The 72,089-nt window shown below is 38.0% G+C and overlaps 2 protein-coding genes across 2 annotated transcripts; one reads left to right on the top strand and one right to left on the bottom strand.

The window, feature by feature from the left end:
* LOC109225538 (protein usf-like) lies at positions 35,463–40,616 on the bottom strand. Its single transcript, XM_019390242.1, has 5 exons — positions 40,407–40,616; positions 39,345–39,487; positions 39,106–39,235; positions 36,918–37,109; positions 35,463–35,953 (listed from the first exon to the last, which is right to left on the bottom strand). The coding sequence occupies exons 1-5, from the start codon at positions 40,593–40,595 to the stop codon at positions 35,744–35,746; spliced, it is 864 nt and encodes a 287-aa protein (XP_019245787.1). The 5' UTR covers positions 40,596–40,616; the 3' UTR covers positions 35,463–35,743.
* LOC109226327 (cell differentiation protein rcd1-like) lies at positions 51,333–59,989 on the top strand. Its single transcript, XM_019391115.1, has 9 exons — positions 51,333–51,681; positions 52,910–52,981; positions 54,013–54,102; positions 55,275–55,317; positions 56,127–56,233; positions 57,037–57,141; positions 59,165–59,355; positions 59,457–59,556; positions 59,660–59,989. Exons 1-9 carry the CDS (start codon positions 51,505–51,507, stop codon positions 59,729–59,731), a joined length of 957 nt encoding a protein of 318 aa, XP_019246660.1. The 5' UTR covers positions 51,333–51,504; the 3' UTR covers positions 59,732–59,989.

Below are 72,089 nucleotides of genomic sequence, written 5' to 3'. Positions count from 1 at the left end.
AGCTCTCGCTATGTGCGGGGTCCGGGTAAGCTGGGCCGGACCGAAATATAGCATAATACGTTTGATTACTTAAACATAGTATATAGAATACAAAAAAGATTACTTAAACATAAAATAAAGACTACTAGTGATTTGATTACCGTGGTTTTGAACTTAAATGCTAAAACTAATAAGGATCTTATCCAATGTTTTAAAAGGCGGGGGCGTGAGACGAGGCGTTTTCCCTCTGATGAGGCGAGACGTAAGCCTTGAGACATGGGGCGTAATTCCCACTGATCTTTAAATTTTACTAATTTCAAGAATTTTAAGATAGTACAAAATAAAAAATAATTATAAAAATTACATTAAAATCACAAAATTATAACAAATAATCTATTTAATATTTATAAATTATAATTCAATTATGAATAGTAAGAAAAGTATGACAAATATCATAATATGCAAATTAGCTGCAACGTCGTTACAACTCAAACATCAAAAGTAATGTACTTCGATACGAAATCTTATATGTATCACTTCATGAGTAATGAATCTTGAAAGAATTTCGATATTATAATTTGATATTTTTCTTAAAAATACTCCTTTTATTTAATATGCTTTCTATTTGAAAGAGAATTTATATTAAAAACATAAATCACAATTTAAATATGATTCTCTAGCATCATTTATTTTTAATTTTTAGCAAGTTAATAAAGTGACACATAATTCACCATACAATACCATGATGACTAATTATTTGTAAATAGTTACTAGCTAATACTGAGCTATTAAATTAATAAGTATTGTATCTCGTAAACATGAAAAAAATAATACTTAGAAAAATAATTTTAAAAACTATGGACTATTATATAGTAAAGACAGAACAAAATTAATAAATAATTTTTGAATGAAAGATTTATTTAAAATTAACTATCATAGCAGTCTTAGTGGATAACGTGCAATAATTTTATTTTAATTATGACATAAAATACTCTAAACTTAATGATTTATGATTAAGAAAAATGTAATTTTGAATAATCAATGATTTATCAAGAAAATTTGAGTATTTACAAGGTTAGTTACATACAATTGCATAAAGTTCTATTAGGCGAGCCCAGTACACTGGGCGTTGGGCGTGTCCGGGGCCTAAGCCCTGATGACCGAGACGTAAGTCTCACGAAACTAAGCCCCACACATAAGTCCAGGGGTGTTTTACGAGTGTTCCGCCCCGGGACGAGTCCTAATTCTGCCGTTTAAAGGAGAGATCTTATCCTTCCTAATAGAAGAAATGAAGAAGGTAAGTTATCATTACATTTCGAACTTGGAGATAATAAATGAGGTTTTACTTATTTATTTATTATATTTGCTTCAGCGGGCTGAGTCAAACCCTCAAACAAGATAATGAATGTGCAGTTGTGGACTTGTTAGGTTTTTTAGTTTTTTTTTAGCCTGTGGGTTTTCCTACGTTTAATAATATCTATTACTTATATTTATATGTGAAATATACATTTAAAATTATTAAAAACAATTTATTTAAGCGCCGGCTGCGCATTTCTAGAACTCACTCAATTATAGAATGTGAATTCAGTAAAAGTCTCAAATTTAATCTACACAATGACTATATATGTATATATTATTCAACGATAATGACAAAATTAAAACGATTAAAAGTCAATAGAATAAATACATATCAATCAAGTATGGACTGATATTCTAGAAATGATTAATGACATAGTGGAGCCAGAGAAATTACAACCTAAACCTGTAGAAATAAAACTTAAATTCCACAAATAAATGTTTCTTGCTTCCTTTAAATTGCTGTGTTAAGGAGAGGTAAATAGGAGTAATAATTTTCTAAAAAGATGAAAAGAAATAGTAAGGGAAGTCAAATGACCCCATTTGAGGTGAACTGTCCAAGTTGAGACCTTCTTGGGACCAATAAAAAGAAGCCACGTAAAGGTTAAAGAAATTGAGGAGTAGAATGATTCTGGGTTTGGTCAAAGGGGAGTGAGATTGATGCGTTCCAACAAATTCATCGCCCCAAAAGTCCCGGCACTTGCTCGTGACGACCGCTCTGCTGAATCTTAAATTTGGGCCTTCTTTTCTTCAGTTAAAGAGTCAACGAACTTTCAGGGGCTACCCCACTTTATGACGACTTGTGGGTCCATTCCTCGCCAAATTTGGAGTTTCATCTTCGTCTCTTTTTGTTGAGTCCGAAACCTAAATATTGATTTTTTGGACTCAAAATACCTTTATACAGTTAAAAAAAAAGTTATATTTCTAATTAAAACGCAGTATTATATTGCGTTTTAGTTTAACGGAATTGTAGCCGTTAAAGGAAAATATAGTATAATACTGCGTTTTAGTAAAGCGCAGTATTATACTGCATTTTCCTATTAAATTATAAAGTCTCTTTCTTCCCCACGACAGAAACCAGAAGGTTTTTTAAATTATGTTCATATGTTTGTTGTTTTTATTTAGTTTAGATTATTTATTTGCTTAAAGAATAGTGGCCTTTTAGCGTAGTAAAATATAGAGCCTTATAGCGTAGTAAAATATAGAGCCTTTTAGCGTAGTAAAATATAGAGCCTTATAGCGTAGTAAAATATAGAGCCTTTTAGCGTAGTAAAATATAGAGCCTTTTAGCATAGAGTCTCTGTAGTTTAAGTATCTACTAACTACAAACTCTATCCAATTACACTTTACAAAAATTAATTATTTAATTTATAAACAAACACATAGAACTAACATATTAATATATGTTGTCAAATTAAATATCGAGCGTGGAACCCATAGATATTTACTCTGTCTAATTAAATAATTAAATATTTAATTTATAAAACTAACAAAATTTTAAAAATATTGAAATTGACACACATAAGAATTCAGGATAGCTTGGTGCTACTGGGCCTCAAATATCGAGCCTAGAACCCATAGATATTACTCTGTCCAATTAAATAATTAAATATCGGTTTTATAAAACTAACCAAATTTTAAAAATATTAAAATTGACACACATAAGAATTCAGGATAACTTGGTGCTACTGGGCCTCAAATATCGAGCCTGGAACCCATAGATATTTACTCTGTCCAATTAAATAATTAAATATTTAATTTATAAAACTAACAAAATTTTAAAAATATTGAAATTGACACACATAAGAATTCAGGATAGCTTGGTGCTACTGAGTCTCAAATATCGAGCCTGGAACCCATAGATATTTACTATGTCCAATTAAATAATTAAAATATTTAAATTATAAAATAACAAAATTATAAAAATATTGAAATTGACACACATAAGAATTCAGGATAGCTTGGTGCTACTGGGCCTCAAATATAGGGCCTGGAACCCATATATATATATATATATATATATATGTCGTCCAATTAAAAATTTAAATATTAATTATTATAACATAAACACACAATTAATATTGTTTAATTTACAGTAGACGACATGGACATGCCGCCTGTGCATCCTGGACCAGCCTCGGATCAGATATTAGTGTTACAGGGCGATCATAGGTCCGCCTACGTATGGGAGGGACAGCTAGTGGATCAGACTCTCCGCGCTAGGAGACCGGACGACTTGTGGGACTTTTTGAGGGAGAGAGCTTTTCATCCTCGCGTAGTCGAGCGCCTCATTACTACGGGCTTCTATAGGATTTTTGAGATTGGGCGGCTGCAGCTCGACTGGTCTCCGATCACGGCGTTGATAGAGCGGTGGCGACCGGAGACGCACACTTTTCACCTGCCCATTGGCGAGGCCACCATCACGCTTCAGGATGTTCAGGTTTTATATGGGTTGCGTGCTGATGGACTGGCCGTTGCACTGCCTCAGTATATGAGATCTATGACGCGTGCCCAGTATTTGGATTTGCTGCAGCAGTTTACTGGTTTCAGGCCACAGGGTAAGGATGCAGCTAGAGGGGGCAGTCGCGTTGCTGTGACAGCTATCAGACATCATTTGGAGGTATTGCACCCCGACATCACCGGCGAGACAGATGATCTCCATATTCACTGGTACACGAGGTTGGCGCTGCTCCTTCTATTCGGGGGTGTCTTGTTCCCGAACACTTCGGAAAATCTAGTGAGTATGCGATTTCTACATCATCTTTAGCAGCTAGATGAGTTACCCCAGTACAGCTGGGATGCTGTTGTTCTCGCTTACCTGTACAGGAGTATGTGCCGGGCTAGCATGGGCACCCAGAGCGACATATGTGGTTTTCTGCCGCTTCTACAGGTGACAATATATTCGAATACTCTGTTCATTACTTCCAATTCTATATAGTCAAAATGACTCTTAAATTTTACGTCGACCTTGTATGTTAGGTTTGGGCCTGGGAGCGGTTCCTGCCGTTGCAACCACCTTTACCACCATTACCTCCTGGTGTAGCACCTCCGTTCCTCCCTCTAGCTACGAGGTGGGTTCTCCGGCGTGGGAACTACCGAGGCATTGATGCTCATCATAATCTCCCCCTTGTCAGGGATGTGTTGGATATGCTGGAGGCCGCACAGGTAAATATGTACCTAATCTTACTTGTTATAAATTCACATCCCTGGTGCGCATACTCACTTTTATGTTATTATTTGATAGTTCATCTGGACGCCATACAGCGACGAGTTGATAGATGGCCTGCCTGATTATTGCTCTGTCGACCGACTGATTTGGAGCACTTCCGTCCCGCTGATGTGCCTCGATGTTGTGGAGCATCATGCCACAGAGCGGGTACTTCGCCAGTTTGACCGTCCGTAGACTATACCGAGGGAGACTACATGGGAGGCTACACATTATCAGCGGGATAATCGTTCGAGGGTGGACGACGCATTTGTAGCATGGGTAGAGGCGCAGGTCCAAACTTGGGACCAGCGAGAGGACCTGATTCCGCCCCCACCTTCACAGGTCCAGGCGGCGACTATTGAGATGTATACGTCATGGTACCGCCGTCACACTCGACTGATGATCGGGAACCCCGTTCATCAGGCTGGCGGTCAGTTCAGACCATACGCCGGGAGGCACGAGGCACTAGTATGTTTTTGTTGGAACCCATACTTATAACTGTGATATACCGTTATGTAATTAATATTTTAAATGTTGTGCAGGCTATTGGTCATCATATGGTCTACCAGTTGGGACAGGAGATGCAGCAGCATGCCGACAATCCTGCAGTCGTTGAGTATGGCCGGCAGGTGGTAGAGCTGGCTCTCCGGACGCTGCAGCGAGCCAGAGAGGACGAGAGGTTAGATCACGCGGCTGAGTATGTGGCTCCAGAGCAACACCATCGGGCTAGGCCTGTCCCACGAGGCAGGGGTCGGGCATGAGCCAGGGCTGCCCCACGAGGCAGGGCTGTCCCACGAGGCAAGGGTGCCCCACGGGGTCGTGGGGGACGGCGAGGAGGTAGTCCCCAGCAAGGGGGCGTTAAGGCACCTGTTGATCCACCTGTTGAGGCACCTGATGAGGACCTTGGAGATGATCAGCCGGGTTATTTCCCTCAGCTAGACGAGCCTTCCAGCAGCATGCCGTCGTACAACCTTCAGCTGGATCTGCCAGCATCGCAGGTCACATTGTCAGATCCATTGTTGATCACGGGTACATTCGACAGAGATGTAGACCAGTTCTTTTCAGGCCCATCTACCGTAGCTGAGGATCAGCCGACCCGAGACGTGGATGGCGGGCGCAGGTTGAGTTTTGGCTCATCCCCGGCGGTTGATACGGATCTATCACAGGCGCAGGTATGTTTGTATTACTGTTAAATTTTAATTTGTTTTCTTTTCCTTAATGATTTGCCATAAATTAATTTTTAATTTTCTTATTAAGGCTTCGTCCCAGCCCATCACGGATCCCACTGTATGCGATGATGAGGACACCACGGATGCTTATACTCAGGAGCCCGATGAGACCATGGTGAGAAAATGTTTTTGACTTAACACGTACATTACTAATATACATTTTCATATGCTAAGCTTAGTAATTGTTTTGTAGATTGCTGACGATCATGCTGCTGCGCATCCTCACATAAAGAGGCGACTTGATGAGGATGATCCTGATAGTGTACCCGGGCGACAGGGGATGCGCCTCAGGCCAGCGGCTTCATTGAAGCACACAGGCTGTGGGACTCATTGATTTCTTTTTGTTTGTATTTTGTGTAAATACTACATTATGTAAATAATGGCAAGAATTGTATTTTAACAACAATTTTATTTTAACACAATTTGAACAATAATTTTATTTTAACAGTACAACACAAACACAAACATAGCAAACCTAACATAACATAAATTCAGTACAACTAATGAAAACGCATGACAAGGGAAACATAAAGATACACTACTACGCTCAACACGTACATGTCATTGTTTAGTCACGACCGCCTAGTATTCTCTGCTCCAACCACTTGAGTTGGTCTACCAGCTTATTTTTTTCTTCTTCCGCCTCCTTGAGTTTCGCCTTCAACTTTGCAACTTCTTGTTTGGATTGTCGCTCTCTTTCCCACTCTTTAATCTTGAACCTAATGGACACTTCCAAGTATGTAATCAAGACAAGAGAAATCGAGTCTACATCCAGGTTGAAGTGATTCTCATTGAATGTGTCCATTTTACATCTGTGGGTGCTAATATATTTACCCACTTTCCACAACCCTGATTTCTTCTTGCTGGCACGCAACATCTAGTGACAACCCATAAAGTCTCTACGACATACAGCCTTGTATACCTCCGTAGTTGACTCCCTTACCGTCATCTCACGGCACTCTCTTACGCTGTAGATTTTTACAGCCCTGATTTGGCGAGCTTTATCGGGGAAATAAATGCCCTTTGCCAGCACCGCTGGTCTAGACTCATCCCACATTGCTGACCGAAATTCGTCAGCATCCCTTGTGAGGGCATCCACGTCCAACATACTTGGCAAATTATCAAGGTAGGGAATATTCTGCTCATGAAACGGCACGTGGGACTCGTACACTCTTGGTCTAACGGGAGGTGGAGGAGCATGCTCCCTCGCCAGCTCAGGTTCGACATTCACTTCCTCCTCATCATCACCCTCATCAGGGAAGGGTGTGTCATCTCCAGACTCATCGGCATTGTTGTCATAATCATTATCATCTTCTTGACTCTGCGCATCTGCCAAATCACGAGTCAATACGTCGTCTATAGGCAACTGTGTAAGGTCAGGAACATCAAGTTGCTCGTTTTCACTGCACAAAAAGAACAAAATGATAAGCTACTCAACTAGATAAATACTTTACATATAGCTATATCACTTTACTTACAAGTCGTATTGTATTGACGTTCCATGATGGACATTTTCTTGTTGGTGATGACTCCCGGATGGACCACCGTGGTCCAACACGCCAGAACTACGCATATTCCAACTAGGAGCGGGGTCATAACTTGTAAAATTCATATCCGGACGGTACCCCCTATGAAAAATATGAGTGTTAATACAAATCCAATTCAAACATAAAATAAACATCGCTAAAGCGTAGAAAAATTGAAGTTTACCAGTCGTCTTGTGGATTATATAAAGTCAAAAATTATTTTCTCGCTACTCATTCGCCAGTGGTGACAAGTTTAAATCAAGGCAAGCTCTTTCATCGGGAATCTGTCCGGCAAAAACTGCTCCAGAATAACCACCCGATGACTGGGGGTTATCACTACTATGCACACCCTCATTATTGGGAACGTCTTCCACCTTGATGTACATTTCCAACAATTTTATTACAATAAATTCCCTGTATTCATCCGGAATCCGCAAAAAATCTCTAAGAGTTTCATCATCTTCGATATTAAACTCAGAATAATAAGCAAACCATTGCGGAGTCACAGAATACGGAAATCTACTGGTTACTTTAAGGTTCACCGAACGTTTCCTCACACTCATTTTTTTACATAAAAACGATACCAATTTATCGTACTCCATTGTAAGCGGCAATTTAACATGATACTGTGGAGGTGAACTATACCTCACAGAGTTATTCTCCATTACAACCTCAACCCCCCCCCCCCTCACCCAATATAATGAAACCCTTATTTTTGGCTTTTCAGACATTATAAAAAAATGCTTGATAACAAGAAGAGAAGTATGAGCAGAAGTTTGAAGGAAAGTTTTGAACGGATTTTCATAAAATCCTAACGCCTTTAAATAAGGCAAGTCCTAGCTTGGGGTACAGAATTTTTTATATAAAACGCAGTATAGTACCACGCTTTATGTATTTGAATTATTGTTATGTCAGTTATCCGCAGAACACTTATTGGTGGGCCCAAAAAGGAAGTAAAATGCAGTATAATACTGCGTTTTAGTAAAACGTAGTATTATACTGCGTTTTACAGTAAAAAATGAATTATTTATGTCAGTTATCCGCAGAACACTTGGTGGGCCCAAAAATGAAGTAAAACGCAGTATTATACTGCGTTTTACTTTAACGGCTAAAATTCTGTTAAAATAAAATGCAGTATAAATACTGCGTTTTAGGTACAAATGTAACTTTTTTTTTATAGTTGTAGAAACGTAATTAGTGTCCAAAAACTTGCCATTTTGGTTTCGGACTCTCTTTTTGTTAGGTTGTATTTGTAAAGATAAAGAATAGGAGAAGAAAGGTATTATTTGGAAACCTTCTACTAGCCCAAGTTCGTTAACTAAAATAGAAAGATTCAACTAAGGAAGAGGAAGCTTTTCAAAAGAGAAGAGAGATTTTTTGAAAGGAGAACTTTTGTTATGGAAGAAGACTTTCTAGAATTTGGCTTAGTTACAAATGTTAAGGCTACTCCTATTTATACTTGTCTAGGGATGATTCTAGATACAAAAATAATCTAGACAATTCTATCATCTTCTACTAATATCTTCCTTAAATATCCAAGACTCTAGAATATTTAGGTATTTCTTAAGTACCACAAATATCAAAGATATTACTCCATAGCTTTTTAGAACTTTCTTCTAATTATAATTTTTACTCTTCCAAAAAAATAAATTTTATTTTTTCACACCCCCCTTAAAGTGATTTTTTGGAAGCTATCCCAAGTTTGTCGCGGAAGAACTCATCTGATGCTTTAGGACGTGTCTTGGTGAAGATCTCAACACTATTTTTCTGGCTCCTCTTTCTTCCCTGATAACTGAAGGTTCTTCAATTGGTCCTGCAAAGAAACAGGAGTATGTGCTGATGAAATTTTCATCTCTGAAACGAGCTGGCTTGACAATAGTTCTTTTAGGCCTTCCTGAAACACTTGAATCATCTCCTTGTTGAGTTTCATGTCGTTGAGTTCTCGAGCTCCTCCTTTTCTCTTAGCTCCTCGTTGACTATATTATCTAAAAAAGTACTTCTAATTGGCAGATTTGATGCTTCAAGGTTCAGGGGTTTAGAACCTGCCCCTTCTTGTGCAACTCCATAACACAAAGAGACTTCATCGAATATGACATCCCTTGAAACAACAAAGACATGAGTTTTTAGGATTCATGCACTTCCATCCCTTTTTTCTTTCATCATATCCGACAAAGATGCATTTCCTTGCCTTGGCATCCAACTTGCTCCGTTGAGAATCCGAAATGTGAACATAACAAATAGAGCCAAAAACTGTGAGGTGTTTAACGCTAGGCTTTTCTCCAAACATTAATTCATGGAGACTTCATATTGTTTGGAGAAAGCGGCATCTTGTTAATCGCGTACGCTGCACATTTCATACCTTCAGCCCACAAGGATCTAGGTAAATTCTTGGCATGCAGCCAACTCTTACGTCTCAGTTAAGAGTCGGATCTTCCTTTCAGCCACTCTATTTTGTTGTGGCGTATCAGCGTATGTGAGTTCTCTTTTAATGTTATGCTGACGACAAAAGGAAAGAAACTCATCTGACGTGAACTCACCGCCATTATCAGTTCGCAGCCGCCTTATTCTGAATCGAGTTCGCCTTCAACTGTTTCTTTAAACTGCACAAACTTATTGAAAACTTCTGACTTGTGCTTTACAAAATAAAGCCAAGTGAATCTAGTAAAATCATCAATGAAAATTAGCATATAAGAATAGCCTGAGAATGAAGGAGTTCTCGTTGGCCCCATCAAGTCACTGTGAATAAGTTCTAGTGGGGTATTGCACCTTGACAAGGGTCTATCAAATGGAGGACAAGTGCCTTTTCCATATTGACATCCTTTACAAACCTCGCCTCCACCAGAATTTCTTAAGTTTGGCAATCCTTTTACTAGATTCAAGCCTACCAGCTTTTAATTTATCCATGCTAAGATGTCCAATTCTAGCATGCCAAAGATGTGTGTTATCATTGCTACTCATCTTCTCAATATATGAATTAGAGGCAGATAAGACATATAAATCGTTAACTCTCTTACCTGAGCGAAAGATATATGCCTTGATCACCTTGATATTTCGGAGGAACTTCACATCACGTGGGCCAAATAGCAAATAGTTTCCGGCATCTACAACATTTGTAACTACAAATAGTTTTTTCTTCATACTGGAACATGAAAGACACTGTTGAGGGCAGTAGTGTCTTTTTGCTTCTCGTTGATCACAACAATGCCTTCCTTCTCCACATTATGGACTGTATTATCTTCTGTAACGATAGAATCATGTCCGTTGTATTCGCAAAAGGTGGAGAATTTGGATTGATCTCCAGTGAGATGGTGCCCACATCCTACATCTACGATCCAGACTCTTTCAAAATTTATGGAAGCCATGGCATTTATAGCTCGATTCTCCGCTGCGAAGCACTTTCCCCAGTCTTCTTCTTTTTCTTTTTCTTCAGCAGCTTTCTTGGTTTGAGCCATATTGCTCTCTTTGGCTCGACAATATCTTTTTATGTGTCTGACTTTGCCAAGTAACATTTTAAAGGCTTTTTATCATTGCTGGAAGACTTCCCCTTCTTTCCTGGTGAGCTTGAACCACTTAAGGATCGAAAGTGTATGCTATCTCTTGATTTGCCTTTAAAGTTCCTCTTATCAGCGACAAGAGCATTCCCTTCCCCTTCTTTGATAGATACACCAGCCATATGTTTGCTTAGTACTCTTGTGACGATAACAAATTCTCAAATTCTACCAAAGATGATTGTTGAACCCATCCATGAATCGATGTAACAAAGGGAATATTCTAGCTTTAAACCACGAATAATAATTCTTCTTATTCGTTCTTCAGAGATAGCCTCTTCCGGATTCAATAGAGAAATTTCGGAACACAGATTTTTAACCTTCAAAAATACTCGGCGATAGAGAGATTACCTTGAGTGGTGTTAGCTAACTCATTCTCCAAAATCTGTAGCCGAGCATCATCCTTCTTGTTGAACAGTCGATCGAAGGTCCTCCATATTTCATGAGCTGATTTACACCTTATAATATGATCAAATAAATTAGGAGAGATAAACCTCTTCAGGATAAACTCTGCCTTAGCATTAATCTGCTTTCACTTTTTACGCGCATTGCTATTTTTTGGTGCGTCAGCAGGAGGACTTGTGTTACTCCCATTGACAACTTCCCACAAATCCTCACCAACAAGGTAGGACTCCATACATGTCTTCCATACCTTGTAGTTGGAATGGTTCAATAATTTCATCCCTGGTACATTAGCACGACCACTCAAATCCATTTAGGTAGACTAGTTTAATCGACCACTAACCCGACCTTGCAAATATATCTAGAAGCCAACCTGGCTCTGATACCATGTAAAGAATAGAAGACGAAAAGTATTATTTGGAGACCTTCTGCTAGCTCAATGTTGTTGACTAAGATTGGAGGATTCAACCAAAGAAGAGGAAGCTTGAAAAGAGAGGAGAGATTTTTTTAAAGGAGAACTTTGTTATTGAAGAAGACTTTCTTGAATTTGGCTTGGTTACAAATGCCTAAGGCTACTCCTATTTATACTTGTCTAGGGATGATTCTAGATACAAAAATAATCTAGACAATTATATCATCTTCTACTAATATCTTTCTTAAATATCCAAGACTCTAGAATATCTAGGTATTCTTAAGTACCACAAATATTAAAGATATTATTCCATAGCTTTCTAGAACTTTCTTCTAATTATAATTTTTACTCTTCCAAAAAATCAACTTTATTTTTTTACAGTATTGGGATGAGATTGCGCTCACTTCAACTAATTACGTAGAGTACATGTTACTTTTTATCGGTATAGGTATCGGATGGTTAGACTAGCAGGCAATGTTTATATCTCAATCATACTAGTTAAGTGATAAATTAAGGTGTTGATGTGTCTTAGTTAACAAGGGCGGCTCAATATGCTTGATGTCCTAAAGCCGAACTTTAATGAGAGGTCTTATTTAAAAAATATTCATTTCTTTTTTATTAAAGTCTTATGTTTTTAGAATTTTGAGATGTAAAGTTGTAAATATTGTTTATAGTCAATTTCTTCTAGCAATTTTCTAATTGATAATATAGCCAATCTATTTATCAACATCAGTTCATTGGCTAGGTTACGAAGAATTTATTCTTTGAAAAATCTTTGCCGGTTGAATTGGTCCCTTGTACTAATAGATCTCTTAAATTTGTACTGATCTTCGTTTATTGCTAAAATCATATACGTTTCTAGAAATGTAATTATTTTTTTAGTTGATATATTTAAATTACAATAAATAATCAAAAGGGAAATAAATACTTCTGAAGTTAAAATATCAAAAATACAAACTTTAGAGAAAAACTAGAAAATTAAAATAATAAAATATGATTCTAGAAGTTGATTACAAATGATGTGTTGCACCTTCTGATGAGAAGGGTATAAAAGGATATTGATTATTTAAAAAAACCAAGAAAGAGATTATAAAATATACATATATTCTTTTGAGGAAAAGTAAAGAAAGAAAATAATTATACTCATACATACTCATTCCTCAATGTATTCACAGGTAAAGGGTTTAGGGGAGATTACATCACCGGTTTTTTGCTAAACCGATAAAATCAATCACAAAATAATTAAAATGTTACTTTATCTTTTTTATTTAATAAGAATTGTACCCTTTTACTTAAAATACTTAATACTCATATTTAACCAATTCTACTATGGGTAAAATTTGGGGAGTTTGACACAGTTACCCATAAAAACAAAACTATTTACCCTTGTCTACCTATTTATTTTTCTACCCATAAACTAATTACATTTCCTACCCATATTAGAAGATGGAGAGGTGGCATGCCACATGGCATCCACCTCACCCAAATGTCAGACCATATATGATTTGGATTGTTATGGTGGAGCACCATTAGAAATAAGGGTGTTTTTGATTACTTTGCTAACGGGAGAGGGGAGGGAGATAAATTTAAACCCATAGTATAACGGAGGACATATATGGACAATTTTTAATAGTGTAGGGCTATATCAGGCCCTTTTCGCTTTTTCAAATTCATATCACACCAAAACCTGGCCTGTTTTTCAATCCAAAAGGCAACGCAAGTCAACTGGAAAGCAACTTTTGTAATAGAGTGTTGGGTGATCAAGGATGGTCCATTCCAACGTATGGGTTGGATTTTTCTTCTTTTGTATTTTTTTTCCAATCAGCAGTAGTGGCAAAATAAATGAGCACAAGCATTATTGTTATTGTCATGAAAAAGAGGCTCGAGAAAATAAATTTCCAAAGTTAATAATGAAAAAATTCGGTCCCAACCCGACGTAACGTCGCCGCCATGCATGACTCCAAACATTTGCAGAATATTTAGTTCTTTATTTATGTTTATTTGCCTTTTCCATGAGGTCGCAAATACAAAATTATTGAACTGAGCATGAAATTATATTTTGATAATTAACAAACAATAGTAGAGAACTAGATTTCATGTTCCAAATTAGTGTGCTACTAGACTAGCGTGCAGATAAGAATGCCAAGTGAACCAGGTTCATAGCAAATTAGTGGTTCCCTTAAGAGGTCCTAAAAAGGGAACTTAAAATGACATGTTTGATGAGGAGACTTTGAAGGAGTGTGACTATATTGCGAAACCACTGGGGACTAAGAGTAAAAGCATTGTCACTAACCTTCTGGAGGAGTTGGTTGCTGCTAATGAGTTGTCACGACCCAAAACCTAACCCGTCGTGATGGCGCCTATTGTGGTACTAGGCAAGCCGACATTTCCAAAACACTTCTACTATTTAACAAAAATGAATTAAGACAATCAAAATAATCGGAGTTTTTCATAAAAACGGGGTAAACCCAAAACTTAAGTGCGAAAAATAGCCCGACATCGGGGTGTCACTAAGTCATGAGCAAACTAAATAACCAGTCTAAGAAATAGTGTCTACAAGAGTCTGTATCAAATACAAATAGAGGAGAAGTCAAGGAGGGAGAAATAAGGACTGTGAACACCGAGCAGCTACCTCGTAATTCTCCGACAATCAACCGAGCACGAGATCAACGCCCACCGTCTCCGGAAACACCTGGATCTGCACATGAAGTAAAGAGTGTAGCGTGAATACAACCAACTCAGTAAGTAAAAATAATAAATAAGGAACTGAAAAATAGTGATGAGCTACACACTTATAGTTCATTTTTAGTAATCTCAGCAAGCAGTAGACATGCTTTCAAGTCCGGTTATTTAAGTCAATCAATTTTATACAGTTTCAAGTTCAAGTTAGACCAGATATAAAATCTTCCAAAATTTCAAAACAATGATAGATAGAAACTAAGTGCAACAACAAATGAAAAACAAGTACAGCCTCTCAGGGCAACAGTCACTCAACTCTTCTCTACAGCTCAATCACTCGGCTCTTAGCCCTCATCACTCACACTCAATAGGTACCTGTGCTCACTGGGGGTGTACAGACTCCGGAGGGGCTCCTTTAGCCCAAGCGCTATATCGCTGCGCCGTGCAACCCGATTCATATATATATATATATATATAGCCCTAAGGCTCATTGCGGCGTGCAACCCAATCCATATACATTCAGCCCTCAGGCCCGTTGTGTGCAACCCGATCCATATATACATACATAGCTCACAGCTCAGCACTTAGGCCCTATCTCAGTCACCAACCTCTCTAGTCCCTCGGGCTCTCAGAAATCATATAAATCAGCCCAAATAGAGGTAATAACATGTATCAACAAGGAACAAGAAGAGATGGAGGTATGATACGCAAGAAAAATCATGACTGAGTACAAGACAGCAAATAACAGTTAATTCAACGAGTACACGACCTTTACGGGTCCCAACAGTGACATCATATAGCCTAAGCATGATTTCTAACCTAGTATTCAATCCAATTTCTATAACACTAAGAGAAACATATAGCTAATAACAAGTTATTCCACTTTATAGTTCCACGAGACGGACCAAGCCACAATTCCCACGGTGCACACCCACACGCCCGTCACCTAGCATGTGCGTCACCTATAAAATAATCACATAGCACAACATCCAGGGTTTCATACCCTAAGGACCAGATTTAAAACTGTTACTTTCCTCAATCCGAGCAAAACGCTACTCCAAAATGCCTTTGCCTCGCGAGTCGGCCTCCGAATGTCCCTAATCTAGCCACAAGTAGTACAATACAATCAATATAGGCTAAAGGGATTAATTCCACAAGAAAATCACTAAATTATAGCCAAAAATCCAAAATCAGCCCGAACCCGGCCCCTGGGCCCACATCTCGAAATCCGACAAAAGTCACAAAATCCGAAGCCCATTCACTCACGAGTCTAACCATAACAAATTTACTCCAATAGATCACAAAATCCCATTCAAAACCTCAAAAATCTAACTCAAGAACACTTCCTCTTTTTCCTTAATTTTTCACCCTAAATCACAAATTAGATGATGAAATTAAAGACATAATCATGGGATTTAGCCAAAACCAAGTAAGAATCACTTACCCCAATCAACTCCACGAAAATCCCTTCAAGAATCGCCCAAATCCATGGTCTCTAGCTCAAAATATGAAGAATGGGTTCAAACCCTCGTTTTAGACATTTAAATCTGCTCCCCAGCTATCCTTCATCGGGATCGTGGAAAATTCCTCGCAATCGCGAAGCACAACTATGCTGCCCCACACTTTTACCCTATGCGAACGCGGAATCACCCACACGATCGCGGATTACTGCCTCTCAAACCTATGCGGTCGCATCCTGCCTCATGCGATCGCGTAGAGCAATTGCCTCGCCTCCTTTTTCTGCTCAAATCCTTCTACGCGAATGGGCCCTTAGCCACGCGTTCGCGAAGCACAACTTAGCACACTTACGCGATTGTGTTCCTTTCTCTGCGACAGCATAGAAAAAAATCACCTCCGCCCTAAATAATCTTACGCGATCGCGGATGAACTCATGCGATCGCGTATAAGGAAACTAGAAGAATCACACCAGCAGATATCAGCCATCTACCAAAGTCTAAAAATGATCTGTTAGCCACCCGAAATTCACCCGAGGCCCCCGGGACCTCAACCAAACATACCATCAAGTCCCAAAATATCATACGAACTTAGTCGAACCCTCAAATCACCTCAAACAACATCCAAAACACGAATTACACACGGATTCAAGCCTAATGAACTTTGAAATTTCCAACTTCTACAAACGACGTCAAAACCTATCAATTCACGTTCGATTGACCTCAAATTTTGCACACAAGTCATAAATGACACCACGAACCTACTCCAACTTTTGGAAATCCAATCCGACCCCGATATCAAAAAGTCACTCCCGGTCAAACTTCCCAAAATTCCATCTTTCGGCATTTCAAGCCTAATTCTACGACGGACCTCCAAATCACAATCCGGACGCGCTCCTAGGTCCAAAATCACCTAACAGAGCTAACAGAACCATCAAAATTCAAATCCAAGGTCGTTTACACATAAGTCAACATCCGGTCAACTTTTCCAACTTAAGCTTCCATTATAGAGACTAAGTATCTCAATTCATTCTGAAATCACTCCGGACCCGAACCCACTAACCTGGTAAGTCATAATACAGCCGAAGAACAAAAAAGAAGCAGCAAATGTGGAAACAGGGCTATAACTCTCGAAACGACCGGCCGGGTCGTTACATCCTCCCTCTCTTAAACAAACGTTCGTCCTCGAACGGGTCTAGAAACATACCTGGAGCCATAAATAGGTGTGGATATCTGATCCACATCTCCCGCTATGTCTCCAAGTAGCCTCCTCCACGGGGTGACCTCTCCAATGCACTTTCACTTAAGCTATATCCTTTGACCTCAACTTTCGAACCTGCCGCTCCAAAATAGCCACCGGCTCCACATCATAAGTCAAATCACCATCCAACTGAACTGTGTTGAAGTCCAAAACATGAGATGGATCGCCGATATACTTCCGGAGCATAGAAACATGAAATACTAAGTGCACACTCGACAAGCTAGGTGGCAAGGCAAGCTTGTAAGCCACCTCCCCAATCCTCTAAAGTACGTCAAAAGGCCCAATAAATCGAGGGCTCAACTTGCCCTTCTTCCCAAACCTCATTACACCCTTCATGGGTGAAACCTTCAGCAGAACCTTCTTCTCAACCATGTAAGACACATCACAGACCTTTCTGTCAGCATAACTCTTCTGTCTTGACTACGCCGTGCGAAGCCGCTCCTGAATCAATTTAACCTTGTCCAAAGCATCCTGAACGAAGTCAGTAACCAATAGCCTAGCCTAGCCCGGATCGAACCAACCCACCGAAGATCTACACCGCCTCCCATATAAAGCCTCATATGGAGCCATCTGACTACTCGACTGATAACTGTTGTTGTAAGCAAACTCCGCGAGCGACAGAAACTGTTCCCATGAACCACCAAAATTAATGAAACAAGCATGTAGCATGTCCTCCAATATCTGAATAGTGTGCTCGGACTGTCCGTCTGTCATTGGGTGAAATGTTGTGCTCAATTCAACCTGAGTGCCCAACTCTCACTGCATGGCCCTCCAAAACTACGATGTAAACTGCGTGCCTCTATCTGAAATGATTGAAACTGACCGTGCAGGCGAACAATCTCTTTGATGTAAATCTCAGGCAATCGATCTGAAGAATAGGTCGTGCTCACAGGAATGAAGTGCGCGGACTTAGTCAGCCGATCCACAATCACCCAAATATCATCGAACTTCCTCAAAGTCCGCGGGAGTCCAACTATAAAATCCATGGTGATCCGCTCCTACTTCCACTCTGGAATCTCTATCTTCTGAAGCAATCTACCCTATCTCTGATGCTCATATTTTACCTGCTGACAGTTCAGACACCGGGCTACAAACCAACTATATCCTTCTTCATTCTCCTCCACCAGTAGTGTTGTCTCAAATCCTGGTACATCTTCATGGCACCCGAATGGATGGAATACCGCGAGCTGTGGGCCTCCTCAAGAATCAACTCTCGTAGCCATCTACATTGGGCACACATATCTGGCCATGCATCTTCAACACCCCATCATCTCCAATAGTCACATCTCTGGCATCATCGTGCTGGACCTTGTCCTTGAGGACAAGCAAATGAGGATCATCATACTGGCGCTCTCTGATGTGATCAAATAAGGAAGACCGAGATACCATACAAAGCTAGAACCCGACTGGGCTCCAAAATATCCAATCTCACGAACTGGTTGGCCAAGGCCTGAACATCAACTGCAAGAGGTCTCTCACCAATAGGAATGAATGCAAGACTACCCATACTCACTGCCTTCCTACTCAAGGCATCGGCCACCACATTGGCATTTCCCGGATGATACAGAATAGTAATATCATAGTCCTTTAGCAGCTCCAACCATCTCCATTGCCTCAAATTGAGATCCTTCTGTTTGAACAAGTGTTGGAGGCTGCGATGATTAGTAAATACCTCACAAGACACACCATATAGATAGTGCCTCCAAATCTTCAACGCATGGACAATGGCAGCCAACTCCAAATCATGAACAGGGTAGTTCTTCTCATGGGGTTTCAACTGGCACGAAGCATAAGCAATCACTCTACCCCCTGCATCAAAACATACCCAATACCGATCCAAGAAGCATCACAATATATTGTATAAGAACCAGAAGCTGAATGTAGAACTAGAACTGGAGTTGTGGTCAAGGCAGTCTTGAGCTTCTGAAAGCTCTCATCACACTCGTCCGACCACCTTAAAGGAGCACCCTTTTAGGTCAATTTGGTCGAGGGCGATGCAATAGACGAGAAACCCTGCATGAACCGACGGTAATAACCAGCCAAACCAAGAAAGCTCCGAATCTCTGTAGTTGAGGACGATCTGGGACAACTCTGAACCGCCTCTATCTTCTTCGAATCCACTTGAATACCTCACTGGACACCACGTGCCCCAAGAACGCCACTGAACTGAGCCAAAACTCACACTTGGAGAACTTGGCATAAAGCTTCTCCTCCCTCAACCACTACAACACAATCCGCAAATACTGGGCATGCTCCTCCTGGCTACGAGTGTACACCAGGATATCACCAATGAATACAATAACAAACGAGTTGATATAAGGCTGGAATACATTGTTCAGCAGATGAATGAATGTTGCTGGGGCGTTGGTCATCCCAAAAGACATCACAAGGAACTCTTAGTGACCATAACGGTTCCTGAAAGCTGTCTTAAGAATGTCCGAGTCCCGAATCTTCAACTGGTGATACCCTGACCTCAAATCAATCTTGGAGAACACCCTCGCTCCCTGAAGCTGGTCAAATAGATCATCAATACGCAGCAAAGGATACTTGTTCTTGATTGTGACTTTGTTCAACTGTCTATAATCAATGCACATTCTCATAGTGCCATCCTTCTTCTTCACGAACAGAACCGCTGCACCCCATGGTGACATACTAGGCCTAATAAACCCCTTCTCAAGGAGTTCCTGAATTTGCTCCTTCAACTCCTTCAACTCAACCGGTGCCATACGATACGGAGGAATAGAAATGGGCTGAGTGCCCGGCAACAAGAAAATACCGAAATCAATGTCCCTGTCGGGCGGCATCCCTGGCAGGTCTGCAGGAAATATATCTGAAAAATCTCGCACCACCAGAACAGAATCAATAGTAGGGGTCTCAGCACTAACATCCCTCACAAAGGCCAAATAAGATAAACAATCCTTCCCAACCATACGTTGGGCCTTCAAGTGAAATCACTCTACTGGGAACATAGTCTAAAGAACCTCGCCACTCAATCCGTGGCAACCCCAGCATCGTCAACGTCACAGTCTTAGCATGACAGTCCAAAATAGCATGACATGGAGACAACCAATCCATACCCAATATCACATCAAAATCAACCATAATATACAGCAAGAGATCAATTCTAGTCTCCAATCCCCCAATAGTCACTACACACGACCGGTACATACGGTCCACAATAATAGTATCGCCCACCGGCGTAGATACATGAATAGATGAAACTAAAGACTCATGGGGCATATCCAGATAATGAGAAAAATACGATGATACATATGAATAGGTGGAACCATGGTAAAATAATACAGAAGCATCTCGATGACATACTGAGACAATACCTATGATCACTGTATCTGAAGCAATCGCATCTGGTCTGGCAGGGAGTGTATAGAAACGGGCCTGACCGCCACCTGATCGGCCTCCCCCTCTAGGGCGATCCCTAGCTGACTGAGCTCCACCCCGAGCTGGCTGGCGGGTGGTGAAAGAACTGGTGCTGAAGTCGTAGTCTAGCTCCTCTGCTGAGCTGGACCTCCCAGTAGGCGGGGACACGGTCTCCTGATATAACCAAACTCTCCACACTCGTAGCAACTCCCCGGTGCTAGTGGTGGGGACTAAAGGGAGCCCGGAGCACCGGGATAACTGGTAGAAGAACCTGGCATAGATGAGCCTTGAACCGATGGAGCACGGGACGAACTCTGAGTTGGGAGGGCATTGAGAGATGAGTGACCCTGCTGAGAACTGTGAAGAACCATGGCCAGATGATGCACCACGGTGAACTGGACGAGCCGCCTGAGTAGGCTTATAGGGACGACCCCTACCATGGTGGAACTGACCTCTAGAAGGAACACCACCAAAACTACCTGATCCACGAGACCTCTTGGCCACTCTCTCAACTTGCTCCTGGCGACGGACCGACTCTATCTCCCGAGCAATGTCAACAACCTCATCAAAAGTAGAACTAGACACCCTCTCTCTAGTCATAAGCACCCGCAGCTGAAATGTGAGGCCATTAATGAACCTCTTGATCCTTTCCCTATCAGTAGGAACTAACCAAACCGCATGATGGGCCAACTCAGAAAACCTCATATCGTACTGAGTCATAGTCATATCATCCTGATGCAACTGCTCGAACTGTCTGCGCAGCTCCTCTCCGCGAGACTGCGGCACATACTTCTCCAAAAAGAGAACGGAGAACTCATGCCATGAAAGTGGTGCTGCACCAACCGGCCTACACCTCTCATAAGCCTCCCACCAGGTGAAGGCAGCTCCAGTAAACTAAAAAGTAGTGAACAAGACCCCACTCATCTCCAATATACCTGCTATACGGAGGATCCTCTAACATCTGTCCAAGAAACGGTAGGCATCCTCCGACTTTGCCCCGCTGAAAGATGGAGGTTGAAGTCTACCAAACCTCTCTAGTCTCCGCTGCTCATCATCAGTCATAGTAGGAACCACATGGGCCTGAGCAACTGCCACCGACTGGGCTGGTAGTGCCCCCGGTGTCTGGAGTCCCTGCATCACCTGCTATGGTGTACGAGCAACGGGAGTCTGAGTACCTCCCCCGTCCTGAAAAGTGGCTGCTGCGGACGAAACAGAGATCACCTGAGCAAGACTAGTGCACACGGACAAAATCTGAGCCAAGGCCTCCTGAAGGCCTGGAATCACAATGGGCACAGCTAGTGCTTGAGCTGGTCCCACTGGCGCATCTACGACTGGGACCTGATCCTAAACTGGGGTAACTGGTGGATCCGCAGGTGCTACCCTAGCTGATGTGCGAGCTGCACCTCTGCCCCAACCGCGGCCTCTACCGCGACCTCGGCCTCTCGCAGCCCTGACTGGTGGTTGTCCGTCCTGTCCAGTAGCACGTGTCCTTACCATCTGTGAGAGAATAGAATAACAGAAGTTTAGTTATTAGAATCAACAAATTCGCACGATAACAATTCAAAAATGTGAAGTTTCCTAAGGGTTCGACAGCCTCTCGAAGATAAGTACAGATGTCTCTGTACCGATCCGCAAGACTCTACTAAACATGCTCATGACTCGTGAGACCTATGTAACCTAGGATCTGATACTAAATTATCACGACCCAAAACCTAACCCGTCGTGATGGCGCCTATTGTGGTACTAGGCAAGCCGACATTTCCAAAACACTTCTACTATTTAACAAAAATGAATTGAGACAATCAAAATAATCGGAGTTTTTCATAAAAATGGGGTAAACCCAAAACTTAAGTGCGGAAAATAGCCCGACATCGGGGTGTCACTAAGTCATGAGCAAACTAAACAACCAGTCTAAGAAATAGTGTCTACAAGAGTCTGTATCAAATACAAATAGAGAAGAAGTCCAGGAGGGAGAAACAAGGACTGTGAACACCGAGCAGCTACCTCGTAATTCTCCGACAATCAACCGAGCACGAGATCAACGCCCACCGTCTCCGGAAACACCTGGATCTGCACATGAAGTAAAGAGTGTAGCGTGAATACAACCAACTCAGTAAGCAACAATAATAAATAAGGAACTGAAAAATAGTGATGAGCTACACACTTATAGTTCATTTTTAGTAATCTCAGCAAGAAGTAGACATGCTTTCAAGTCCGGTTATTTAAGTCAATCAATTTTATACAGTTTCAAGTTCAAGTTAGACCAGATATAAAATCTTCCAAAATTTCAAAACAATGATAGATAGAAACTAAGTGCAACAACAAATGAAAAACAAGTACAGCCTCTCAGGGCAACAGTCACTCGACTCTTCTCTACAGATCAATCACTCGGCTCTTAGCCCTCAGCACTCATACTCAATAGGTACATGCGCTCACTGGGGATGTACAGACTCCGAAGGGGCTCCTTTAGCCCAAACGCTATATCGCTGCGGCGTGCAACCCGATCCATAATATATAAATAGCCATAAGGCTTCTTGCGGCATGCAACCCGATCCATATATATATACAGCCCTAAGGCTCGTTGCGGCGTGCAACCCGATCCATATACATACAGTTCGCAAGCTCGTTGTGCCGTGCAACCCGATCCATATATACACATATAGCTCACAGCTCGGCACTTAGGCCCTATCTCAGTCATCAACCTCTCTAGTCCCTCGGGCTCTCAGAATCATATAAATCAGCCCAAACAAAGATAATAACATGTATCAACAAGGAATAAGAAGAGACGGAGGTATGATACGCAAGAAAAATCATGACGAAGTACAAGACAGCAAATACCAGTTAATTCAAAGAGTAAACGACCTCTGCGGGTCCAAACAGTGACATCATATAGCCTAAGCATGATTTCTAACCTGATTTTCAATCCAATTTCTATAACACTAAGAGAAACATATAGCTAATAACAAGCTATTCCACTTTACAGTTCCACGGAATGGACCAAGTCACAATTCCCACGGTGCACGCCCACACACCTGTCACCTAGCATGTGCGTCACCTCCAAAATAATCACATAGAACAACATCCGGGGTTTGATACCCTCAGGACCAGATTTAAAACGGTTACTTACCTCAATCTGAGCAAAACGCTAATCCAAAATGCCTTTGCCTCGCGAGTAGGCCTCCGAATGTCTCGAATCTAGCCACAACTAGTACAATACAATCAATACAGGCTAAAGGGATCAATTCCACAAGAAAAGTACTAAATTATAGCGAAAAATCCGAAATCAGCCCGAACCTGGCCCCCGAGCCTACGTCTCAAAATTTGACAAAAGTCAAAAAACCCGAAAGCCCATTCACTCTCGAGTCTAATCATACCAAATTTACTCAAATCTGATCACAAAATCCCATTAGAAACCTCAAAAATCTAACTCAAGAACACTTCCTCTTTTTCCTTAATTTTTCACCCCAAATCAGAAATTAGATGATGAAATTAAACACATAATCATGGGATTTAGCCAAAACCAAATAATAATCACTTACCCCAATCAACTCCACGAAAATCCCTTCAAGAATTGCCCAAATCCGTGGTCTCTAGCTCAAAATATGAAGAATGGGTTCAGACCCTCGTTTTAGACATTTAAATCTGCTCCCCAGATATCCTTCATCGGGATCGCGGAAAATTCCTCGCGATCGCGAAGCACAACTATGCTGCCCCACACTTTTACCCTACGCGAACGCGAAATTACCCACGCGATGGCGGATTACTGCCTCTCAAACCTACACGGTCGCATCCTGCCTCCCGCGATCGCGTAGAGCAATTGCCTCACCTCCTTTTTCTGCTCAAATCGTTCTACGCAAACGCGGACATAGCCACGCGTTTGCGAAGCACAGCTTAGCACACTTACGCGATCGTGTTCCTTTCTCTGCGATCGCATAGAACAAAATCACCTCTGCCCAAAATAAGCTTACACGATCGCGGATGAACTCATGCGATCGCGTATAAGGAAATTAGAAGAATCACACCAGCAGATTTCAGCCATCAACGAATGTCAAAAAATGATCTGTTAACCACTCGAAACTCACTCGAGGCCCCCGGGACCTCAACCAAATATACCATCAAGTCCCAAAACATCATAAGAACTTAGTCGAACTCTCAAATCACCTCAAACAACATCAAAAACACGAATTACACACGGATTCAAGCCTAATGAACTTTGAAATTTCCAACTTCTACAAACGACGTCAAAACCTATCAATTCACATCCGAGTGACCTCAAATTTTGCACACAAGTCATAAACAACACCACGAACCTACTCCAACTTCCGGAAACTCCAACTTTCGGCATTTCAAGCCTAATTCTACTATGGACCTCCAAATCACAATCCGGACGCGCTCCTAAGTCCAAAATCACCTAATGGAGCTAATAAAACCATCAAAATTCAAATTCGAGGTCGTTTACACATACCCGATCCTCAATCCTCTTAGGTTTCCTAGCATGTCCTTAGCCAGTCCCTTGCCCTCTGTATGACCAATGTTTGGTTTTTTTTTTATTTTTGATGTTGTTGGCAGTTTGACGGGTTTATTCAACTGTCTTTTGGTTTGGTCCCCTTTTGGGATTAATATGGTACAATGACAATGAAAAAAGAATATAATTTCCTTGTTTTGGCTGAATATTGTGTTTTTTGTCAGGGCAAATCTTTATTAGATTATTCATATGTGTTCCTGATGATATGTACATGTTAGTGTAGCTCCATTGGCCATGAGTTTTACATTGTTATATTCTCTCTTTAACTCCATTGATTTTTTATTTTTTCAATAATACCAAAAGAAAAAGTTCAGTATGTGCATCCTCACTGATCCACAAACCTAGTTCTTTACTTACACTTGGACTAATAAACGAGGATGTTATTGAGCTGTCTGTTTGCAAGTCTTATAATGAATCATGCCTAGCCATCTTTAGGGTTACGATGAATGGAAGGCGAGTCCCTTATTGTGATGACTAAATAGGTCATTATGTGTTCTAGCATTTATTTTGAAGTTCCGAGACCTCGATTAGCTCCGTTTATTGTGATGCCCCCTTGTTGTTCAAAGATGCACACTTTTGGGTAAAGGGTTGTGATGAGTGCCAGCGGACAGGGAATATTTTCCATCGACATGAGATGCCCATGAACCCAATTCAAGAGGTGGAAGTATTTAATGTGTGGGGAATCAATTTTTTGGGATCATTTTTCAGCTCATATGGTAACAAGTACATACTGATAGCTGTGGACTATGTCTAGAAATGGGTAGAAGCCATTGCACTCCTAACGAACGATGCAAAGGGAGTCAATTGGTTTTCTAAGAAAAATATCTTCGCCCGATTTGGCACTCCAAGAGCGATCATCAGTGATGGAGGCATCCACTTTTGCAACCGAGCCTTTGCAAGTTGTTAGATAAATATGAAAGTTGCCATAAGGTTGTCACTCAATATCACCCACAAATAAGTGGGAAAGTAGAGGTATTAAATAGAGAAATCAAGAGTATTTTGACCAAGACTGTAAATGCTCTCGGGCTGATTATGCGAGAAAATTAATTGATGCACTATGGGCTTACCGCACTGCATTCAAAACTTTGATTGGTATGTCACTGTACAAATTGGTGTTTGGCAAGGTGTGTCACCTACCGATGGAAATAGAGCATAGGGCTTTCTGGGCATTAAGGCAATTAAATCTTGACCTGGAGGCCACTGGCCCGAGTAGAATCACAGAGCTGCATGAACTTGATGAGTTCCATTATCATGCTTTTGAGAGCACCAGGCTGTACAAAGAAAGGACGAAGATGATGCACAATAAGCATATTCTAGAGATAAATTTCAAACCCGTAGATGTCGCATTGTTGTATAAATCAAGATTGAAATTATTTCTGAGTAAGCTGAAATAAAGATGGTCGGGACTATTTAGAGTTGTGCAAGTGTTCCCAAGTGGAGCTGTAGAAATTGAATTCGAGGACAGCATGAATAGGTTTAGAGTCGATGGGCAAAGGTTGAAGCACTACCTTAGCATGGATGAGGAAAATGTTGTGTCGGTAATTTATTTGAAGGAGACCCAAGTGTTGAGTGAACCTTGAGTTTGATTGACTACATCGTGTCGCGACGTTAAATCAGGCGCTTCGTGGGAGGCAACCCATTATAATGTTGTATTCATCATGCCATGACGTCAACTGAGACGCTTGCTGGAGTTGTAGCGGCAACCCATTATAATGTTGTATTCATCATGCCGTGACGTCAACTAAGACGTTTGCTGGGAGGCAACCCAATTTGTAGTTTATTTTAGCTTCATTAGACTTTTATTTTTATTTTTTGTTTTGTAGGTACTAACAAGTCGTTGGTTAAGTCTTGGTGTTTGAACAGGTACCAGAGTATGTTGGGAAGTCAAGAACACATGAAGAAATCTAGAAAACGGAGCCGACATCACTTAGGTACGCTCCGGACCTCGCCAAGCGATGCAGGCAACACGCCACAGACCTGGCTCCGCACATTCTATGGCGCAATGGACCTCGTGGTAGACCTCGCGTCGCCCAGCTCCTAGAGATCTCTTCCTCACGACACAGCTCGCGTCACCAGGTCCCTTGCTCGCTACCTACCTCGCGTCGCCTGGGCTATAGTGAGATCCACCTCGCGGTGCCAAGTAAGTATTTTTTTTTTCTTCTTCTTTCCTTTTCTTTAAAACACCACACACACACACACACCTTAAATAAAATAACCGCCCAACCCTCTCCCCACACTGCCCTAAACACATACGCACACGCTCTCACCTCTCCCAAACTTCACTGTCACCCCCCCCCCCCTCCTTCTTCCTTTCACTCACAACTTTCCCAACTCCCCTCCCATACATTCATCCCTCGAAAAATCACAACTAATTGAAGAAAAATCCTCGTTCTCAATTATCTAAGATATGAATTCTTCTCCTTCTCTTTCCTTTATTTTAGGTTGATTAAGGTAAAATTGCATCTAGAAAATTTATGAATGTCTTGAATGAGAAGTTTTACAGGTTTGTCCAACCCCATAAACCCATAGGAATGTTATTCTTGTTGTTTACACGAGTGATAACATTCAATTCCCAAGCCGATTTTGGAGGGTGAGGCAATCCCTCATCCACACAAGCACTTCCATGGTACTAGTGCATGCCAAGTGTTTGTCAAAATGCCTCAAAGGCATTCTTTGTCCCCATTGGAGCTCGAGTCTCCGGGATTATTACACTATTGTTATATCTTCTTCAAGCCTTTAAGTCTTAAGTATGGGGTAGATCATCGGAGCCAGGATTGGTAGCTATATGCATCGAAATTATAGTAGACATCTTTGTGACATTGATAGATTTTCATGCTAAAATAAAGAGGTGAAGTCTGATTAGCCTCAAATTTATTGAACATCATGTGTTGAACTCTTAAGTGTGGTGGCCGTAAGACCATGTTTTGAATTGATTAAATGCCTCTAATGTTGGCTAGTTTCCACTTGTGTAAGCACAAATATGGTACGTCCGACAGATAAAGGAAAGGGCAAAGCTGTTGGCCCTACCAAAGGTAAGGCTTCCTCCACACTTCCACCAAAAAAGAGGAAAGGAGGGGAGGCCACTTCAAGTCATGTTGAGTGGTTGCAAGTAGTTGCAGCTATGGCAGCCTCATGCCCATAGCATGTGGGACAGCGAGAGTATGGAAGTAAGAGTATACCCCTGTCCGCCAAGGAATGGTACAAGATTTGTCTGCCGAAACATATAGACCCTGATTCGGTGGTTCATGAGCGTCATCTAAAATCTAAGTATCAAGCAATTTAGAAGGGTATTCATGATCTTGGGTTGAGCTACGTGTTTGGAAACACTGGGGACATCAAATGCCGGATATAATCTGGATGATCCACAGCAGTATGTGCCTATTCGGGGCCGATTGATTGATTTTTCTACATCAGCTATATGCAACTACTTGGGAGCTTCGGATGTTCCCCATGAGCCCCTGGGTAACTTCATTGCCCGCCCAACATATCAGGCGCTGAGACACACTCTCTGTGATGTCAATTCTATGGCAGCCTGGGTCCGTGACAAAAAGACCCAACGTCATAGGAAATTTCCAAAGATGAAAATGAAGCCAGAAGCTCAGGTATGATTGAGATTGATCAACACGCGGCTACGACCATGCAACCATAAGACGATGATCAGTTGTGCAAGGGTATGCCTGCTTTACTTCCTAATGACTGGCCAAAAGGTGAATGTGGGCTAGTTGATACGGTACCAGATGGAGTAAGTAATAACAAGCAAGAGTTGATAAGTTGGTCTTCGGCAACATGCTGACACAGTACCTGCGAAAAGAGGAGGTAGAGGAGGAGCGGGATTTTGATGTAGTCATTCCAGCACCCCTCCGACGGATAGACATCACTAGCATCCGAGCGAAGGAGGAGAGCGATATGTGTTCACTGACAGGTGCCGAGCACAATGCTCGCAATGACAGCTTTATGGCCCATTTATATGGGATGATGGACCTGCAGCTTCAGATTGGAGGGAGGTCGTCTATTCCGGAGGAGAGGGCCAACTTAGATGAGCGTTTTTCGCTCAATGCTCATGCCCAGCGTCTGGTTGGGCTTGGTGAGGGCCAGAGACTCCCTGAGGACGAGGATGTCAACACGTGGAAGTGTTCAGAGGCCGAGCCGGAGCAGTATGAGGAGGAGGCTAAAGATGATGCTGATGAGGAGGCAGAGGATGAAGTATGGACATATGCGGATGGGGCCTTCTACGATGAAAGTGATGATGATGACTGATCAAGGAGTTTTTCCTACCAGCTTACTTGTTTTTATTGGTTTATATATGCTCTGGGGACACTACATGAATTAAGTGTGGGGTGGAAGATTCTATATTCTCTGTGACTTGTAAATATTAGATAAACTAACAGTTTCTTGTTTTATTTTTTATATTTTTTTATTTCATTAGCTTCTTTTTTTCTATTTAGCATAGAATAGATATATAAAAAAGAGTATATATATATATATATATATATATATATATATATATATATATATATATATATATAATTGCACTTTTCCCGGCGATGGATCCCCTAGGCAGTTTTTTTGAGGGAATAAAGTCTAACAAAAAATTAAAAAACAGAAAAATCCAAAAATATGTTTTTTTTATTCTTTTAGGTAGTAATAATTCCCCGTTATTTTTTTTTTTTTGTGCCTCGATTATTTTTCACAGGATGTAGTTGAACCGAGTAGTAGTTTTTTTTTATCTTTAGAGTAGATTAGGATTTAGGGAATAAAAAGATGAAAAAAATGAGATTGCTAAGCGCCTTTTGACTTGTTTGATAGTAGCATATTTAGGTTCTGGCATGTGTATTACCTTTCCTATTGTTTGAAAATGCTTATGATGCCTTATTGGGTAGATAGCATATTTATTGACACATATGTCTCGTTTTCTTGGCTCGTGTCACTTAGTGCTTAACGCTTAATATTTTGTGGCTTCGTGAATACTTGCAATTGTTTGAGAGTCGGAATGGAACCATCCTTAGTGAGTCATGTGCCATATGTGGTGAGAATTTGTGTAGTCTGTATCATTCCATTAGAGTCTAGAACTTGCCCGTCAAGTGAGTTGAAGCAAAATTTTAGGTTTTGCTCGGTCTGAAAAATGATTGTGGGCTTTCTTTGATCTTTTTGAGCTTAATATTTACCATAAATAAAATTTATTCCTAGTCAACCCTTTTAAGCCTATAGACTTTTATTTGGCAACACATTACAACCTATACCCCTTTGATCTTAAATGTATTATTTTGATCATTTTACCTCTTAAAGCACTTCAATTGTAAAATGAACACTAGAAGAAGTAAGAAGAAAACTTGGGTGGCTTTTGAGTGGAACCAATGAAAGAAAGAAAGACGCACTTGTGTTGTAAGGAATATACCACTAGCATGAATGGTAAAAGAACAAAAAAATATTGCTGAAAAAAAAAGAGAATAATAATATGTAGCGAAGGAAAATAAGCATATCGTGTCCTTTCTAGTGAGTATGAATTAAAGTAGTGCTTCAAAAGGGGGGGGGGGGGGAGAGCTCTTGGGATGATATTGTTTGTTAAAATCGAAGTTGGGATCGAAGAATTTGCGGTTAAAGAAATATGTGTTAAAGTGCTTACGAAAGTTAGTCACTATTCCAAAAATATATCCTACCCGTCACGTAGCCCACATTACAATCATGAAAAAGTCTTAATTGATTTTAGATCGAGCAAACCTATACTAGTGGAGGTTTACATAAAGGGCAAGCATATGGTACTTTGTGCATACATGTAACTTTTTTGTGAAAGTGAGGAATTTCTTTGATATATATGAGTCCTTAAAGTATATTTGAGCATTTGATTCGAATATATGGATTCAACTTACTCTTTTGCTCTTGTTGTGAGGGTACATGATTTCACGAGGGATAGGTGATGTTGTTATATTTCTCGATAATGTTAAAAATTCAAGCCATGAATTCATTGTGATATTGAGTCGGTTTGTAAGGCTAGGATTGTTATAAACATGTTATCTTGTTGTTAAAATTTTTTGATATGGCATAGAGTAACGGGAAGTGTGTGTTGAAGGCATGTGCTAAAGTTCATATGCTATCAACCATAGTCATAGGTATGGTGTGTTTCGGATGTGCTAAAAGAAAATAAAGTGCTCTAAGTTAGTGTGAATTGGTGGTTGACTCGAGGACGAGCAACGTCTAAGTGTGCGGTGGTGATGTTTGGCCAAAATGCTATACTTTTAATACATTACTCGCCCTATATTTTGTTGGTTTAGTGATTAATTGCGTGACATTTGATCTAAATTATGTTGTTTTATGTGTAGGAGCATTAGGAGAAAGAGTCTATTGAAAGTTGTACGAAAAGAGGATGAAAATGCAAGTAAAGAGCACAAAAATACAAAGTCCCCAAGCCTAGCTACAGGCCAAGCGTAGCCAGCTCTGTAGCCAGCGTGACCGTGCTACAGGCCTAGTGTAGCCAGCTCTGTAGCCAGCTTGTCCATGCTACAGGCCAGGCGTAGCCAGCTTGGCCGCGCTATAAGCCTGGCCTCACGAGGTTAGACACCCAGTGGTCAAAAGTTCACGGATTAAAATACTCCGACTTGAATTCGGACTCAAGGACCTTAACCCTAACATATAAATACTCCCTAAACGAGTTGAGGAAAGGTTGGACATTTTTTTAGAGAAGAAAAAGGCTACAGAGCGCTGTAGAGCAAGGAATCAAACGAGTTTTTCCCTTTGTTTCTCTTTACTTTGTAGTTTAATGTCTTTGAACATCATGATGATTGTTTATACATTTATGAGTAGCTAAACTCTCTCATCTAGGATTTGATGGAACCTATTGAAGGATGATTTTCCACTGCGTTTAATATAAATTTGACGCTAATCTTTCTCTACTTGTTCAACGATAATTTCATTGTTGTTGATTGAAGTGTTCTGAATTAACTGTGCCTATTTAGTATGTACTGCTCGAGAGAGAGTGCGCATTTAGGAAGTTATTAAAAAATATCACTTCTAACGTATTTGAGAAATCAATATGGAGGATTTAAAGGCGGGATTAGAAATAACGAAACCTTGGTGCGATCGTAGTGAGCGGTGAATTAGTGTCAGCTAGCATAGTTCGAGAGAATACGTCTAGTAAATTGTGGTAGTTGCTCGAGAGAGAACTACGACACCCAAATTACTCACGGTCGGTAGAGAATACTTAGGCGAATTTATAGGAAACGTAGTGGAGGGGATTCCGAAAATTGGGGAATTAAAATCCTAGTCTTTCTCAATCTTGTTTGCAACATTTGCACCGTTAGTTGTAGACTACTACATTTTAATTATTGTGCTCTTAGTTAGTAAACACTCAAATCATTATTCAATATTTCTGAAGGTTGATTATTTGAATTCTTGCGAAACTAGTGGTTGTGATGTAGGTTAATTCTATATGGGGTTCGACTCCCGACTTGTAAACCGGATTATATTTGCAACAACAGCTAAACGTTTTAAGAGGCATAATTCGGGGTGATCACTGCTACAATATTAAATAATCTATTTCTTATTTATATATGGAAATAGAAATAAAACGTGATTCAATTAACAAATGTTGCTTCTAATCACCGTCTTAATCAGTTGGTCCCAGCTAAAACAAAAAAAGAAAAAGAAATGAGTGTGTTTTTATTACATGCTTAAAAACAGGTCAAAATCAAAGTGAGCCGAAAGACTAACGAGATCGACTAAACTAGCGTCGGTCGATATGAAAAATTAAAATCATATTCGACCAATTATGCTTTCTATTAAAAGCATAAATAATTTGGCAATTGGACTGTAAGTTTATAATATAATTTGAAAGAACATGTTAGAGAGAAATGAGGGACAAGCTTGCAGTTAGGTTGACAACAGATGAAAATGGAAGAAACATTTTATTCGTAATTAATTGGGATACGCATTTTTCGTTCTCCACTTGTGATTTTATATCCGATTGGTATCCCAACAATCGTTGAATCTTTAGATATATCCTTTCAAACTTAAGCTTGATGTTTGACCTATCAAATATTTATGTAAATAAAAATTAACTTAGATATATTGTATATGCATTACGTCTCTGAGCCTAATAATAAATAATCTTTGAGTCAAGTATCTGCTTTTGAATATGAGGCGTTTTTCTTTTGCTTTCATTTTATTTTATTCAGTCGGTATTTGTTAAAAATTGAGTTATTTTTTAATATAAATAAAGTTTGCTTGAAGTCTACTTTGTCAAGATTTTCAACTTTTGGTGACTAAATTAATGGCGGAAGCACTAATATGCTGGTGTATTATCGTCATCAAGATCTCAGTCTTCTTCGTGATACTGTGCTAGTCCTGTCTTTTTAAAATCATAATGAAAGAAAATACTTTTAATTAGCATTAGTGTTCATACTAAATCAACGAATGCATAATATTTATACTGCATATTATTTTTTTAGTACTTAACCATAATTAAGCGATATTATTTTTTCTTTAAGAGAGATGTATATTTTTAGCCGCTCCCAAAAATAATAGCCGACAAAATATATAATTTCTATATATATGCATATTTTATAAATGCATGAACAATAAAAAAAATTGGTAATTAAACTTTTTGTATTAACCACCAATATAACATTTATAAAACTGAGTAGACCATCTCAGTCTGCTCTACAAGATAAAAGAAAGTATCTAAACAAAAAAAATCTACATTCTCTATCTCGCTATACACATTCTAGTCTCTTCCTGTTAATGACTAATATTTACACTTGCTGAGCAACACTCGCGTATAGCCTTCAGCTCTGAAGTTGCACATGCAAGCCACTCTCCTAGCTAGGACCTCCCATGCAGTAGTTTGCTTCTCAAAAATCCGTGAATTTCTCTCAATCAAAAGTGCAGATTAGCTTAAGTACTCTTGCCGTCTTGGGTCTGCCCTTAGTTTTCATAACAATCCATCGGTGATTTGCTGCCCATGAGTCTATAGGAGGATACTAAACACTAAAAATTCCATACTTGGTACATTGATAATGGTGGATATATGAGTAAGAAAAGTATAAAAGAGCCCCAAGTGTAGGAATTTATGGTAAGATTGAGAAATAATTTTTGATTAATGCCACACTGAGACTAGTATAGTCATAATTGGATATTTTAACCATTTCAGTCAAGTCTTAATGCTGCTAACTAGGCAATGAGAAGGTAAACGTGTATAACTTTTCTTTTTTTAAAATTACATGGGGGAGGAGAGAGAGAGAGAAGGGGATGCTGCATTACTAATGAGTTTGAACCCCTCACCTCAATTGTGGAAGGCAGAAAACTCGGCAAGTAAGCAATCCCTCAACTGCAGTGTATTTTAACTTGAATATATGATCAATAGCTTTTTTGGGAACTTCGGAAAAAGGTGTGTGTGTGTGTGTGTCTTTGAGACGAATTTATTTTTGTCCATTTTGGTAAGCATCTTTAGGCTTAGTTCTACTAGTCTACTACATTCTTAAGGGAGGACTGTTAAATTGAAGAGGAAAAAGCGAATTCTAGAAGAACTTAGAGAATTTTTAACTTGCACTAACAACTTTATCTCCACAATCTCTCCCTCAGTTCTTCTTGTCTTGGGAGAATTGAGTGTTGTGGGCTGATAACTTGCTAGGTTACACTTTTTAGCCCATTTTTAGTCCTAATTTTTTGATAGGCCAACCAAATCTCACCCCAATTATTACTTTCTTTAATTGATTCCCCCTCCAACCTGTCAAACTTTAAGCAGTTGACAAGTTAAATAAAGTATGATTAAATTTGATAGCCCTAGAATAAATGAGTCAATGGCTAAAATGATGTTTAATGAACGGAGATATCTATGGAGCTCACCAAACAATTTGTCAGTAAAATGGGAAAGTAGAAATGAAAAGTATTCAGCACAAGAAACATTTGCTAATTAATCACGTTCATATTACCATTTCCCACGTAAGGAAACACATCAACTTTTGTGCAATCATAATTCAGCAGCAGCACCATATCTTTGGAATTAGATTTCGTTTTTTATGTGCTAGCTTTACCCTACTGTTTGGAACTCTGAACCCTTCTTTCCAAGTATACGATTTTCCTAGAGTTAAGAAAAATGTCTGTGGTGTGCACACCAATCGAGTCGAATACGCATCAGCTGCCAATAAGATACACTCTTCCAAGAATGTATACTTATCAGCCACCAATTGGTTGCAGCAGAACTTCTGCAATATCGGTGCTACGTCGCCGCCGTGCACGACCACTAAAATTTGCAGCAAATTGATTTTTTGTTTAGCTTTTCCATTAGGCAACAAGTTCCAATAATTCGACTTAATTCGGTTGTGGTTTTCGGATATAGGGTTAAAATGAAGTATTGGAACGTCTGTCTAAGCTAAAAAGCAACTGTAGTTTCTAATTATGTATGTATATTCAGCCATTATTCTATTTTATGAATAACTTACAATTGATTCGACTGTCCTTTCAATATACCACCACCTAGCCTATAATACACGGAACTCGGACTTCATATAAAGTTGACTTGAAAAAATGAACCACAATAAGAAACCGAGCTTCTTTTTCAATGCACAATACTTTGTTTTCCTGGTCAGAGTAACAAAGTGCACTAATATGGAATACCCCAAAGATCCCTATAGACAACACGTATATCCGATCTCCAGAATACTTAGTTTTAAATGTGAACCGTAGGAACCGAGTTCCAAAAGCAAGCATCCAGGAAACATTCTGGAGCATCAAAACACATCAACTTATTGAGAAGGCACAACCTACAATAGAATCAGAAAACAAGTACCACAGCTTAGGCAGACAAGAAGCGGCTCATCCATGACCGGAAGCGGGTCCAAGCTTGCTCGACAGCAGCATCTTCTACATCAGGCATCCCCATTTTCTTCCTCCTCTCAACACCCTCCGGCGACTTGTTCATGAATGCATGTCCAGTCTGTGGATAGAAGTAAACCTCATGTGGAACTCCTGATGTCTTCAGTTTTTCCTCTAGAGCTTTCCCAGTCTAGAAATCATATCAAAGATAAGTTAAATTTACAAATTGTACTCGCATTCACATGAACTGTATGTATATTTGCTGTCCAAATTACATATCGTCATTAAATGAGGAAAGATAAGTGTTCAGCTCAAGATGGTCAATACCACGTTCAGTGACCAGCTAAACTACAGTAGATAACATCCAACTGGAGTTAAAACCAGAATGACCCTAATATTGCAACACATCTGTACTCACGCTCAACCAGACCCCACTTTGTGGGACTATACTGGGTAGTTGTTGTTGTTGTATCTGTACTCACGCACAAGAGCTCATTGCTCTAGCTATCTAAGAAGTAAGAACTAACTCAGGAAGGAAACCCTCTCATTTGTTTATGTGTTCTTCGATTTTTCATATCTTTCCTTTTCTTATGTGTTCTCCTATTTTTCATATCATTCCTTTTTTACATCAATCAATGAGAATACACTATTCTTTAAACCCAAAAGAAATTAATCTGATATACTGGAACCTCGTTTAAGTTTTCCTGTTTACTTCTGTCTTAAACCCTCTTTTTTTGTGGGTCTTGGAGAACCTACATGAAATCAAAAGCAACTCACAACTCTCTGATGATAATAGAAAAAAGGCCATAATACTCGCATAGATGTCTGTATCAACATAGTGGTGCAATAACATGAGTAATGATAGACAACCATGCCTTTAGCCGCCAACCCCTCCCAATATCCCATAAATAGTTGCAATAACCATGCACCATGGTAAGCGCAACGCCAAACAGGACCATAGAAAGCAGGATAGACTAAATTAGTAAATAGTTGAAGAAATTAACTGATTGTTCAAAACTCACTATGACACAGTATAATAATGCTTCATGATCATGACATGAAAACAGGATCATGCAGATAATAGAAGCCAAAGAGGCAACAAGCCAACAACCACAGTAAGCTTTAAAGAAGAAACTGTTTTTAGTTGGATATACCTTTACATCTGAAAATCCAACAAAACCATCATCTTCCCCAAAATGTGCCTGCACAGGTGCCTTAGCATTAATAGGATCAGCAAGTTCTGGTGAAGGAACTCCATAGAAGGCTACAACTGCATCGACACCTGGGACCAGAACAGAACTTGCAATGGCAAGAGCACCACCCATGCAGTATCCAGTAACACCAACCTAATACACATATTTGTAAATCATAAGCACTCACATGACAAAAACAGTTAAACAATGTTGATAACTCTATCAATCTACAGAACTCATCAAACGTATAATCAGGTAAAAGAATTAGAAGCACCACTTGCTGAATTCCACACAATGCATGCTATAAAGTAAGCAGTTCGATGAAAACCAACAAGACAGAGTATGCTTAAGAACTTAAGGAAAACCCCAGGAAACAAAAAAAATGGTTTACAACATATCATGCTTAAAATTATAGCATGATTTGGCAAATCAGTGCATCATTTGGCAAGCTTTTTGGTATGCACGGACTTAAGAAAAGAACAGAGGAAGGGAGAAAAGTGGAAAAGAGAAGAGCGTTGACTTCACATCTTTGGTTAGATAAGGGGACAAAAATTACTAGGGATATTTAACGTAAATACTACTAGAACTATTTTATATTTTCATAATGCATGTCACTACTTTGGCAATAAGGAATCTCCTTTTCCTCCAAGAAGCTACTTATTGTCTCTTACGACAACATAACCTCCAATTAATTTCACTAAAATGAAGAATGTTCTATAGCTATATCATAAGGAAAAAAGTCAGTTTATGTGTCAAACACTCTTGGTTCTTCGTGAAAGACACCACTACAAGATTGCCTCACTTTATTATCTAACAAAAGCTAATACATGGTTGAACATGGAGGTCTAAGCTGACCATGTTACTCATCAGAGATGATGAGTGGACTAGCTTTGAAATATTTCATTTTAGCAGTTTAATATGTTGTCAATTAGCGACCAATTGACACTTAGCAACCAGCTAGACTTTTTGAAGATTGTCGCTGAAGGAGGGTCATTCAGCATATTCTGGGGTAGGAGAGCACAAGAGAAACTAGAAGAGAGGGATTGACATGCTTGAGAGAGATTGATGGTATGAGAGAAACAAGGGTTAAACATGAAAATGGAAGCTTGCGAAAGAGAGATAATAATATTTGGTGGTTTTCATTGAAAATAAACAAGGAAAGGTTTCAGTGGTTACTTGGCAGACTCCTTCAAGCTCCCAACTCAGATTGATTCCTCAGTGAGAATTTTGATCAATTTGGCAAGTTTCTTTATAAAGTATGCTCTTTCAAATATAGTTAGGAAGCAAAGTCGTACTGCCATTTGAAATTTGGTAGGCATAATTTAGGATTAAAGGTGAACAGAGTAAAATAGGTTGTATGTAATTGCTGAGCTTCATTCACCAAACGGAAATGGAGGACAAATTATAAAATATCCCCAGAAAATATTCTAATTACCTTGAGATAGGTCAAAAGGAATGACACAATTCACTTTGGACGAAGAGTATATCGAACTCAGTAATCCAAACTCCAAAGTATAGAGGCATTCAAACTATGTTGCAGGAGAACTAAACTGCTTACCTAGAAACAACTGAAATTAAGTTTCACAGGGAAACATCTAAATATATGGTCAAATAAGTCATATCTTCTTTGCTTTTAAGTAACTATAGGTTGTTTCCTTGTTAATGTTCAAGGATTAAAGAGAGTGGAATAAGGAGAAGATTTTAAACATAAGAACTAGTTGAGGAATTACACTGGCAGAACCTGTGTGTACCAACATCAAATCACATCAATTAACAATACTTATTTCCTTATTCTTTTTTTGACAAAATTCCAATTGGAGGTGCAATCAGATAAGTTGCCAGCACATAGCTAGCTACCATTTATAAGAAGGGACAAATTGTGAACTTCAACCGTGTATAATAAAGGAGTACTATCCTGTATCAAAAAGAATTATCAACACCACGCACAGATGCAACTTTAAACTTATAGTCCAGCTACTCCAGACAATATTACTGTCTCTAAATGGTGTCCATCTAATTAGTCAAACTTTACACTCTAAAACATTCACAGCTCTCGACATCTGAGAAACTAAACAGGTGCATGAACCAATAGCTTCATGTCAGACCATCTTGGTTGACAACATTTGACTGTAGAATAAACACCTAGTACCTTGTTGGAACCGTTTGACTTAAGCCAGTTAACTGAAGCCTGAATATCTTTGACAGCGCCTTGCCAATCAAGACCATCCATCAGATGTTGTGCTTCTGCAACATCTAACCCAACTTTTCCATGGTACAAACTGAAATCGCATAAAAAAGAAAAATAAAAAAAATTCACATTAACCATCAGCTACAATGTGATATGACATTCATCAAGTGAAAGTTCATGTGCAAGAAAAGGAGTCTTACTCAGGGATAAGTGCCTTGTAACCAGAATCAAATTGAGAAATTTTCTGAGCATGGTTTTTAATCTCAAAATCAACACCCCACCACTCCTGAAGCACAACGATTCCAGGGGCATCATCCTTTCCGATTACATATGCATCAAATGTCTGCATGATAAGATCACTCAAATGAATCAGCAATAAGAAGAAAGAATATTTTCCACTCTACAGGCCAGGCTAAGAAACAAATCTCGTCTCCAGTTCAGGCCTTCTAGTAAGTGAAAATCAAGTGAGATAAAGATATAGCAGGTCAGAACAAAGAGACATCAAAGACATCTCGAATATCATTACACAGATGAGCTCTTTTTTTTAAATAACTATGGTGTCAGGGACAACTTGTGCTCACCGCGACTAAATCGACCAGATACCTGCTACCTCCCACCAGGCTAGTACCAGCTAACTCTACCCACCAAGGCCCGAGCAAATGGGAAGAAATCACCTATTGCTTTTTGCCTCGCTGGACTTTGAACCTTGAGACCTAATGATTCTCCTCCCACTTCATTAACCACTAGGCCACACCCTTGGTTGCCATTACACAGACGATCAATGGTTCAACTATGCCTCAATCCCAAATTAGTTGCAACAGGTAATATGTATTAAATCGGCAGCTATTCAAGTCTATTTCAGATGAGCACTTTTTGATCAGAACCAATAATTATCCAAACACTAAACAAGCAAAATGCTAGTTCTTCCATCTTTCAGAATCTAAATCAGCAAGCCCTAAGCTAAAATTTGCTCGTTACAACAATGTCTCATCAAAATCAATTCTCAATTAAATGTGCACACTACTCTATATCAGGCTCTCCCATTAATCTAATTCAAACAAAAAATGTATTCCGAGTCCTCTAATTTCTTCTCCCTTCCACGTCCGGGTACGAAAAATTAAAATATTATCAATAAATCAACAATCAACTGGACCTCAATCCTAGACTAATTCAGGACAAGCGATGCAAATAGTAACCTCTCATTTTATGATTGAAAGAGAGGCAAGTGGATAAATGAAACTGAAAATGAAAGAAATACTTACAGTATCATCCCTTTGAATCTGAACTTTTTTAAAGGGAGTTGCAGAGTCAGCCATAGCGCGAACCTGAAAGCCAGAAGCGGAGAGACAAGGCGAGAGTGTTCGAGCTACAGAGAAAACTGGTGAAGTAGTATGTGTAGGTTTGACTATGAGAAGGCTACCTGCGAATATTCTAGAACAAGTCGATATCATGGCTTCCACCAATATGGTCAAGTTAGAACACGTTAAGTTGGGAATGAAGTAGAGTTTTTGACAAATATTGTCTCTTATCTTTGAGGCTAGGTCTATTTTAGTCCCTTAAATATGACCCTCAGCATATTTAGTCCTTTAAGTATGCTAAAGTGGAGCATATTTAGTCCCTTATCTTTGAGGGTAGGTCTATTTTGATCCCCTCCCAAATTCGACTCTGAAAGAGTAATAGCGATTTTTCATCTTTTTATTAAAAGTTTTTAAACAATCGTCTAATTTTACCTTCATACACATTTAAATTCTTGTGGTTTGAGATATTAAGGGTATGCTTGGTATAAAGCAAAATGCTTTTAAATGTTTTAAAAAAAAAATGAGTGGTTTTATCACTTATTTCTCCTTGTTTGGTTGGTAAGTGGAAAACTTTTTTCGGAAAATATTTTTTTATGTTACTCTCCTCACCCCCTTTTCCTAAGTCCCCGTGTTTCCTTGCTTCCCCCCCCCCCCCCTCCACACACACAAATACCCAACGTTTTTAGGACTCTATTTTCTTCAACAATTTAATTATTCTTCTAAAAATTCACACAAACCCAAAGGAACTAATGTGATGCTTTATGCTTTGCTTTTTTACGCAAAACAACGCTGCAATTTATGATTCATAACTATAAAGAAAATACTCTTTTTTTGGTTGAAAAAGAAAGCACTTTTTCTACAACATGAAAATAGAGTAATCATTTTATTGAAATAAATGAAAATACTTTTTCTACATCATGAAAAGAAAATACTCATTTTGTTAAAATGAAAGGAAATATTTTTTTTCTACATCAATAAAAGAAAGTACATTTTTTGTTAAAATGAAAAAATATTTTTTTATATCATGAAAAGAAAATTTTCATTTGTTGAAAGGAAAAAAAATCTATTTATAACATGAAAATAAAGTACTATTAATAATATCTTTATTTAGGATGGGGGTGGGGCGAGAGTGGGGTTGGGTTGGGGGTTGGGGTGTGGCGAGGGTGGGGTTGGGTTGGGGGTTGGGGTGGGGTGTGGGGATGGGGAATGTTGAAAAAGAGTTTTGGAAAATGTTTTCCCTTCTCTTGATAGGGAAAACATTGAGTTCATGAGAAAAATATTTTTCAAAAAATTTAAACCAACCAAACATGGAAAAACTGGAATTCCTACATACAAAACACACCCATAGTATATTACTTTTATTTTAATTTTCCAGAAACAAAACTAATAAAAATGATAAAATTACTATATCTTACCATAATTGTCTCAGTGATTAATTATTTGTAGAGAATCGGGTTTTTGAGGATTAACAAAGTGTGTCCAGTAAAAGTGTGCTAAGAACAAGTTCCTCAAGGCAGCTGCTTAAGGTTCTTACAAGGCAGTAACTTTTACACAAAGTTACAATAGTCCGAGATTGTTGGAAAGGGATCTTGATACGATAAGGATTGTTGTCCAAGAATATCCGCTCTCATAAGTGATAGACAAGAGTCACAAGATTCGCGGAGTCCTTCGAACTTTAGGATTGCTATCAAATAAGAAGTTGATTGTGTGTAGGACACCCAAAGATCTCGGAGTATTGGAAAGTTAAATACTTTCCCCATGGACTGAGAAGACTATCCTTTTGCACATCAACTGAGGAACAAAACACTGCATTTCAAGTTCAACGCTCAAGGCAATCATCAGTGTCAATGTTCTTCTTGAGTCTGTTAGTTCATGTGTATTAGGAAATCTAGTCGTAATCATAATGTTTTTCAAAGCTTGTTAGTTGGAGTAGTTGTTTTAGTGTGCAAGTTAGAGTAACTTGTAATTCATTCAAATGATTGAAGTAGGAGAATTGTGTTGGTATTGGTTTACAAGTCTTGTAATCAGTACATTTGGCTCATTAGTTCTAGTGAAGTTGAAGTTAAATCTTATATGGTAGGTCGTGATTTTTGCACCTTTGAGCCGGGTGATTTTTCACGTAAAAATAATTGTTCTTACTTTTTACTATTTATTTCATTTGCGCATACGGAGTAAGGCAAAGAACCAAGATCTTTAGTAATTTAGGAAGACGCTCAAATTAACAATTAGTATCAAAGCAGGTTCTCTCAAACGTGGTTAACACCTAGAGAGATTTTGGAAGCAAAATGAGTGCTCCACCTTGAATTAATGAAGGACAGTTAACTACCAGACCACCTCTGTTCAACGGAAAATACTACAATTGGTGGAAGGCAAGAATGGAGGATTTCCTAATAGCTGAGGACTATGAAGTATGGACAATAGTGAATCGAGGACCACTAACTCCCACCAGACAAAATGGGCAAAATAAACTGTTTTAAAGACTTCATAATGATGTAAAAGAATACAAGGGCCAAGAAAATCCTTATATGTGGACTTGGTCGTGATTAGTACAACAAGGTATCGGCATGCTCCAATGCAAAGTAGATCTGTGATGCACTTCAAACTGCTCATGAAGGAATAAATCAAGGCATGAGTTGCTCATGAGTAACTATGAGCTCTTCTCAATGAAGGAGTCTAAACCTATTGAGGAGATGATGATTAGGTTCACTATAATAACAAATGAACTGAAGTACTGGGAAAATTTCAAAAATATTCATTTTTTCTTAAACTCTGTGCCTAGTCAAACAAGTTCACATAAATTGCAACAGAGGGAGTATTGATTTTGAGATAATTATAATGTGATAAAACCCCTTATTAAAAGTAACTTAGCCACAAAGTAACAAACTTTCTAAAAGATAGACATTCACCTAAAATACAACTCATTTATAACATACGGGAATTTTATAAATTATTATTTTTTGCTATATTTCTTTAATGTCTCATAGTTGGAGGCATACTTTGCTTTTTAATTTAATCATATCATATTTGAATTACTGAAGAGAATAAAGCACTTATTACAAGAACTAGATGGATGTGGCCCGTTCTTGCACGGGCCCAACATATACATTTCCTTTTTGGTGCATTGGATTTGATAAAGCATATTAGTACTATTAGCCCGTTTGGCCAAGCTGCAAAAATCATCTTATTTTGAGAAGTGCTTTTTTTCAAAAGTGCTTTTCTCAAAAGTACTTTTGGTGAGAAGCAGTTTGTGTTTGGCTAATTAGTTTGAAAAGCACTTCTGAGCAGCAATTAGTGTTTGGCCAAGCTTTAAAAAACTGCTTCTAAGTGTATTTTTCTCAAAAGTGCTTCTCAAAAAAGTGCTTTTGGAGAGAAGCTACTTTTTTCTTGTTCTCCAAAACTGCTTCTGCTTCTCCTCAAAAGCATTTTTTTTCCTTCCAAAAGCTTGGCCAAACACCTTAATTTTTGGCCAAAAGTGCTTTTGGCAAAAAAAAAGCACTTTTGGCCAAAAAGAAGCTTGGCCAAACAGGCTATACGATTGCAAGAAATACATTTGAATCAATGGACAAAATCTTGCATTTTTAAGTTCGGTATTACAAATAATGTTATCCATTATCAGCTAGAATATCTACCCACGTGCTGGATTTAGAATTAGACGCGGGGAAAAACAAAGAAAATGTACACAAAACTTTGTTATTAATAAAGTCTCGCCAAACTGATGATGTGGCGTGGATAACTAAATCCATGATTTAACACGCCGCTCCTGCCCATCACTGTCAAATACTATATAAAAAGCAAAAGAGGTGGTTTCAGTAAATTTTTACTAACACCAACAAATATTCACCTTAGAGATATAGAAATTTTAGGTTGAAATGTTTGAACAAATTCAGCAAAAAGCACAAAAAGATAGGAATACACAAAGCAACTAATAATATTGAGTCTGTTATACAAGTAGATGAGTTTGAATCTCAATTTGTGTTAGTATAGTCAAATTATGATGTAGCACAAAAAGCATACAATATTGGATGTGAAACTCTTTCTTCCCATAAACAGGTCATAGCCTTGTCCAAGGACATCATACCAAAGTATATTAGTTTTGCTATAGCAGCTCGTTTCCTTCATTCGACCAAGTACAATTTAGTTTCCGTTTTTACTGTACCATGCTAGAAATATACATCACTTAAACGGTCCAATACATACGAATAATAGCAGAAAAAAACAGTCTAGCACTTTTGAAAAGCTAACCAAAGCTTGTTTCTATTTCTATCCCTCTAATGTGACTAACTACATTTAATCATCTGTATAAAAAAATATTTATCCAAAAAAATGCATATCATGAATGTCAGGATTCATAAATGACATGCTTTTAATTATGGCTTTCAGCTTCACAACCAAAATTTTTCATCATGTATCAATGCACAAACTCAAAGATTCATTTTTCTAGCACTTCACTTTACAAGATTTCACAAAAAGAAACAAAATAATTGCAATGAATTTAACACACCTTCTGGTGAGTCATATGCTTGATGACAGTTAGTTTCAGCAAATAGAACCAGGTACCGCAAAATAAAAAAGAATTTCTATCAGATAATCAGCCAATGCATGCCAAGTACTTCGAACTCACACTAACAACAGAGCTTTCAAAGGCCACATAATTGCTGAAGTGTGATTAATATTGCCTTAAAAAGAAGTCAAGACCAATTTTGTTGGGGATAAGTAATGTCAAGACCACAATCAGTTTCACCAAGTGAGTTAAATACATAAATATACCTATTTGTATGAGGAACTCAATAAAATTCCACCTTCATTGAACTAAAAGAAAATGAAGGAAAGAGAGGAAGAGTAACAGATGCATTTTTTTTATCAGATTTAAGAGAAAATAAATATAAATGTCAGGACGAAGATTATTTCCTATCCAAGTTACTCATATAAAATACCTGTTTACATGGAAAACTCATCAAGATTCACCTTCTGCCTTCAAGAAAACGAAGTGAATGAAAGAAATCATCAAGAAACCTGGTCCAAGGCGAACTGCGGTAGGAGATTTATTAAAACCATTGAATTCGGAATATGGCAAAATAGCTCCTGGGTGGGGAACTACTCCTTTGATGGGTGTCGCAATGGCCTTATTTGCGGTATTTCTATCTATTATTTTGGAGATTTATAATTCTTCCGTTTTATTGGATGGAATTTCAATGAATTAGATCTATAAGAACCGCAAAGTTCTTGCTTTTGAGTCCAAAATGAATCATTTAGAGCTCCGATTTTTAGTCCATTCTATTTTCTTTTGGTAGTTCGATCGTGGAATTTCTTTGCTTCTGTATTTCCGGAGTATGAGCGTGTGACTTGTTATAATCGATCCTATTGATAGTACAGAGAATGTGTCTGTCATCTTGACTTATGGAAGCAACAAACGCAACATAGTAGATTAATTACCTCACTCTTCAACTTCAAAGATTAGGGGTCATCCGCGTTCTTTTGTCTACTTCATGCTTTTCAAGAAATAAAAAAGAGTACTAGTGAAAAACAAGAGCACTCTGATGTACGGGGGCCTGCCCCTACTCTTTCTTTATCGGGTTATAATGATTTTGTGACTTTTTTGTCTTAATATGATATAAAGAACTTTCACACAACTCTTGAGCAATCTCCTCAAAAGTTGATTCTTCAAAAGCAAAACATTTAGCAAAAAGGACAACTAATACTTAAGTCATTTAGGGTAGCAGGAGTTTCCAACAAACCAATATGGGGCATCCAAATACCAAGCATCAAGAAAAATTTACTGCTGCAGAACAAGAAGCACAAAACCTGCATAGATAAATTGTTGTCTCCTACGTAAAATTTAATAACTAATGGCCATGTCATTTTAATTATTTGACACCACATGTTACTTTGATTGAGGAATATCAATAAACTACATGTATGACAAATACAAAATAGACACCTCCCAAATTCTTAATGTTTGTCTGAAAGTCTTAATTCATATTTGGTTATAACTCTCTCCATAGCAATTAACTATGTTCAGTTTGTGATTATCTCTAGCATTTGTATAGTGTCCTAAAAGAGAATCATACTTTTCCTGTCTTGATGCTCTTTCAATATCACTTTATCAGAAATACAACATATATTTTTGGAATGTTAGAGAAAACCGACAAATTAGAATAGTTAACGACATGTACCAAAAACTAAATGCAATGAAATCTTAGGGAGCTTTGTAATACTATAAATGTTTAATGGTAAAGTAGCTATGCATGCAGCATAACAAGAACACAATAGAAGCTTGAAAGTTGTTAGACGCAAACTAATAATCATTTCAGTGCTCCATTGAAAATGTATAGCACATCGCATCAGAGAGCCACATGACATGAACAAATCCATGCTCAATTCTACCCGCATGTACAAAGCATCAAAGAACACCAAATACCACGAATGCTAAGAAAAAAATATAAAACCCAAGCAGCAAGAAATAAATATTACTTATTTTGTTCAAACGGAAGAACACAAATATACCTGATTTGCATATTATCTGGGTCAATTACTGTCGCCCAAAAGAAAGAAAGAAAAAGAAACATTAAACATATCAGCTTAGTGTTTTTGTTTTCATTTCAATGTAGTCATTTCTAAACCAATTTTGAACACATAATAAACATTGTCCGTCTTCGTCTCTTAATTTCTAATCTTGTATTTCTCATTAAAATCTCTTCTTTTTTCACCTCTCAATTATCTAATACTGTACTTCTCATCTAAATTCTCTTCTTGTTTCTTTTTGATATCTCTTTTTTTTTCCCAGCATTCTATCTCAAAGATTTTTCAATCAAGTAAAAGATAAATAAGTAAATAAACTTCTTCCTGGAAAAGGCGAAGATAATAAACTATCAAATTAACCTCCGAAATTTTTAAATAAAATACTTGCAACTAAGTTACATATTACTATAATTTTAAAGAGTTACACTTCCCAAAACATCAACCTAGTCATGTTACACCCAATTTTGAATTACGTGTGGTGCAACTCAAAATCCATTTCATTTATTACACATTTGGTTTTATCCCACTCATGCGATTTTTCTTTAATTGTAGTTCATCAATAATAAATTCCCCAAACCTAAAAACTCTTAAAATAGAGCAATCTCATTACTCACCAAAGTAATCCCAACAATTCCTTAAGGTTGCGTAAAGCAAAGCAGTAGTAACGAACTTGAACAAACACGCACAATTTCGTAAAGAATGTTAAATAAAGCTATTCCTTTGAGCTCATAAACGTCTTCATTGTATCTGAGCAGATAAAACATTACGATTAACGTTGCTCATCTTCCAAAGAAAGTTCCAGCATAAGGTGCTTGCCTTTTTTTTCTATCTACAGTTATAATATAATAGATTGAGGTCTTGCATCAAAGTTACATAATCTATAAATAAATTCAAAAAATGAGGGTACTAATTGGCCATATAAATATCAAGTAAAATTGCCAATTAGCCATTGAAACCCTTATTTCAAACATTTTAGCCTTGAATGCCAAGATATAATTTTTCACGGCATACTGTCAAACACCTTGGTTGCAACAATGCTCTTATCTATTTTTATGTCATTATCGTTCTAGATGTTAATTCATTGTGCCCGAATTGTGTTTAAACCTACGCAGGAAAAAACCAAACATGCATGTCAAAAGCAGATGTACATAGTAGAAAAAAATATTACAAAAGAATAATAAATAAGAGATACCCACTAAACACCCGTTACCAACAAAGAGGTGCAACAAACAACAAATGGATGCAACAGGCAAAGCAAGCGAGAGTGAAGAAAAATTCAACGGAACTCAGAAATGTTGCACAAACCAAGTGAAAACGGGAAGAAGAAAGGAGAAATTGGAAAGCAATTCCAAATTTCATCAGTATGGTCTAAGGCAGTTAAAGATTAGAATGAAAAATCAGATCCTTCTANGTTATGCTTAATATTATAAGGTTATTTTTGTAAACCGAGATTGTATTCATGCTTGTAGTCCTAAAACTAATAGGATTATAAGGCTAATATCTAGAATTCCGACTATGTGCTTTTATTATAAGTTATTATACTTAATATTATGAGATTCATTTTGTAAACCGACACTGTATTCATGCTTTTATAATAATATAGATATAGATATAGATAGATAGATTGGTATAGTTTAGGATTTGGACAATATAATTAGGGGTTGTCAAATATAAAAATATTTTAGTTTGACGTGTTTCTGGTATAGGTTTAGGGGCATGTGGATCTATTTGTGCATGTGTCCTGCAATATATTTAGGGGTTGTCATATATAGAAAGTTTTAAGTTTATATTTAGGGGTTGTCATATATAGAAAGTTTTAAGTTTAACGTGTTCCTGGTATTAGAGGTATTGATAGTTGTTTAGGATTTGGACAATATAATTAGCGGGTGTCAAATATAGGAATTTTTTAGTTTAACGTGTTCCTGGTAATGGGCTTAGGGACGTGTAGATTGTATGTGTCCTACGTCTAATAGGATTAGAGGGCTGACGTTGGGATTCCGGTTATGGCCTTTCCTTGGGAGTTATTATAATTAATATTTTAAGATTATTTTAGTAAACCAACATTGTATTCATGCTTTTATCTATACTATATTAAAAGCACGAAGGCCCTTAGCGAAATGTCGTTCGCCTTTTTTACCCTTTAAAAATAGGTTTTATATTGGACAAAATTGTAATTTAAGTTTCTTTCCTAATATTTAGAACTTTAAATTCAATTAGATTTTAGTTATTAACTATTTTCCTTATTGACCTACGCAAAATTAAATCCTATTATTTAGGGAGGAGTTTGTGGAGGTTGCTATACATGTTATAAAATAGAGAGTTTTCAATTATTTCCAATAATAAATACACGTTAAGATATAATTCTCTTTACTCTAAATTAAAACAAATGAAATAGTAGTACATTTAACAACCTCGAAGCACAATTATATAACATGGAACATAATTTTTAATGCTTTTATTTATCTGAAGTTAATTATTTTCTTATAGTGTGATTTTGTTTTATGTTGTACATTATTAATTGCATCGACATGTGCTAAGATGATTGGATTTTGAGGCCACATTAAGGTTGTACGACAAAATTATTTTCTGTTCATAGTTTTTCTACTAAAACTATAATTACATTAAATGGTTAAACTTGAGATGGACTAATATTAATAATTCCAATTGACAAAAAAAACTCTTTAATATTGAGAACAAATATTAAGTATAATAAGTAATTAGCAAAAATCAATTCAGTTATTTACTAAGTTCATCTTATAAGTATAAACAATTTTAAAGTACACTCTTAGGATATATAATTTGTTTCTAAAAGAATAGCACTGCGATAAAAGAAATCGTAATATGATATTAATATCCAAAATAGTTAAATATGCAAAACTCTAAGGAAAACATAAATGGAATACACGCGCAAAGCGCGTACCCTAAAATTGGCTTAGTGAAATGTTCGTCTTTTTTACTCTTTAAAAATAGATTTCATATTAAACAAAATACTCATTTGATTATTTTTCTAATATTTAGCACTTCAAAATCTACTAATATTCTGCTTATTAAATCTTTTTTTATTTGGATCATGTTAAAATTCCTAATATTTAGGACTTTAAATTTAATAAAAATTTATTTTATATAAAAAACTTCCTTATTTGACCAACTTTTATATCCTTACGCATGGACTTAAATTTTTTTTTTTTTTGGAGTTTAATACGTGGCACTTAAATTTTTTCATGTTCTTAGATTCTTTCCCCAAATATTACCGATAATAGAATACCTAAAAATAATTGGAAATTAGCAATGCATGTTCTTTTTCGTTTTGACTTTTTAAGAGATAATTTTAATTCTAAGTATAAACTCTTAGAAGTTTAAACTAACATGGTAATATTAATTTAAAAAATATATTAGTTCATCAAAATATTAAAATTATAACTACAATTATTATTTTAATATTTTGATGAACTAATATATTTGGAACTTTAAACAACTACATAGTTTTTATTTTTTTCACAGGAAGAGGTCCACTTAACTTACATATAATTTTAATGAACTTCGAGTGAGACAAAGAAAAAACCCTATGTAATTAGGTTACAAAGAATTAATTCCATCACCATGCTTAAAAAGACATATAAACATCAAAGAAAAAGATTTTAATATTAGACTCAAATCCGAGAAACAAAAACAACGAAAAATTCAGAGCACATTTTTAAACTTTTAGTCTCTTTTGTTATAAAAGTAGATTAACTGTATTATTTTAACATATAATATTTATTTTAGAATCTTAATAAATTAAAATTATATTTTATCATATTATTCTCCAGAATAATAAAAAACTGATTGATTCGTGTAATAATTCGCATAAAATTTTTATACTCCATGACTACTGTGCACTCTCTTTTATTTAGTAATTTTTTTTGTATAGTGATCTTATGAATATAGAGTTTTTAAAGAGATATTAAGAGAGAAATTACATAATATATTATTTTATATAATAAAATATCTATTAACCATAAAATATTATACAATTAATTCAACTAAATTCATTATCTTCATGTTCAGAAGATATTAAATTCACAATTATTGTGTCAGTTTAATAATTCTTATTTTTCTGATTTAAATTAATATTTGATTTATCAATTGTTATTTTCAACAATTTCTTCTTCTTGTATACGTTTATAATGATTAATGTGATGTACACACGTACACTAAAACTAGTAATAATATAGATATAGATATAACTTAAACTCTTATGTCGTCATTTAATTCTTCTTTCTTTTTAATTTCTTTTTTCGAAATTTAACTTTTTTTTAAGTCTTACTAAAACACGGCTCCTATAATATCGAGATTCTGCATGAAATACACAACCCTTCCGCCCCTCCATTCTTCCCGCTCGCTTGGAATCCCAAAGAGCCAAAGCCGTAGACAGCAAGGAAAAACTTTTTGAAAGAATTATCTACTACCCTTTCTCTTTCACAAAAGCAATTTCAAGATTTTCTCCAAGAATTTGAAAGGGCAAGAAAAAGTTGGGTACAGTTGCAAGTACGTTTTACTCTGAATGGATAATTTGCCAAAGCCGCCGCCATTTGTGGACCAACTCCGCCGTAGCGCATTGTTGGTCGCACAGAAACCTCCTGAATTGGCAACGGCCTCGCCGGAGCAGTTGATAGCGTTGCTTCACGACAGTAATCTTCGTGAAGCGGTTCTTAGTCAACTCAACGTTGTCATCAAACAGGTAAAGTTAATTTTCTTAATTGGTTTTGGCGGTACCAAGAAAAAGTACTTTTGACTTTTGAATCGTCACCCTCAGAAAGCCAAGCAATTTTCTGGGATTTCTCGTAATGTATGTTGTTTTTGTACTATCGGATACCAAAGTCTTCCAGTTTTTTTTTTTTTTTTTTTTCGGTTGATGGGCAGAGGTGTATCTAGATACGTACCTGACCTTATTATACAGGGAGTAGTATGTTTTATAAAATTGTTCAATTACATATATTTATGGAGATAAAGGCGATGCAGAATTTGAATATTATGGATGGTTCTAGTTAGTAATATATTATACCACAATTCATCCAATTTACTGGGTTCAAAATCAATTGTTTGTACTTATATAGTGAAATTTTAGGTCTACTGGAAAAGGACGAGAAGTTGGAGGTTCCTCTCCATGAGAGTGAAAAAGTGAGAAAAATCACTATTGATGCTTGAACGGATGGTTATCAAAGAGTGGTGTTTGTGTGTTTTTTTTGGTGTGTGCCTGTGTGTGCGCGCGCGCACGCGTGTGTGTATATAGGTCGAGGCGAAAGATGTATCCGCTACCATGTTACTATATATGCTACGGTTGGAGGATGGCGTCTTTTAATGCTGTCAGTGTCACATCCCCAGTATATATGTAGGAAGGAGCATGCAATGTCAATGAGAAAAATATAAGCAAAGTAGTTTCCAAAGGGCTGGCCTGTGACTGAGACATGGAAGTAACAACCTACAGATTTTAGTTTTAAATAAATCCAGCTACAATACTTGGTGTGAGCCCAACTACTCTAGTTTTGGTGGGCAGAATTACCTTGGCAATGGATGGTTGTGGGCTGGACAACAGTAGTTGCCCTGTAGATTAGTTGAGGTGAGCATAAGCTAAACCTCGTATATGTCTGTAATTTTATATGTTGATCACATCAGGATAAATTTGTACTCCTATAATATTATAGCAAGTTCCTTAATCAACTAAAAGTAATCAGATCAATCTTTTAGTAGTTGTAGAAATAAAATCCATCTTGATTTCTCCTTACAATATACAACTGATTGGCTTCTTCATTTCTATGGTTAATTTCTTAAAAGAACATACTAATAAATTAACTGTGAAGTCTTTGTTTATTTCCAATCATCTTTTGATTTGTCTCTCATCTATCCTGTCTAACGTGGTAAATTTGTGGTGAGAATTCTGAGGTGGTAATTTTATTTTATTTTGTTAGAAACGAGAAATGTGCAGCAATCTGGCTTTGCTGTTGTGGAACTCCTTTAATACAGTCTACATACTTTTACAGGTATACCTTTTTTAGTTTTTGCCAATCTTTTGTCAACTACACTTCAAATTATGCTTAAGCTGGATTTTTTTAGTTTTTTCTCCTTGAGGTCTGCTTGCGAAAGGCAAAGTTTCCACATTGATCCGCGGGAGGCATATCTAAATTAGAGTTTTTTTATATTTGGATTCCTCTTCCAAATAATATTGATATATGATAGTAATACAGAAACTGAATTATGCAAACTTATCATTCCAAAATATCTAAGTTAGCTTATCAAACCAAAGCCTTCAGGACAGTTTTTTAAATTGTTTTGTGGATGTTCGTGGTAAGAAGAAATGAACTCACTTAGCAGATGTAAACGCTTAACAGCAATAAAAATGTAAAACCTCTTGAATTAAATCTCAGTCTTTGTGAGATGGTTCAACTGGATATCTGCTTTATCGCTTTGCTACTATATGACAAAAATGGCCAACTACTGTTTTATTCAATAAAAGAAAGGGATATGTAACGTATTATGCTCATGATATTTGTTTGAGTTGCTGCATTGTAAGTTAGCTCTTTCACTGTATATGAGTTTAGTATATTCTAAATTATTTTTCTGGGGTGCGTGAAATCTTGAATATAGAATTGATTTAAGGTCCATGCGTTCTGGTCATATAGCCATAACAGTAATTTTTTCAAGAGATTTATAAAGCAATAGGATTTGAGATAGATTGAGAATGACTGCAATTAGCCTTGCACATTGAAATTAAGATTTAGAACTGATAAATTTTGCTCAAATACATGATCTCATTTCAATGAGTCAATATGGAGCCCTTTCTGTAAGCAGCAAAGCAAATATGTGAGGCACTTAATCTGCAGGCAGGACAAGCCATATACACCGAATGTTATGGCAAGAGATGTAGATGGATCAGGAGTTCTAAGTTGCTACAAGTTTTTGGAGCCTAACTTTAATCTTCATTTTTCCTTATCAAAAAAAAAAAAAAAAGTTTCTCTTCACAGGAAGTATTAGCAGTACTGTATCCGAAGGCTAAACTTTCTCTTTACTTCAGGAAGTATTAGCAGTGTACCCGAAGTTGTCAACCTCAACATTAACCATGAAGGAATCTACTCGAGTTTGTGATGCTCTTACTTTACTTCAGGTCAATATATCCTATTATACCACTGTACTTCTCCTTGTGGGGTTGCATATAATCTTGGTTTGGCGTGTATCATAAACTTCTACATCTCGTACATGCATATCATATTTACGTATTTGCTATTAGATAAGGTGAAAGTGCTAATCAATAAGAGTAAGCTTGCTTTTAACTGCCTTCTTCATGCTCTTGCTTCCAGTGGCGGAGGCAGGATCTCCACGAAGGGGGTTCAAAATTTTTTTTTGTAGCTAGTGGGAATTGAACCTATGATCTTATGAAGGTTTTGAATCCCCTTGGCCACTAAAATACACTTTTGGGTTGTGTTAAGGGGGTTCGAAACTTAATATATAGAGGTAAAAAATAGATTTTGCCTTATATATGCAGTGTAGTTTTTCGGCGAAGGGGGTTCGGGTGAACCCCCTTCCGCCCCCCTAAATCCGCCCCTGCTTGCTTCAAAACTTGTTCGGCTAGAATGTGCTCCATCCTAGATTAGGTTCATGCCTAAACTTAAAATAATCTGGTAATACAGCCTGAATGTTGCCTTCTTTCTTGTGGTCTCGTGATTTTTCAATGTTACGATGATAAGAGGTTATAGCATCAAAACTGTGCATGAGAGTTGGAATATTTGATGATCATAACCTAGGAGAAGGAAAGAGTACTCTAGGAATAAAGGTCCTAGTCTTTCCCGCTTGAAATGTCCATAAAACATTGAATCACCTGAATAAATGCAGAAATCAGTTTATATTTCTCCACAGATATATTACAATCAGTATTATTAGATGGAGCACTGTAATATGAGTAGCAAACTGCTTTAATATTTTTGGAATAACTTCAGTTCTGTCGATAGTCAAGTATAATGTTTAAGCAGTGTCATCTGTCTAATGCTAATTGCACTAAACTGGGTTTAAAAAGAAGATGAAGGGAAAAATTATCAGAATATAATTTGAACACAGGATTTTTGTGGACGATATCGTGGAAATTGTATACACGATATATAATTCTTAACAAGTGAAATTTTCTCACTGAATCGATAATTTCATAGTCAGTGGTCTTCCGGAATCAGGAGGATGAAGTTATAAAATGAACTTGATGGAATCAGATTGTAGTCTACTTATTTCACCACCTTCTGCCTCTTCATGATATGTACCAACCACTCTTTTATGGCTTTATGAATGCAGTGTATGGCCTCTCACCCAGAAACAAGGAAGGGGCTCGTCAAAGGTAGCGTGATTCTTTAATGCTTCACACTAAAATAATTTTTTAGCCAAATCTTTGTCAATCTACTCTTAAAAGTGAGTAGCTTAGTACATATGCAAATGAGTATGCATGTATCTACCAAAACAACAGGTTCAACTTATTAGTTTCAAATGGACGAGTTTTTTCCGTTTTACCTTTTCATTGACCTAAGTGTTATTACAATATTACATTTTATTCGCTTTTTCTTGGCATATCTTCCATTCTCGTTTCCTGCAAATGTTAGATTGCGTATAAGAACAAATTCTGCCCACTGCAGTCTTTTTTTTTTTAAAAAAAATTTAAAAGTCTGTTAGTTTACATGGTTTCTGATTTTAATGTTTTGCAAACATGAATTGTAAATGTTCACGCCACTATCAATATTTGTGGTGAGTGTGCACATTGTACCTGCAAAGACCTTTGCTAAGAAGCATTGTCCATCCGCTGGTCTAGTTATCCTCAAACATTTAATGTGTATTCACTTCTTCAATAGTTTTCATCCTCTGCCTTTCACCCTCCTGGTTTTCATCATGTATATTCTTTGAGCCGAGGGTCTCCCGGAAACAGCCTCTCTACCCTCAGGGGTAGGGGTAAGGGTAAGGTCTGCGTACATTCTACCCTCCTCAGACCCCACTAGTGGGATTATTAATGGGTTGTTGTTGTTGTTGGTTTTCTTCATGGATTATGATAGAGCACAAGTAAAAGGAATCATAGACTGATTGCTGAGAACTGGAAATTGTTTTTGTCTCCTGTTATCTCAGAAGTAGTTTATTCTTCTAATACTTCTTTGTATGCAGCCAATATACCATTTTATCTTTACCCATTTCTCAGAGCTTCAGCGAATGAGAAGCCTTTGGAATTTGTAAGGCTTAGCAGCTTGGGTCTTATTGGTTCCCTAGCAAAGGTGATTATATAACTTAAAACAATTATGCACATGTTTTGTCCCTAATTCTCAATTCTCATTACATTGCTTTCATCCATTGTTTTTCCAATTTTCTTCAACTTGGACTGGATAACGTAGTTCAGTCTAGCATTAATAACTGCATTGCATGGATATTATGTGAAACCAATTTTTCTCTTAGAAAATTAGAAGCTATTTTGCTGCAGCTACTGTCCCTGTTAATGCAGCAGAAGCATGAGTGTTTTAATTTCCTTTTACATACCTCCGTTTCAATTTATGTGACACACTTTCCTTATTCGTCCGTCTAAAACAGGACAAATTTCTATATTTGAATATATTTAACTTTAGACGGTACATTTTATCCCTTTTACTCTTAATGGGAAGCTTTTATAGCCACACATATATTGCGGCTCCACAAAGCTTTTACCCTTTATGCTTTTAAGACGACAAGTTTCAAAAGTCTTTTTTTATCTTCTTAAACTCCGTATTGAGTCAAACTACGTCACGTAAATTGAAAACGAGGGAGTACAACAAACTTATAGATGCATTAATATGGGTTCAAGTATGAAATATCAAGCCATGACTCTTCTCCACTTTTATTGTGAAAGTCAAAATTTGCATGCAAGTAAATTCGAACGTTCTCCTGATCTCATCTCATACTAATTAGCAAAATGCCAATCTGATTTCATGAAGTATTAACTCTTTGTAATGTATGGACTTTCGTATGGAAATGTGACCATTGATCTTACACTCTATGTAGTTATCCTAAGAACTTATACGATATCTGAATTCACTTTGTTGTGCAGTTTGATGATCCATATGGACCAGAAATTCTTAATTTTTTTCTAGAAACACAACTATTTCCTTTGTGCTTGCGCTGCATGGATCAGGGAGATGAACTGTCACGGAAGGTTAGGCCTGCCTACAATTTCATCTTTTGCAAAACTATTACTTAATTCTCATTCTCTATGAGAGTGGTATTCTGATATAACCATAAATATACATGTGAGTTATCATCAGAAATGCTTATACTGTGCTTAACATTCTATTCATGTAGTTCAAATGAAATTTTGAATTCTGAAGTAAATTAAATGAATTTACAAAGAATGAAAGATCACACTATCAAGAGCAAAGCAGAGGAGGAGGGGTTTTGCCAAGAAGGTTCTTCAGAGGAAAAATAATATATAGGATTTTGTTGCTTCCAATTAAAGTTTGAGACGGGAGAATAGAAGATATGACCTAGCATATTCAGAAGAACAGCAAAAATTTTGGTCAGTCAGACAGGCCAAAAATAGATGGAGTTGGTTACATAGGGGTGAGCTTGAGGCAGGGAAAGTGCTGGACCTCAAAATCAATAGAGTCATCATCTCACAAGGAACTCTGATAATTAGTATCATAGTCATTGTTTAGTGTAGATATCATACACGTCATAGTGCCATCACTCTTGAGGATTTAGTATGGTAAAATATCATCTAAAATGTAATGCATGAACATCCTGGTAGCTGATGCTCTTGACTGTTGAAACAGTTCCACCGAGGTAATTCATTGGCTTTTGCAGCATAGTCAGAACAAGACAGATTTATATTCCTTCATTGTTTTTTGGGTTAGATTCCTGGATAACAACTAAGAAACCATAATACAGATAGGACTTATATTTTGCTATATTGTTTTGCACAAGGAAAGATGTAGCTCTCAAGGCAGTAGCAAGTTCAGTGGCTGATCTCCGATATCTTCAAATGTGGACGTTCAGCAAAAGCAGTGTTGCACATGCAGCTATTACCTCCTGCTTGAGCTATACTTATTTTTACATGAAAATGTAAAAATTAGATACTTGATATTAGAGAACAGTGAGAGGATTGACACAGGTATTGCCCCATAAAGCTCCCGTGCATAAGAAACTCTAAGTTTGAGCCTTCTGCGAAGCGCTGCTGGTCCTTCTTTCACTCTCTTTTCTCCCTTTTCTATTTTTTCGCAGCTGCTCCTTTTTGTGTTTCCTTTTTCTCTTTTTCTCTTTCTTCATCTGTCCCGCAGCTAGCTGCGAAATTGAAGCCAACATGTTTCTCACGTTCCTGTTCACCAAATGCCCATATCTCACCACCGAAGGATGTGGTGCAGCGGCTGGGGCTTCTCTTCCCTTAACCAGAGGTCTCGGGTTCGAGCCCTGGGTATGGAAAAATCCTTGGTAGGGAGCGCTTCCCCTCCCCTCCCCCTCAGTGGGGCCCTACGCGGCAGGAATCCGGATTTAGTCGGACTCTAATGCGGGTACCGGACATCGGGAGGGAAACCCAAAAAAAAAATGCCCGTGTCTCATCTCTCACAATTCCAGATCAGGCACACTACAAATAACAAAATTACCTCTGGGTTTCTTTTGACATTATTCATGTTCTCTTTTCATTCTCCTCTGTTTTTCTTTTACAGTAATGTGTTAATCCCTTCAATTTGTATTCTCTATTAGTACATGATTCTCCAAGAAAAGATATGGTTCTTCACATAATTGATTCTAAAGATATAAGGTCCCTCCTCACCTCCTCTCCCATTCCCTTCCAGGGTATTTTCCAACTCTGTATCTCTTCTACTATGAGTCCAAACAGAGCTTTGATCTCTAAATTCTTGTTCCATGATCTGAAGCAATGGAAATTAATCTAGAATTCTACTATCATTTAAGTATGCTTTTTATCAATCTTTAGAGCATTCATCATAATTTGACTTTTTATATGGGTGTCAATCTACCGAACCTCTCTTTCTTTATTCGGTTTTAGGACCTGATATGCTTCACGAACATCAAGGAGTCATTTTACTATGCTTCTATACAGTAGAAAGTTGGTGATGATCCACCACTGCTTTTGATGATCGTGTCATCATGTATGTAATATACTGGTTTTTAGTACATTAGTTTTTCAGTATCATTAAATGAAAAGAGTTATGATTGTGCAGGTTGCAACGCTCATAGTTATGAAAATCTTGATGCAAGAGGAAGGGCTGGACTATTGTTGTGCTTTTACTGAACGTTTTCTGGCAGTGGTACAAGCCTTGAGTCGACTGGTTGAAAAACTTTCTGTAAACCCTTGTTTCCAGCTGCTAAAATATGTTGTTCAATGTTATCTATGTCTTTCGCAAGTATCAAGGTTAGGCGAGTAAAACTTTTTGTCATTGCTGATGGTTATCTCATCCCTAATTATCCATTGTATTTTATGCGAATTATTGTTTGATCTTCTTTGTAATACAGGGTATGTGATGTATTGAGATACAATTTTCCTCCGCAGCTAATTGACAACACTTTTCACATCATTCTTCGTGTGAGTCGTCAGCTTCTTTCCTCCACACTGGTGAACTGCTGCGATCTCTCCAGCTAATGTTGCACCTACACTGTTTGAAATTACTGCCGCGGCCTCACCTTCATAATTGTTATTTTTGCATATGCCTTTGCAGGAAGATCCAGATACTCTAAATATGCTACATCAAATATTTTTCAACATAACTTCGCGGGGATCTAGACCGTAATTGCTGGGAAGAAGAGTGAAGCATAGACTAGCAGGTACAGATAGCTGCAACATCTAAAAAGTCTTGGATAGGAACATCCCATCCTTATATACTAGTAGTAGGAAGAGGTAATTTGGGAAAGGGAAGAAGGAGCTTGTTGGGTAACTGATATTGTAATATGCTGCTACCATAGATAGCTTGAAAACTTTTTGAAGAGCCTTAAACTAGGAGTAGTAGTTTTGCCCTGGTTGTTTACTACAATTTTGCAGCTCAGTGAAGCCGTCCTGTCTCTTTGTCTTTTCTTTTTCTTGGCTATCAGTTGTTATTTAATTAAAATAGGAGCCCCTGATCGAGAGAATACTTGCCAATCGTATGGTTGTATTTCTCTTTTTGCATTTACATAGGCTTGAGATGCGTTTAGATGGAGTAACATGGTCAGTGAGGATTCATATAGTCGAACTCAACTTGTTTGGCATAGTTGTTGTCTTAGACAACGGCAGATGGAGGGTAGAATTAAGGTGGTGATGGGGTTTATATGTGGAGAAGAAGTTTAAGAAAACTCAAATGTTCAGATATGGGGTCAATAGTTAAAGAGTCTTTTCTACTCAATAATGTTTCACTTCTCACCATTGTAACCCCGCACCAAATGAAATGCTACCATCGTCTTTGAAAATGTCATTTGGCTCGTTTCTAGATCTCAAATGCAATGTCACAATTGTAGTCCATGATAAGAACTCGACTAAGATTATTTGATATTGATTAGCTCGAGTTTGAGCAGCATGCATCAACATTTGCGTTTGAATTGCCAAGTACGTAGTTTCATTTCCATCTCTTTTTATGTTGGGTTTGGTTGAAAATATAAATGATGAGTGAGGGGAAGCTAAAGAGAAGACATATGATTTCCCTTTGTTAAGAAAGCAAGTTTAAGCAGAGAGAGAAGTGAATGTGGAAACATCGAATATCTATGCTAAAGTAGAATTTTTTCAATCTCGAATGGCAACAACCTAAAGTAGATATATTTGTATTATTTTTTCATTTGTCCTTTCTTTCCCTTTGAGGCCAAACATAGTACTATCAATTATAATAATAGAAAAAAAGCATCAATCCAGAGAGGCATATTTAGAAGTAAGGAATGTTAAATTTTGTATAAGATTGAAATCTGGAAGTTGTAATAGATCATCGATTTAACTTGGCGTACTTTCATCATACTTGCACCATTTCCTTCCTTGTTTATGGGTGTGTTTGTACTTTTATAGATGCATGCATGTGCCTTTAACTTCCTATATTAATAAATCATAATCAATGAAAGTTAATTAAAAAGAACATAAGTTGCGTTGAGAGAGGCCGAGGGTATGTTTACCTTTTTGAATTCCTTAAGCTATTCTTTGCACGCTCATTTTGACAAAATTAATTACTACATCCTTTTATGACTACAATATTTAATTTGCACTCTTAATAACTGGAAATAGAGGCGGATTCAGGAATATAGCAGGATGAGTGCACTATTACGAAGCAGTCGATCCAGAATATAAATTTTAGGGATTCAACCTTTAGTTCTACTATTGCATCCATTATACTTTTTGAATTATAAGTTCAAATTTAATATTAATATAGTAATTTTCCTACATCTATATATGTATTCTTTACTTCCTATCGAAAATGTTGGAATCGTTCCGGCACACTTGAGAAGTTGTTTTATCATTTTGAAGTTGTTTGATTTTCTTTAATGTACATTTTGCAATTATAAATTTGACAACACAAATGCTTCATCTATAATTCCAGCGCTACAACATTTTAGGCCTCTAGCCACCCCTGAAAAGTATGACCTAAGATGCCAAGAAGTGTAGCATTTGATCAAAGGAAACACTTTACGGTTTTAGGCAATGATTTTGGGGGTGGCCTAAAGTACTGCAACCTTTGACTATTGGCCACGCTTTGTAAGTGTTTCCAAAGAAGCCACGCTTTAAAAGTGTGGCCGATATGGTACAAAGATCACGCTTATATGTTCTCGTGTAGCCACACTTTTATGACATAAGGATACACTTTGAAGCGTCATCTTTTCACCTAATAGACCACGCTTTTAAAGCGTGGCTTCTGAAGCAACATTTATCATGAACAATTCCAGATTGACAATTTCTATGGCACATTTTCTAAGCATGTCAATTTTATATATACTATAAAGTAATTTTTTAAATATTTATATTATCCACAATTTTGTGGTTAAAAAATTATATTTGTTAACATTAAGTTCTGTATTCACATTTATTTCAAGCATATACGTTACGATCTCAAGTATTAAATTAGATAATAAGTAACATAATAAAATTAATTAAAATGCATATACTTGAATAAACTTCAAGAAAGAAACATAATTTGGGTAGCAAAGAACTCGACAAAACCGAATGTATTCATATATATAGTATCAATAATAATAACCATCACAATTGTTCAAAGGGTCTTCACCATCAACTTTAATAGATCAAATTGATCAATGGGATCAAAGACTGCATACAATTTGTAATTTATTTTGGTTTTTAAAATATATATAAATAACTACTTTAGGCACTTTGCCTAGTGGAATTTAAAAAAAAAATTAGAGACTTTTTCATGAGATGGGTTTTATTTAAATTAATTTTGTAGAGGCTTGTTCCAGTTCTTTCTTGGGATTAACAAATTAAAGAAAATAGAGATTGGTATAATATAACTATTTCTAAAAGCATGAGAACTTACAATACTAAAAGCAATAGAAGAGCAGCAACCAAGGATGAAGCAAACGTAGAAATAGAAGCAACAATTACTGTAGGGTTTTTCAAGTATTGGAGTAAATAAAAACTACTTATGATCACAATATCTAAAGTAGGCAATGCAACATAAAGCAGTCCCATAAACTATCACACATATAATTTAAGTATTCCGTAGAATCCATTATCAAGTCAGACCAGATTACATTGAATCAGCCTTCACTACTGGATGTAATGGAGCGATGCTGTGAACGCTACCGTTGTATCATTTAGGTGGTTCAATAATAACTATATTTAATAATAGACCTTAAACGTTTTTACAAGGCATATATCGTATGGCACCTCCCGTGCTAGAGAAGCTCAAGAAATAATTGAAAGAGTATTACTGGATGCTGGTCACATCTACCCATCAAAGGCACCTTTCGGCGTGCCAGTATTGTTCCAGAAGAAGAAGGATGGATCGCTTAGACTACCGAGAACTTAATAAGATCACAGTGAAGATCATAAGTACCCGATCCCGCTCATCACTGACTTGTTTGATAGACTTGGGCAAGCCAAATACTTTACCAAGGTGGATCTTCGCAAAGTCTACTACTAGGTTCGCATTGCAGAAGGGGATGAGCTGAAGACAACATGTGTGACGAGATATGAAGCCTTTGAGTGGTTGGTGATGCCCTTCGGCTTAACCAGACACCGACCACATTTTCCACCCTTATGAACAAGATTTTCCATCCCTACCTTGATCAGTTCGTGGTAGTCTAACTAGACGACATAGTTATCTACAGCAACTTGGAGGAGTACATGGAGCACTTAAGGAAGGTTTTCCAAGTCTTGCGGGAGAACGAGCTATACATAAAGAGGGAGAAATGTGAATTCGCACAATCAAAGGTGCACTTCTTGGGCCATGTCATTAGCAATGACGAGCTACGCATGGACAAGGCTACGGTATGTGCTATCCAGGAGTGAGAGGCACCTACAAAGATAAAGGAGTTGAGATCCTTCCTTGGCCTTGTTAACTACTATCGTCGGTTCATCAGTAGCTACCCAGCAAAGGCCGCACCATTGACTAGGCTGCTGAAGAAGAACAAGCCATGGGTCTGGACGGAGCATTGTCAAAAGGCGTTTGAAGGCCTTAAGGCAACTGTAATATAGGAGCCAGTCTTGGTGTTACCTGACTTTGCCAAGACATTTGAGGTGCACACAGAAGCTCCAGACTTCACCATTGGGGGTGTCCTAATGCAGGATAAGCATCCAATAACGTTTGAGAGCCGCAAGTTAAATGAGACGGAGTGATGTTACACGGTGCAAGAGAAGGAAATGACTGCCATTGTGCATTGCCTTCATACATGGCGACATTATCTGCTCGGGTCGAGGTTCGTGGTCAAGATCGACAATGTGGCTACTAGTTACTTTCAGACGCAGAAGAAACTCACACCAAAATAGGCTATGTGGTAGGATTTATTGGTCGAGTTTGATTATACGCTGGAGTATAAGCAGGGCAAAGGTAACGTTATAGCCGATGCCTTGAGCCGAAAAGCCGAGCTTGCTGCAATCACTTCAGTAAGATGGGACACTCGGGAGGCTATAAAAGAAGGCATACAGCATGATCCAGCATCCAAACAACTTATCAAGTTAGCCAACAAAGGCAAGACAAGACGGTTTTGGATAGAGGGCCTACTACTTACCCTAGGTCGGCGAGTCTACGTGCCTAAGTTTGGAGACATTAGACGACGGATCATAAGGGAGAGTCATGACACAACGTGAGCTGGTCATCTAGGTCAATGTTGCACTAGGGCCCTGGTTGAGTCAGTCTACTATTGGCCACACATGCGAGATGATATAGAGTGCTATGTGCAGACTTGTCTTGTCTGTCAACAGGACAAGGTTGAACAACAACAACCCGGAGGACTTTTGGAGCCAATGCTAGTTGCAGAACGTCACTATGGACTTTATCACTTGTCTACCGAAGTCTGATGGTTATGGTACTATTATGGTAGTCGTGGATAAATTTCCTAAATATGTCACCTTCATGCCCGCCTCCCCAGGTTGCACTACCAAGGAAGCCGCCAAGCTATTCTTTAAGAACGTGGTGGAGTATTGGGGCTTACCAAGGCATACTATTAGTGATCGAGACCCCCATTTTACTGGAAACTATGGAGAGAGTTATTCGACATACTTAGAACAGAACTGCACTTATTCCACTAGTTTCCACCCACAGACAGATAGACAAACGGAACGGGTCAATGACTTACTAGAATTCTACTTGAGACATTATGTAAGCGCGCATCAGAAAGATTAGGCAAGGCTCCTAGACATCGCTCATGTCTCTTATAACTTGTAGCGGAGTGAGTCCATGGGGCGGACACCATTTAATCTAGCCACAGGCCAACAACCACAAACTCCACATTCATTACCAGCTGCGTTCGACGGAAAGGGTTTGGGGGTATGGCCAAATAATGGGAGGAGCATCTTGACACTACTAAGTCCTACTTGGATAGGGCAGCTAAGAAGATGAAGAAGTTTGCGGATCGTAAGCGACGTCCCATAGACTACAGAGTTAGGGACATGGTCATGGTGAAGTTTAACCCAAGAAAGTTCAAGGCACTACGGGGCATGTATCAGAATATGATTCGCAAGTATGAGGGGCCATTTAAGATCGTCGCCAAGGTAGGCAAGATCTCATACAAGCTTGATATGCCATCGTATCATAAGATCTACCCTATCTTCCATGGCAACATGCTTAAGCAATACCATGAAGATAAGGATGATCCAAGTAGGGGTAAATTAAGTCGAGCTCCTATGACTATCACCGCTTCGCATGATCGGGAGATTGAGGCTATTATAGATTACCAGGCCAGGCAAAAACAAGGGCAAAGAGCCACCGCTATGTTCCTCACCATTGGAAAGGGCAATCACCGGATGAGGCCACGTGGGAACGATATGAAGACTTGTGGCCATTCAAAGATAAGATCCGAGAGTTTATGCAGCAGCATTGCGCCGCGGTCGTTGCAATATTAGGTGCCATTTTGGTGTATATTAATGTCATGTGAAAGCTTACATAAGAGGAAGGCTAGCATTTGTGAGAAGATTCTAGAGAAGTATGGATATTTCCTTAGGAAGACCCTAGATCCTTATGGATTTGATAGGAAAGTCCTTGGAATCTTCTAGGCTTGTAGAAAATTCTAGAGAAAGCTCTTATTTTGTAAATATTAAGAATTTGTGTAATAATTAATATATACACACTAGCCCCTACGAGACAGGTAAATAAAGGGGGCATTCGTTTGTAATTCACCAAGGAAACGATTCAAGTCTCTTTAATACAAATCTTCCTTTAACAATTTTCTTGTGTTCTTTCTATAATTCTCTTAGCTATCTTGTGAGTGTAGTAAGGCTGATTTGGCATAGCAAGAGCATGAGCAAGCTGTGCAAGATTGTGAGCAAGTTGTCAAGTACCGCACGTGTACTTAGTTAACAACTAAGGACGTGACATATGTGTCTTATAATGAGTAGAGTATCGCTGCACCTGTTTAAGATTTTAAAAATCAATTTATTGTCCATTCTAGCAGTACAAAATCAGTAATTATTCCAACCTTTATACCAATATAGTTAAGGTGATTTTTGTACATTTTTACAAATTTATTTGGTATTTTAAAAGCTAAATTGCATATAATTGCAATTCTAGCCTATTTTAAGTTTAATAGCATTTTAATTATAAAAATTGGTTCCAGTATTTTTAAATTAATATTCATGTGTTATTAATTGACTCGGTACTTTTAATTTGCTTAAAATCATTTTGCTAGTTTTATAAAAATAAAAGGGAAAACTGGCTATTTAACATTTAGCCTCATTTCCTTGCAATTACAACCTATTTACATTTCAATTTTAGCCCTCAAATTGATCTAACCCCAATTGGATCGGCCCAATTCCAATTTTACCTAACCCCTTAACCCATTTATTTAACCCGCCCGGATTTCCTTTCAATCCAGGCCGTTGATCCTTTGATCAACGGCCAGGATCACCCCTTTCCTTTTTAATTCACCTCCCACACCCTAATTCCCCCCATTTAATTTAGTCCGCCTCCCTTGAATACTCTCCACTCCCAAAATTCTCTCGAAGGTTCTTCGGAACCCTAACCGTCTCCAACCTTTTTCCACCATACTTCCACCGGAATCCGTGGCTTCTTAGGCCATGGATGGTCTTTACTCACCCCCCTCCACCATTAGACCATGGTTGTTCGAAGCTTTAAGGTCTGACCTCGATGGTTCTCTTTCAAACCTTCTCAGATATATGGTTCTATGGCCTCTCCAGCCATGCTCAGGCGTATTCAAGCATTGGGAGCCTATTTCCAACCTCATCCGACTCCAGATCGGAGTTTCTTCCAAGCCTTTCTCATTTCTAGGGTTTCTCCAAAATCCTAAGCTATTAGAGGTCTTTTCTTTGTTTGTTCTCTTAGATCTGTGATATATTTGTGATCTACTAGATTTTTAAAGTATTTTCCCAAATCTTTCTTTCAAAAATTACTTCTCTTTGATTTAGGGTTTCTAAAAGGTTTTCAAACAAAAAAACATCTTTCTGATTCTTTTCTTTATGTGTGTTCGTCTATGTTATGCTCGTATGCTTTCTTTTCTACCATGCATGTGTTGTTCTTCTATTTTCTTCTAAACACGATTATTCTATACCTTTGTATTCTACTGTGCCTTTAGACTAGGCTCGCTTGTTAAATTTTGTTATGATTTCCTACATGTTCTTTGCTATATTTTTCAGTATTCTTCTACTGAATGTGTTTCCTACTGAGTTCTTAAGTTTGTTTGATTTACTAGACTTTTGTTTGAGTTCTAAGCATGCCTCCTTTACTGTTTCTTAAGTTTACATCACTTCTTCTCTCTTCTGAACTTGCTTAAATCCCGAGCTTTTCTCAAACATGTTCTTTATGCTTTCAAATCTGCTATCATGTCTGTTGGTTTCTCATGAGTCTTTAAAAGAGACCTCTGAGTTTGTTTCAATGGTTTGCCCTCTCATCTCTGTATCTGATTTGAGTTAAAACCCTAGGATTTGGGGGTTTCTTTGGCAAAGTTCGATCTTTGTGTTTGGACTGGGGTTCTACTTTAAAACCCCAAACTCTCAGACTCGTTCTGAGTCTATAAATTTGACCTGAACCTTTTTATGACTGTTTCTATGATAATCTTTTCTAATCAGCATGACAACTCCTTATATGTTTGATATTTGTGTGCTTTATATACGAGAAGTTCTTCTTTCAAAAAAGGTCTTGCCAATTATTGATTGATTTCGAATTCTTTTAGTAAGGTTTGATTGATTGTTATTGACTTTCCTTAAGTAAAACCCTTTCCTCTCTTTTTCTGACTTGGTTCATTCGATCAAGGCCTGCAATTTTGATTTTACCGGCTATTTGATTGATTCCCTTTCCTTATTCTTTCACAAACCGTGTACCACTGGACTTTTTCCTTAAATAAACTCCTATGTATTTACCCTTTTTGTGTTACTTTGGAAAAGATCTCAGTCAAATTCTTTCCTTAACTGTCTTCTACCTATTTGAAATCTGAATCCCTTAACTAAAGGGAGATTTTATGTGATTGATTGCAAAGCTATTTTCTTACCTTTTCTTACTTGCCTTCTGCACTATAAAAGGGGACTACCCTTCTTCACTATAAAAGGGGACTACCCTTCTACACTTAAGACAAAGACAATTGAATACTCTTTAAGACAACTTCAAATTCAATACTTTTACACACTTCTAGCTTATACTACTCACCTCACACTCTCAATTTCAATAGTTCCACATTCTCATCTAAGTTTCTTCTGGCTGTTTCCTTGCAATTGGGATTTACTTCTACTTTTTCTCTGGTTATTTCTAAAACTGGTATGTCCTAATTTAGTTTTAGACATCACACCAATGTGTTTATTTACAGCTTCTGCAATCCTGTTTACTTTACTGTCCATGTTCAGTGATTAATCTGTATGCTATTCTCTTTGCACCTGTTTTCTACTGTGAATCCCTATACCCCTATTCCCTCTATGTGTTTGAGTTAAGGTCCAGGCATGGCGGTATCTAAATTTCTGCTCATGTTTGGACCTGATCCTTAATGGATTCTAACTCCCAAACAAATGTAGCTAACATGCTGGTTAGGGGTGTGCCAGCACTCCTAATTGCTGGGTATGACCACCAGCCCGCCATGGCCTTCCCAGAATCCCCTCTCTTGCACTTACACTCATTCCTAGTTTCAAAGTTCTGCCCCCTCCTATAAGCCTTGCTTTGGGGACCTTGAGTTCCTTCGAACTTGGACATTTGAGGGCTGGCCCTTCCACACTGCCCTTTAATTCAATTCTGCAACTTATTTGGGTGTAAGTACTGCCCGGAGTTCATGAAGCTCCTGGGAACTCTGACACACCCAAGAATGAGAAAGGCTTTGGAAATCAGATCTTTGGAGTTGGTTTATTTCATGTTTCAGACTTGGAGTCTAAATTAGGCTCTCTTTGCTTGTACTTTAATTTCTGATGTGATGTAATTTTTCTTTTTCTTTATTCATTCTGGGTTGTAATAATTTGTAATAACATATGAGGTGTATAGTGAAAAGGGGAGGATCACTCATGTATGCATATGGGTAGACATCATGTTCTTAGGTATTTATTCCTGCAATCTCATCCTGCTTTTCATCTATGCATGTCATATAGAAATCCTGCTCATAGTTCTTCACTTATGCATGCCATATAGAAATCTTGCTTATATTCTTCACTTATGCGTGCCATATAGAAATCTTTCTTATAGTTCTTCACTCATGCATGCCATATAGAAATCCTGCTATAGTTCTGCACTTATGCATATAGAAATCCTGTCTATAGTTCTGCATCTATGCATTTCATATAGAAACCCTGCTTATAGTTCTGCATTTATGCATATATAGATACCATGTCCTTAAGGTTCTGCACTCATATAGACACCATGACTATAGGTTTCTGCATTCTTGCATCATGTAGATAACCTGTCTATAGGATCTTTTAAATTCTGCATTTTTGCATCTATCACTAGGCAAACGGTTTATAGGTTTAAAATAACAAAAAATTGCATTATAGATACCATGCCTATAGGACCCTCGCACTTCTGTAAACGTTTTAAAACCAGTCACGCTTAGAAAGTATGTCTATAAAGGGTAATCAACTGAATCTGAATCAAGTCTAAAATCAACAGTTTCGATATTCAACATCTGCCGAGCTTAAGTTTGTCTATAATCAGAAAGCTTTCTTTAAAATCGGTATACTTCACATTGCTAGATATCATGCCTATATGTCTCATCTAGGCAAACCATTAGGTAATTAATTAACTACACCAGTCTTTAATAATTACAACCAGCAGGCAGGCCTAATTTGGACTTCTTATCTGAAAATATGTAATAAATCAGCCACGCCTTAACGTTTAAGTCTAATTAAAGACCTAATCAGTATCTGAAAGACATGCTAAAACTATATGTTCTGTATGTTGTAAGGAGGTTTGTTTGAGCCTTGTCTGTTATGTGCTTCCCCATACTTATCATGTATGTTTTGAATGCCGCCTTAGACTTTTGTCCTTTTTAAACTCTAAAAGTCAAATTTTCCTCCCCTTTAGGACTAGTAGCCCCTAATACCTCCGGGGCGGATAGGATTGGGACGGGTAATGGCATGCAATAAGCAACGAGACCATTCTGCGATTTAATACCTTAACGGGGTGGATAAGAGTAGATATGGATATGTTGACCACGCGATAACACCACGTGTATAAATGGTTATCGGGTGTTGTGTGGGGTTATCCATGTTATTTATAACCTAGGACCCCCTTTCCTCTTCTCTTGTTTACCTTATTTTTCAAGAATTTTAAAGCTGTTTAGTTTTCAGTTTCTTCAATTTTTTCTATTACTTCAATTACTTGCACATATTATGCAAATCTCTCTTTAATTGTCTGATTTTCAGGTACTGTTTCTTCCCAACTTCTGCCCCTTTCACTTCCTTTCAAATTACCTGCATCAATTATTTGACCCCTTCCCCTCTACTTGTGTATCTTTTCTTTAATTGTAAAACTTCCGTCTTCCAAATTTTAGCACCCTTTAAACCTCTTGTACTTCTTTTATTTGCAACCATCATGTGAAAGTTACCTAGCATTTGCAATGCTTGCTTATTTACTTCTTTGTATTTAAAGTCACAATTGTAGCATGGCCGGGAACCACACTAGTGGATCTTGAGGGGTGCCTAACACCTTCCCCTCGGGTTAATTTCAAGCCCTTACCCAACCTCTGGTTTTTTCTAAATTTAATTCATTTTCTAGGGCTCTGTTGTCGATTGTGGATGTCCACAACTAAAATTAAGGAGTATTATTTAAAGTGATCAAGGTTCTCTCATTTTTCTCTCCTCGAAATCAGATTTAACGTTTAACGTTTAAAAATGTACGATTGTTATCGGCGAACCCTCCGGCGACGGCGACCAGGTAAGTGCCCCCGACCCTCCCCCCCTCTCTCCTCTCCCTCTAGTCTCTCTCTCCTCCCTTCTCTCTTTTCATTTTTTTTCTTTTCACTTTTTCTTTTTCTCCTACCTCTTAACCCTAGAAGCAGGCATTTTTTCCGCCGACTTGTGCGCCAGCGCCATCTCTTCTTTCTTCTTCTATTTAGTCTGGTTGCAGCTCATCCCCTGTTCCTCTTTTCTCCTTCTTTCTTCTTTTCTTCTTCTTGCTCTGCCCACTGTGTCTCCGGCGACGTCAGACCGGTCCGATGACCAATTGGACCAACACCAGATCGGTGTTCATCAGAGGTGACGGTGGCAGCCCTGTATCCCTTTATTTTTCTTGGTCCCGTGGTGTGTTTTGTGTGTTACAGGTAGCATTTTTGTGGCCGCTTAGTGGCGGGAGGGAAGTGCACGCGCAAAATTAGTTGAGCATTCCAGCTGGCAGGAACAAGGGCAGTGCGTCGGGTCTCTCAACATACGGAATACACCAAGTCGAAAGTCAACATTGTTGTATATATCGAGACAATCCCCAGGTTCTACTTGCGGGAGTTGTTACCTCCCCTTATTCATTTTCTTTTATTGTGTTAGTTGAATTATTGCATTCTTTGTTCCTATTTGTTTATTCATCGTATTAGTGCGCTTATAGTTGTATAGTGTCTTTGTCTAACTTGGTCTGTTGCCTTGTGTGTGTTAGTGATTCCTCTTAGTCTGTCATAGGTATAGTGGCTGTGGTATGGGATGGACGAGTGAGGTCATGTCCTCGGGGGGAGTAGGGGGTAGGGCGGGAGGTAGGGCTGGGGTTAGGGGGTGGGTCGGGAGGCAAGGGAGGTAGAGGGAGCAAGGGTGCTTATAGGTTAAGAATCGGGTCATGGCACGTAGGTATATTGACGATAGAGTTGGCGAAGATTCTCCGGAAGAGGAGGGTCAATATAGCGTGTGTCCAGGAGACAAGGTGGGTAGGGTCGAGTGCGAAGGATGTGGACAGGTATAAACTTTGGTACTCAGGGGTCGAGAGAGGTAAGAATGGAGGGGGTATCTTGGTGGATAGGGAACTTAGAGAGTCTGTGGTCGAAGTTAGACGAGTGAATGATAGGTTGTTGGTTATTAAGTTGGTGGTCGGTGAGTTCACCCTAAACGTCATTAGCGCCTATGCA

Source organism: Nicotiana attenuata, chromosome 5 (assembly GCF_001879085.1).
Source record: "Nicotiana attenuata strain UT chromosome 5, NIATTr2, whole genome shotgun sequence".
In the NCBI taxonomy this organism is placed as follows: Eukaryota; Viridiplantae; Streptophyta; class Magnoliopsida; order Solanales; family Solanaceae; genus Nicotiana; species Nicotiana attenuata.
The sequence above is the reverse complement of the archived record's forward strand: the minus strand, read 5'-3'. Positions and strand labels throughout refer to the sequence as shown.

Coding starts and splice junctions, on each gene's coding strand:
- LOC109225538 (XM_019390242.1), bottom strand. CDS start 40,595: ATGATATCGACTTGTTCTAGAATATTCGCAGGTAGCCTTCTCATAGTC. Junction 39,488..40,406: donor AGATTCAAAGGGATGATACT/GTAAGTATTTCT, acceptor CTTATCATGCAG/ACATTTGATGCATATGTAAT. Junction 37,110..39,105: donor AGTCAAACGGTTCCAACAAG/GTACTAGGTGTT, acceptor TATGTGTATTAG/GTTGGTGTTACTGGATACTG.
- LOC109226327 (XM_019391115.1), top strand. CDS start 51,505: ATGGATAATTTGCCAAAGCCGCCGCCATTTGTGGACCAACTCCGCCGT. Junction 59,356..59,456: donor TGTCTTTCGCAAGTATCAAG/GTTAGGCGAGTA, acceptor TTTGTAATACAG/GGTATGTGATGTATTGAGAT. Junction 59,557..59,659: donor AGCTTCTTTCCTCCACACTG/GTGAACTGCTGC, acceptor ATGCCTTTGCAG/GAAGATCCAGATACTCTAAA.